At 35.3% G+C, this 63,582-nt stretch overlaps 1 protein-coding gene across 1 annotated transcript; it reads right to left on the bottom strand.

Annotated features, from left to right (window-relative positions):
• Nucleotides 1-9,452: 9,452 nt before the first annotated feature.
• Nucleotides 9,453-52,842, bottom strand: LOC145667123 (uncharacterized). The gene is made up of 4 exons (XM_081734867.1): nt 52,742-52,842; nt 48,445-48,546; nt 37,845-38,391; nt 9,453-13,144 (listed from the first exon to the last, which is right to left on the bottom strand). Exons 3-4 carry the CDS (start codon nt 38,324-38,326, stop codon nt 11,623-11,625), a joined length of 2,004 nt encoding a protein of 667 aa, XP_081590993.1. The 5' UTR covers nt 38,327-38,391; nt 48,445-48,546; nt 52,742-52,842; the 3' UTR covers nt 9,453-11,622.
• Nucleotides 52,843-63,582: the final 10,740 nt, after the last annotated feature.

A 63,582-nucleotide genomic window follows, 5' to 3' on the forward strand; every position in this document is an offset into this window, starting at 1 on the left:
TACTGTTAAACTGTTCCGAAGTGACGGTGGCAAGGTATTCGACTGTGAAGACGTAAAAGCTGTTCTAAGTGAGCGTGGAATAACACCAGTTTTGTCTGCACCATATACGTCAGAGCAAAATGGGGTTGCAGAACGTGAAAATCGAACCATTGTTGAGCTGGCGAGGTCAATGCTTTCAGCAAGTGGTTTACCTAGGTTCTTATGGCCTCAAGCATGTGAAACGGCAGTGTATGTTTTAAATCACACAGGAAAGACCCCTCAAACAGGAAAGTCACCAAGTGAGTTGTGGAACAGCACCACAGTGATGGTTTTTGACCATCTTAAAGTCTTTGGTACGCAATGCTACGTGCATATTCCAAAGAAGTTTCGTAAAAAGTTCGACAACAAAAGTATTCATGGGTATATGGTTGGATATCTGAATGAAAAAGATGGATACAAAGTATACATACATTCAAAGAAACGTGTTTTGTTGTCACATGACGTGTACTTCAAGCCAGAAAATACTTGCACTAATTTCTTACAAGTGGTTCCAGATCAGGAGAAAGAATTGGTTGCAGAAGTTTGTACCCAAAAGGAAGAATCGATCCCGGAGAATGATCCGATTCTGAAGGAAGAGATACCGTGTACTGACTCCAACTTTGAAAGCGAGGCAGAAGACGAGGAAGGTCAACCCACCAAACAACTAAGAAGAGAAGTAAAGAAACCGGCCTGGATGACTTCTGGTGAGTTCGCTATGGGTTCAGCGTATATGGCAACAAGTGAAATAGGGGACCCAATATCACATAAAGAAGCCATGCAGTCAGCCAACAAGGAACAGTGGGCTCAGGCTATGAAAGAAGAAATGGAGGCATTAAAGAAGAACCATACGTGGGACTTAGTGATGCTTCCAGATGGTGCTAAAGTGATAACAAACAGATGGGTATACAAAAGAAAACTGAACACTGATGGTTCTTTGCAAAGATACAAAACGGGGCTCGTAGCTAAAGGTTGCGCGCAAAAGGAAGGGATAGACTATGAAGAGACATTTAGCCCTGTAGAAAGGTATGATACAATAAGAACTGTATTTGCAGTCGCAGCAACGGAAAGACTACATATAAAACTGTTTGATGTGAACACTGCATTTTTGAATGGGGTACTTCATGTAGAAGTGTACATGAAGCAACCCGAAGGGTTCGACGATAAAAGTGGTAGAGTGTGCAAGTTGAAGAAGAGCCTGTATGGCCTGAAGCAGGCACCGAGATGTTGGAACGAAAGACTCGCAAAGTTTATGAAAGAACAAGGAATGAAAGTGAGTGCTGCTGATTCTTGTTTGTTCGTTCGACAACGAAATGAAAAAAAGTTAATTGGCTTGGTGTATGTTGATGATGGATTAGTGGTAGGAAGTGATTCTAATGAAATCGACCATTTCTTAAAGCAGTCGAGTAATACATTTGAAATTACTACTGATGAACCTAATAGCTTCTTGGGTATGCAGGTCCAGCGTAGTGAAAAGGGGATTTTTATAAGTCAGCGAGCATATACCGAAAACATTCTCAAAAGATTTAACATGAGTGAAGCAAATTCAGTTGCAACACCATCCGATAGGAGTAGTGGCGGTAGTACAAAGCCGATAAAAGAGGGAAGTCCATATCGTGAACCTGTAGTATGCTTGATTTACTTGGCAATGGCAACACGTCCTGACATTGCTTTCGCAGTTTCTCAAGCAGCTCGAGCCGTTGAACAGCCAACAGAAGAGGATTGGATCAAGATTAAAAGAATCTTCAAGTACTTGAAAGGTACATTCGACTATGGCCTAATGTATTCATCACACAACACCACGGGTTTAAAAACCTTCAGTGATGCTGATTATGCCGGAGACATCTAAACAAGACGGCGTAGTTACAGTGTTCGCAGGAAGTGTAGTAACGTGGTCAAGTCGCCTTCAGAAATCAGTGGCTTTGTCAACAACGGAAGCTGAATTCATTGCGGCGAGTGAAGGTGCGAAGCAACTAATGTGACTAAAGCGACTGTTGACTGATTTGGGCATGAAAATTGGTGAGAAACCTGTATTATTAGTAGATAATGCTAGTGCTGTGAAATTGACAAAAAAAAATTCACAGAAGGTCAAAGCACATCGAAGTAAGATACTACTTCGTACGGGTGTGCTATCAAAATAAAATTGATATAAAGCATATTGCGGGTCAAAATCAGGTACCTGATATATTTACCAAAGCATTAGACAAGTCAAGGTTTTGAAAGTTTGCGTAAAAATATCGGAGGTTGCTCCAGTAATATGGCAGGACAGTGTGCTTAGGAGGAAGTGTTAAAAAAGATAATAAGCAGACTCTCTCAGTGCGAATTTTGACTGTCATTTGTTAGTTCTTTTTTTTAAAATATGTATTGAGGGTGAAGGTGTTTACGAACCGCAATGTACTCTGGGTACGTGAACTGGCAGTAGTGCTAGATAGGAGAAGTTGTCTCTGCTCTTTTTTGTATTGTTAACTCTGAAATACTTATGTTAGTAATCTAAAAGGAGTGTTATGTTCAACATCATGTTTTAAGAAATCTTCAAGTGCCTGCAAAATATATTTACATACAGTTCAGATATTAGTTTAATTTCAAATCCTGCATTTGCTTCTTATAGAAAAGCGTGCTCTGCCAACAGGCCGTAACAAAATTTTGTATGTACTTAAGATCGTCTATCCATAAAGTTAAAAAAGGTGGCATCAAACCGTAGAAATGTGGAAGTTCGTGCTCCTGTTTCGGGAAGAATATTTGTGATATATCTGTGCTTTATCATTTCCATTGTGAACCCAGTAGTAAGGTTACGCCTAGTCTGCGTTTGACAATGCATCGCACAATATCTCCAGCTGGAAATACCGTTATCTTTGTTGCAACAGGACACTCCATTAATATATTTTACAATGTTAAACACAGATCGGAAGAAAAGAGTGAGAGTGACTTTGACAACGTGATCTCACGTTGGAGAAGTGTGCGAAATCAGGTTCTCCATATTCTGTGTTTAATGTAGTGATGTACAGAAGAATGCTGGTCAAAAGTGCAGTGAACACAAAACATTGTTTAAAGTATACTTCCAAAATATACAAAGCATTAAAAACAATTTTACGGACTGTGCTATTAATATTAGTTAGTTGCTGGAATATGGGTCTTCAGTGGTGAGTGAAAAATGGCTAAAGGAATCGGGAAGGAACTGTGGAATGCCGTTTCTCTTCCAATTCTCTATATAGAGAAACGACCGCAAGACCATAGGAGCGGAGTATGTATTAAAATAAATGGGACAGCAGAGTCGAGAATGATCTCTTACGTGAGTGTGAAATTATTTGAGCCGAGGTAAGCAAACATAAACTTGAAACATGCCACGAATTACTTCCAGATGACGTCACAAGGTGACAAAATTTGCTAATTTTGGTGACTATCCCCTTGGCGGATCCCATGGCACAATTTGTACCACACGGGTGTTTTATGGTACATTGCGTTATAACTCTTCTATTTGAGCTTTTTCGTCCGTTTTTTTTCTGTTTTTCAAGTCCAGAGGCATTGTAGAAGAAATTACGTATGGTTTCACACCTTCCTGCGTCCAGAAAGGAGGCGATGACGTCATAATTTTAAAATATATTTTTCTCTTATAAAGCCTATGTTCATGATTTTTTGGCTGGATTATTTTTGCTCGTAAAAGATTGAAATTTTGCACAAACATTCAGTCCACCGAGTAGTATTTACCAGATTTTTTTTCAGATATCTGCGTTAAAACAGGGGGTGTCCAGAGGGGCTAAAATTTGAAAAAAGGGATATTTTTACCCAAAAAATCCAGTATTTCGTCATTTTCCCGCCCTACATACATGATGGAGACACGTGAATCATACCGCCTGAAAGTCACTTCTATTCTGAAGAGAATGACGGTCGAATTATTATTATAGGGTAATTAGAGATGTCTGAGGGAATTTTTGTCAAAATATACTTCTGTATAGGGAAAAAAGGGACATGGTCGGTATATTTTTTGCGGGCTTATTTTTTCATGTAGAAGATTGAAATTGTGCACAAACATTCAGTCCACCGAGTAGTATTTACCAATTTTTTCAAATTTCTGCGTTAAAACAGGGGGTATCCAGAGGGGCTAAAAGTTGAAAAAAGGGATATTTTTACCCAAAAAATCCAGTATTTCGTCATTTTTTCGCCTTACATACATGATGGAGACACATGAATCATGGCGTCTTAAAGTCAGTTTTATTCTGAAGAGAATGATGGGCGAAACATCACCCTGGGGTAGTTAGAGATGTCTCAGAAAATTTTTTACCTGAGATAATGGTCTTTTAGGGTAATTTGGGGGTAATTATTGATAAAATTTCTCCCGCCCTTACTATTCAAGATAAAAGCTTGAAATTTGGCACACACATTCAGTCTACCAAGTACTATTCATCAGATTTTTTGAGATCTATACGTTCACACAGGGCCGCTCCAGAGTGGCCCAAAGTGTGAAAAAAATCCCTCCGAAATTTTCCATTTGACATCATTTATCCCTCTGCTGATATACGGTATGAGCATGCAAGTGATACCACTTGAAAGCCAGCTTTATTCTGAAGAGAATGAGGTATGAACCATGATCCTAGGATAAATAGTAACGATGCAGTAGCTGCTTGACTGTAAGTCTAAAAAAATATCCCAAAAACCCAGGATCTGGAAATGGCTATAACTTGGGCTTAGATATGGATCGACAGTAAACATGGGATAACATCAGACACAAATGACACCCCTCTGTCGACTATTCTATTCAAGGGCTTGATTTGGGAGAGTACAATATTCATAACGCACATAAAAGTAACAGCTTCGATTATGTCATCTCTATTTTTCTGACAGAATTTGACATCTCACATAAAACGTTGGTTCTCTCAGACCATGAGTTCCCCGTTCCCTATCTTACTCTCAAGCCCAGCAATCAGTAATCCAGCTCAAAAAGAAAGCTTGTACCTGACTGGAGGAAGGCTCCTTTGGGTAAAATTTTAAAGTACTACAGGTGTTACAGTAGGGATGGCCGGATCCGGATTTCGCATCTGGGTCCGGATCTCGGATTTGGGTTCGAAATCCAGATCTCAGATCTTGACTCTTATCCAAACCCACATCCCAGCCAAATTGTGATAAACTTGAATATCTAAAATTCGTCGAAATTAATTTCACGAAGTCCTGACAGTGAAGAAGAAAACAGAAAATTAAGACGAATATTGACAAGTCTATTTGTCTCCTTCATTCTACACTAAAGATCAAATGTTTGCCTTACTAAAAAAAAAAATCTGATTTGATCCGGATGAGAGTTCGAATGTCGAATCTAGGTCCACCCGGTTGCAGGGCCAAGATGAAATACACACCTATTTATATTTGAAACCGGAAAACAAAACTCGAATATTTAAAATTCTTCAATACACCTATTTCATTGACAGTTAAGGAAACATAAACAGTTAAGAGAAGTATTGACTAGTTTTTACGTATATTTATCTTGCTCAATCTGCTCAAAATATCAAGTGTATACCTTACAATTAGATTTAATAATTATTTAGTAAATCACAATATGAGCACCGAGAATAAACTACGAATTTTGGTGCCCCTTATCTAGATTTGAAATTTCCGATTCATACATAGAATCAGGCTGGAAAATAAATATTTGAGACCTGGACACCGAAACATGTGCTACTACCAAGATCGTAGGCGTTTGTGCCTAGGTAATGCGAGCGGAAGGCACTTGCACTAATTCCGCATGTACTTTGGGGAACACAAGAAAATAAAAACAGATAAATGTTCTTTTTCAGGGGCAAGTCGCGCTTTAACATGACTTTTCATGAGTGTTATGTTGAAATACGAAATCTGTAATGGCGACTTATTTGAAATAAATGCCTTTTCTTTTTTAGCAATAAAGTTAGGTACTTTCACATCGAGGAAAAACCAGCAAAGCACATTCCACTAATTAGAGTGCTGGCTCTTATGGAAGCTTTCACACTGAACCGAAGATTTCCCCATTTGGCCAAGTTTCTTTTGGACTTAGCCTGTAGACAGCTTCTGGTCTCAATTATTCCCATATAACAAGACTAACCATATATAAAGTTCGTTCGGAATGATTTAAAATAGCACTAATTTACCTTAAGGGGATAATCGCGATTTAAATATTCGTAAATCAGAAGAGATGTAAAAGTTGAGCGTTAAAATAAATCCGATAATTCCTAATGCAACATAATGATAGCAATAAAACTCCTTATGTAACATTTTCAAAGCTAAGATTAACAGTTATGTTCTTGAAGAGGGTTTATGGCAACATAGAATATTATAAATCCTATTATCATATGTAGTACCTCTGACAGCCCCGCATTTCACATCACCATCGCCCTTCATCCTGACAAGTGGGCAATTCACTTATCCACAATGACTTTTTAGGTGTTTCAGTGGCATCAATATCTCAGTTTGGGTTTTAGGATCATGCTTCGGTGAACCTTGACTACCGCCATCAGCAGCTAGTAGAGAAACAGAACTTATTTCTCTATTAGATAATGTGGGTAACTATAGCTTTTCATCTATAGAAGACGGAGAGTGTATGGTATTATCGCAGGAAATATTTGATACATAAGACTTAGATTGTCAGTATTTAGGAGCAACTTTTAAAATAATGTTACTTTAAATGTGCTACGGATTAGCTGAGAAAATCCGACAGCCATAGTCGTGTGGTCTGTGGCATTAGGCTGTGGATCATTTTATGTGAATGTCTTGGATTCAAATCCCGCTTCGGGCAAAGGTGCTTTTAACTGTCCTCGTTTACTTCTATGTCTGTGTGGTGTCATAATGATTACAGTGTAATCCGTGCAAAGCGTTCAACAGGTTAAATAATATGATAAAAAGCTGTTACCTTTTTATATATAAAAAACAGTGGTAAGCGCGTGCCTTCGGTGCCCGTGGTCATGGGTTCAATTTCCGGAGGCACTCAACAATTTCGATGTTAACCCAGCATCGTGAGGACAATTGGGGACTTATCTTAAGTAAGAGGTAACGGACTCCAGTCTAGAAAGTCGGCAATAGGGATTTCTGGTGACGATGCGCTGACTACACATCCCCACTTTGAACGTAAGCCCGCTAGTAGGAACCAAACGACTGTCGTGCCAAGAATTTAGTTCTTTTAATTATCATAAATGCCTTATTTATTATTAAATTTTATCCAATATTTTCTTTTCAACTAGTTTGTGAAACTCAGAGCTAGCTACTTGTTTCCTTTTTAATTCATGTTCATGTAAGCACAACTAATCACTAAGGAAAAACAATCTTTTCAATAAAATTCGCTCGGCGTCTTTCGTAGCTCTAAGTTTAGTTATTTTTAGCTTTTTTTATGTCGAAGGGTGGTTTATCATTTTCCCCTAGATTACCCTATTTTTTTTTCTAGTTTTACCTATGTTTCTTTGCAGGCACATTGCACCTATACGCACGTGCTTAATGTGTTCGTTTACAAAAGCGGGCCATTTTCCTGCCACTATAGAAAGTAAGAGTGCCCTGTATCACAGAACTGTTAATTGACGTATGTAAGAGAATATATCTGTGATGAAGTCATAATTACTCAGTTTTTGCATCGTACATAGTTTCCTCATCCTCATTAATCTATTCACCCCCGCTTCCTGAATTCCAGTTCTAGTATTCTTTCTTGGTGGGGGACTGATGTCTCATGTAGTCTTATTAACTATAACATCAGCAATAAAGAAAGTAGGGTTTAATTTGCTCTAATTTTAAAACATTACGTTAATTAAATAATAATAATAATACGGAGCGAGTTCAGGCTACTTGTTAGGATTTTTGCTTCGCAATTGGTTAATACCGGGTTCGAATTCGGAGACCAGATCTCCTGACTTAGGATTTTCCAGGGTTGTTCCTCAGTTATACTGGGGAAATGCTAGGTTAGTACCTTGATCTAAGGCTCTGGAGACCTTCCATTCCTTTTCCAATGTTGTTTTCATCTGTTGATTACTACAGTGTAAAGTGGTCTCTTTGGATGTATCTGGTAGCTTATACTAAATAAACAATAACGACGTAATATATCTTCACGAAACATGTAGGTTAATTTAACTACAGCCTTACAGTCACAATAGATAGATAAAGTTTTAACATAAATTTCCTGACTTTTAAATACTATTTTCATATTGTTTCAGCTTTTAATTTTCTTTTGTATGTTCCCACCGAAAAACGAACCTGAGATCACACGAACAAATGCGAATATGTTAAATATTTTTTAATACTTTTAACATACTAAAAACAAAACGTTCAATGATACGATACATGGATGTTTTGGTTACGTCCTGCAATGTATGATTAAAGAAACCTGGAGGGTGAAGAAAAATTAAAAGAAATCTCTTTTATATTTACTCCAACAAACTCCCGACCTCAGAAGGGCAAACATAAGTTAGGTAATAAAGTCATACAACGAACACAACTATATCACTTTCCTGAAATTCTCGTGTGTATGTTTAAAAGTCTATTGTTGTTCCACGCCAACCAGTCTATATTTAATGTTGTATATACCTTCGAAGTGAAAGATATTTATTATTACATTTGTTGATAGTTGGACTGTAATGAGTCAGAAACTACTATTAATAGAGAGATTGTTTTGTCTAGTATTCCTGCAATTAGAAGGGCCTTATCTAAAAGATATTTCATTTGTATATGAGAAAATACGAAAGTTTATTTTCTAAAAAATAAAATAAATATTTTCAATGTGAAGCTAACATTAAGTTTCGAAGAGGAGCTAAGAAAAGAACTTGTTATAATTTGCATCTGTTCTCAGACATCTGAATATACTCTGAAATGGGAAGAAGTCAAACTTAAAAACATTTTACTAAAGAGACATCCAAAGAAAGCGCAACATGTAAATATTGCTAGGTTAAAATAAATTAAAGAACAAAGGTAGCACAAACGTGTTATGGAAACATTTAAAAGCACACCAACCTACTATATTAAGGAATCCGAGAAAAGTTTTGACGAATTTTAGTATTCAATTTTATCACAATTTCAGATGTAGGTTTGGATACGAATCATGATCTGAGATCCCAGATCCGAGATCCGAATTTCGGATCCAGATCCGAGATCCGGACTCAGATCTGAGATCTTAGTTTTGAATTCGAGATCTGGATCTAGGTCCGGATCCGGATCTCACTGGATCCGAAAATTTTTGGCCATCCCTATTTTACAATGGACACTTTTACTAGATGGAACAATAGACGAGGCACTGGATTCTTTCGCCGATGTTTCTAGTACAACAATAAAGATTTCGTACTTTTCAAAATAGCAAATACAAGGAAATTGCCAACATGGCACGGCAAACAGAGTCGCCACACATTCCGAAAAAAGGCTTGGGAACTGTGGCGTTCACTTCCAAATGAATATATATCTTAAAAGGAATTTCTGATGTAGGACTTTGTATAAAAAAGCAATTGAGATGCAGTAAATACCTAGACTATATTTTTAAAAAATCAGACACCAGCATCAACAACTTTGTTCTCTTATATGATCTAGGTCTAAAACTTCTAGCATACCTCTTTTGACATACAATGATGTATCAGGTGCAGAATATGAAGAAAGAAGAGAAAATTTTCATGAATACTTTTATAACAAATTCTCAAATGCATAATCAACGTACTTCCCTGTTCAATCCGTTTGCTCGTCCACTTTATCTCATTTATCTTTCACTCCTCTGGAGGATGAGTTACTCTTATTTTCTCTCCGGCATAAGAGTTTCTGGCCAAAACCACATAAGCCAGACCTTCTGCGTTCGACATCGTCTTTTTTTTTTTCCACTTTCGCTCATTTTTGATAGATGTTTCAAGGAAACCTGTTTTCCCAGTTTTAGGAAAACAGCCCGTGTCCCCACTTATAAATCTGGATTATGAAATTAGGTGTTATCCTAAAGCAATATCTCGCGTCTCAAACATATCAATCCTCTGCTAGAAAATTATCAAAGACATTAATTATTTCCGGTTCAGTACAATCCCAAATTTGGTAGTGGAGGGTGGACGGCCGATCTGCCGTCAGAGCGAGCCAAAATGTGATTTCTTTTTGTTTAATTCGAAGCCTATATCTTGAGATAAGTATTCACTTGTGGAATCGTCACTGAAACCTTTCTCGGCGTCAGCCATCTTTTCACTATGCAGCACTCCGTGTGGCGGCAAAGCAGAAGCGCCGCTCGCAATGTAGAATTTGCCGTAACATCTCCATCCAAATACGGACGTAACCAACTTCTCTTCTAGACCTATATTCCGTTACCAAGGGCAGAGACGTCATTTGAAGGAATTAACGATGTCTGATCCGTTTATTATGTAATACTATTGTAGACCTCTATCGCAGTATATATATATATCGTGCACTTAACATTTCTACCAAAACTTAACAACTTGTGAGTGCGCCAAATCGTTTTGTTATGTCTAGTAACATGTCTTGCTAAAGCAGAATACAAACTATATCCTTTTGGACACCTACCACATGCGCCTGGTTATTCAGCTGTGCGCTTTAACATGCGATTTGCAAAATGTGAACTGCCAGCAAATATCTTTCTACACTCCCCGCCCGTTTCAGATTTCTGTCCTATCTGGATTAACATGTGCTTTGATATGTGTGAACATTAAGTAAATGCCACGCTACGCTCTTTGCATGTTTTTTCATTTGTGTATTGAAATGTTTTGCTACGTTTGAGCGTAAATTATATATTTTTCCACATCTTTTGTTCGCGTGAGATATTCCTTCTGTTTGGATTAACATATCTGTAGCCAAAACTGAACGTCCATTAAATGCCTTTCGATATGTGTAGTACTTTAGCCCTGTCTGGATTAACATGTGTGTAGCCAAATTTGGATGTTGATTAAATCCCCCATCACACTCTTGGCATGCGTAATATTTTGCTTTTGTGCAAATAAACATGGAATTAGCCAAACTTGACCGTTGATTAAACGTCTTATCACACGTTTGGCATGTGTGTAGCTTTGCTCCTTTATGGATAACATGTGCGTTGTGACCTACGAACGTGGACTACATCATTCACCAGACTTAGCACGTGTAACGGTTTTCTCAACTGTGGATTAAAATGGGTGTAGCCAAATTTGAGCGTCGATCAAATACATTCTCACACTCTTGGTAAGTGTAATGTTTTTCTCCTGTGTGCATTTACATGTGTGTAGCCAAAGTTGAACGCCGATTAAAAGCCTAACCACACACTTGGCATAAGTAATGCTTTTCTCTTGTGTGTATTAAAATCTAACTAAATTTGACCGGTGATTAAATGCCTTACCACACTCTTCGCATTTATGATGTTTTTCTCCTGAGAATTAACATGTGTTTAGGTAAACAAAATTCTTGACCACACTCTTCACGTGTGCTATGTTTTTCTACTCTATGGGTTAACATGTGCGATTTTTAATTTGAACGAACACTAAATCGTTTTCCACACTCTTGGCATTTGTAACCTTCTTTTCTGGTAAGGATTAGCATGTGTGTAGCCAAATTTGAACGTTGATTAAATGCCTTACCACACTTTTCGCATTTATGATCTTATTCTCCTGTGTGGTTTAACAAGTGCGATATTATTTTTGAACGTAGACTAAATGTCTTTCCACACTCTTAGCATGTGAAACTCTTTTCTCTTGGGTGGATTAACATGTGTGTAGCCAAACTTGAACGGTGATAAAACGCCTTACCACACTCTTCGCATTTGTGAGGTTTCTCTCCTGTGTGGATTAGCATGTGTTTAGCCAATCTTGAACGTTGATTAAAAGCCTTACCACACTCTTTGCACTTGTGATGTTTTTCTCCCATGTGGATTAACATGTGTGTAACCAAATTTGAACGTTGATTAAAAGCCCTACCACACTCTTCGCATTTGTGAGGTTTTTCTCCTGTGTGGATTGGCATGTGTTTAGACAAATTTGAACGTTGATTAAAAGCCTTACCACACTCTTCGCATTTGTGAGGTTTCTCTCCTGTGTGGATTAGCATGTGTTTAGCCAAACTTGAACGTGTATTAAAAGCCTTACCACACTCTTCGCATTTGTGAAGTTTTTCTCCTGTGTGGTTTAACATGTGTTTAGCCAAACTTGAACGTGTATTAAAAGCCTTACCACACTCTTGGCATAAGTTAGATTTTTCTCCGGTGTGGTTTAACATGTGTGTAGCCAATCTTGAACGTTGATTAAAAGCCTTACCACACTCTTTGCACTTGTGATGTTTTTCTCCCATGTGGATTAACATGTGTGTAACCAAATTTGAACGTTGATTAAAAGCCTTATCACACTCTTCGCATTTGTGACGTTTTTCTCCTGTGTGGATTAAGATGTGTGTAGCCAAATGTGAACGTTGGTTAAATGCCTTACCACACTCTTCGCATTTGTGATGTCTTTCTCCCGTGTGGGTTAGCATGTGTGTAGCCAAACTTGAACGTCGATTAAATGCCTTACCACACTCTTCGCATGTGTAACGCTTTTCTCCAGTGTGGATTAACTTGTGTGTAGCCAAACTTGAATGTGTATTAAAAGCCTTACCACACTGTTGGCATTTGTGAGGTTTTTCTCCTGTGTGGATTAACATGTGAGTAGCCAAATTTGAACGTTTATTAAATGCCTTACCGCACTCCTCGCATTTGTGAGGTTTTTCTCCTGTGTGGATTAACATGTGGGTAGCCAAACTTGAACGTTGATTAAATGCCTTACCACACTCTTCGCATTTATGATGTTTTTGTCCTGTGTGGATTAAGATTTGTCTAACCAACCGTGAACGTTGATTAAATGCCTCACCACACTCTTTGCATGTGTGTAGCTTGTCACTTGTGTGGATTAACGTGTGCTTTCCCAAACATGAACACACACTAAATTCCTTTCCGCACACTCCGGAGGTGTGGGATTTCTCACCTGTTTGCACCAAATTACCGTTCGAAAAAGATGAACTTTGACTAAAGCGTTTATCACTCTTTTGGTACGTTTGACGCTTTTCACTTGCCTGTCTTAACGTATGTCTTGACAAACGTGATCGATTAAATCCTTTGCCAAACTGCTTCGAAGTATAAGATTGCTCATCTGAATAAGAAATGGCCTCTTTTAATGTAATAAACATATTCCCTTCTCCGTGAAAACCAAATACGCTGTCCTGCCTGCAAGAATTTCAAGAAACAAGGAAATGTGAATGGAGATAATAACGAAGTACCAACAAAAAATGAAATCATTCGCTATATTTCATGATAAAATTAAGTTTATTTTTGTTCTATTAAATGAAATACGTTAGAAATATGACAGGGAGTACCATTGAGAAGTATTCATATATCTTTACTCTCAAAGAAGAGGATGTAATTTGTCTTAATGTGTCAAATTGAACAATCATTTGTATACTAGCGGACATAAATCTTTGGCCAGGTAATGGCGACTGCTTCGAAACATGTGCACAGTATGATAATTAAATCTGTGACATCTGTAGTTTCGTGTGCAGAAGAAACACAGTGTGAACCAAAGGTTTAAGAATAACCCAAGCTATAAATGTAAACTCTGCCGAAGATTACTCACTTATATATTGTTATAAAAGAAACACGAAAGACTTTTTAAAACGAAGAAAAGTAACAAAACTTTCCAAGCGGAGGCACAGAAACATAACGTAATCGACTAAGGACGAATCACTTGCCGCATAGTGATCGTGGTTCAGTGGTCAAGGCGCTTGACCAGTAATCTGGATGTTCCTGGATCGAATCCAGGTCCAGCATTTTTCCTTCAGGAATTATGATGGCGATTGATCGGCGATGACACACATTTTATTATCTTCAGAAATTTGAATACTCGGATGTTACAATACTTGAACTATCAAATCTACAGGAATAATAATACTACTAATAAGAATTATCTCGTAGAAGATTAAAAATTAGAAACTTATGATCGCTCAGGTCATATCGGGATGAGACTTAACATTCGACACAGGAGAAGGCTAATTCAAATCATCGTCTCACTTTGGAGATGAGAATCGAGACGAGACAAAAATTATCGTAAACATTTTTCGTTTTATCTCATTTCTCGAAATAATGTATGCCCCTTTTTAAGTAACAAATGGTCTCTTGACTGAATCTTATACGTGATTTTGTTACTTTGTATTTCAGACCTCACTGAATTATGGTCTGTGTATATATTTTTGTAGCAAACCTTTTATAATTACATGTGCAAACTCTAAAGGTTAGTATATTATATGACTTACTGTTCAAAGATATTCAGTTTTTTTTATAGTTATTTCCCTTATAACGTACAGTGGAATATTTTCTACATGAAACTCTAGTGAAAAGCTTTCGTTTAAATTTGAGTAGCTGCAGAGGTATCTCATGAAGGTATGGAACCTGTTCCCCGAAATCCCTACACTTGAGTAAGTTTTGTAACTTTAAAACTTTTCTTCTTCTTCTTCTTCTTCTTCTTATTATTATTATTATTATTATTATTATTATTATTATTATTATTACTGAAGTGTTGGTTCACCCTGTTTCACCCAGCTCCCGGGTAGTGGAAATGAAATTTTTGAGTTTTACATCCCACGGTTATGCCGGTTAGGCTAAAGGAGACGGTGATGATGAGTAATGTATGAAATGGTGGAATGAAGAAAGTGGGAGGAAACGGGAGAACCCCGAGAAAACCCACGCACACGGTGTTTGTCCATCACAAAGTTCACTTAGCGCGAGGTTTGATCGAGGGTTTGAACCCGAGACCCCTAGCACCAGAGGTGAACGCTCTACCACGGAGCCACCGCGGCCCCTCCCCGGGTAGTGGGTATTGTGCTGAACAAACAAAGTGTGTATAGGTTTTCTCCGGGTTCCGCTTCCTCCCATTTCTTTATTTCAATATTTCTTTCATTCTCATCATCGACGTCTTCTTTAGCTTAGCCGGCATAACTATAACTTAAAAACAAATTTTCTTACAGCTCTTCGGAGTTCAGGATCCCTGACTTCTACACGAAATTTGCCTCTAAACTTTTGTTTTAATATTTAGATAGTTGTAGGGACGTATGCAGAGGATATGTCCTGACACGTCTCTCCAATCCCGCCTATTTTGTAACTTCTACCTAACGATACGGCGATTTTACAGATTTTAATATAATGTACTTTCATACCTAATTTGTTATCTATATTATTACTATTATTACTGAATATTTGAGATCTCAATATTAAGTCCTGTTCCAGTGCAAATAAGCATACGGAAGATAAGGAAATGAAAATAAAGTTTTTGGACACTCTATAAGAATGAATTGTCTTATAAGAGATACTGTGGAAAGAAAACAGAGGGAAAAGAAGGTGTCAGCTACTGGATAATATGAAAATCGAACCTTCGGAAGCCTTAACAGAAACTCAGTAGGATATGTCTTTATCACGATACCCTTTCGATGTAACACCCATTCTTTGGGTAAAAGACATTGGATTATGTATGATTTATATTGATATTTTAACATAATATGCAAACAAATATAAAAAGAATAGTTCCCATTTACCAATTTTCGTTGAACGAATATATGGAACGTGTAGAAAATGGGGAACGAAAATATTATTTGTAGTAAGAGGGGAAGAATTTAGAAACAATTCCACAATGACGTTTCAGTTAAATTCATGACTCATACTACGCCTGATTGATGAGCCGTTTGTATCCACGAATTGTTTACGAAACATGTGAAGTTTTCAGAAAGTAGGAATCGAGACTGTAGACTGTGACGTCATGTTGTTAGTTTTTCCTCTGTGAAAGAAGTCGTTTGAATTCTAACTTTTAAGAACGAGAGAAATTGACTATTATTCATTTCATTATACATCAAAAATATCAACATTCTAAATTATATTATTTTTCTGAATATCCTCGGAGAGAATCGAACCGCGGACCCCTAACTCACGAAGCGAATGCTCAAGCCATTATCCTAAGACTGCTCTTTTTATGTAAGAGTCAAGAAACACTCGCCTATGTAGCAAATTGCAAACGTTTAAGATTCCAATATTTTATTGATGATAAAACATTGTAGTCCAGAGAATTCACGTTTAAATTTTTAAACAAGGACCGAAATTAGCTCCGTAATGTATGTATTTATATTCGGTTATTCTCGTTTTACAGGTATTTCCAGTTAACCTGAACAGGGATACATCGAAGACATGTAATATTTCAAAGACTTTCCCATCGGGAATCGAAACTGAGACCCCGCCTACTAAATTATCTGATGGTTGGGGTGCATAGTTCGTTCCCAAGCAAGTAAGCTCGAGACGGACAACATCGAGTTCATGGCTTTTCTCCGGCCATTCGCACATTTTCATTTCACCAATTCGTCCATCATAGTTCACTTGCATCAATCATAGCCTTCCTTAACCAAACCGGTATAACCGTCAGACATTAAACGTAACGATTTCATTTTCAAGTTATTAACCCAAACCAATCCAAATCGAAAAACAGTTGTATTTTATATTGCTCATTAACGTTTTTTTTTCAAAAAAAATGTAGAAAAAATCAAGGCGAAACGTAATTCCATTCAAAAGTGAAACAGAAGGCCCGTAATGCATTAATCTAAGTTAAAACCATCACATATCGTTTGGAACTTTTCCAAAATATGTACGGATATTCTGAAAAGTGCTAGAGTTGTTGTAAGTTTGTGAGTCGGCGAGTCAGTGATCGTGGGCCAACAGCATGTGATCCATTGCGACCCATCACTCACCATGGCCCACCACGCACAGACCCACTCTGCTCACTATATTGTAGACAGCACCGTCTGAACTGCATGTTTCTTTTAACACTCGATTTTAACCATAGAAACTAAAAACACGTTTCTCATTCGTTGCAGTTTGTGATTCTCCAAACCAGGCCCGACCAGAGGGAAGATAGGGGGCGTGGGCCCCTAAACTTTCCGTGGCACCTGCATACCTCAACACAGGAAACACAATTTAGATATGTGTAAGATAATTTTAATCACTTGTTCTCCTCTTAAAATATTCATCGACCCCCTAAATCTCTGTGGCTGGTTGCGGGCCTGATCCAAACCTTCTGGTGTATGTATTTTGTATTATAATGGTAACAGAAGAAAATTGCCACTTTGTTGGGGTTGAAGAAAATTGAAGAAGCAGTTGAGGTAATATTTATATCATGGCAGATAAGGCGGAACAAAATGAGCCATGCGGGGTTTCTAATCCGTTCCTACTACTACTACCACTTCTTCTTCTTCTACTTCTACTTATACAGTAGAATCGTATAGCAAAACTGCACACGTAAGTAAATCACAATTTGAGTATTTTTTTTATAAAAATAGAAAAAAATCTTGGCCCGGGCTTGAACCCCCGCCAAAAGAAATTATAATTTCTAGCGCATTGCGCCAATACGCACAACTACGAAGACCGACAGTAACAGTTATTTTTTTTCTGCTGTATTTATATACCCTACGTGGCGAGAAACTGATAACTGCAACTAACCACCTCCTATGACTAGGGTTGAGCGTGATTTAAAATTATGCTTCTGAAGACGGGAGAATTTGTCTACGTTTTACTTTCAAGGCCTACATTTCCCTTTTTCACTTGTTTCTGTTTACTTACCTGAGATGAGTATCTCTACATGAAAAAAAAAAAAAAACAGCGTGAGGTATTCTTGGATATCGATATTTGTAATTGTAATAATAGCAATATGAATTATACTACTACTCGGCTTTCGAAACTATGCGTTTTTAGAGGAACTAACTACAGCAAAAAATACATTTTTGAATCACTGCGATATATAAATTAATATATAAGGAAAGGAGTAACTAGTGTGCCTAATCCTTACGGCCAAATTGAAGTCAAATTAAATGAACTTCGGTATATAGTTAGGCCTTGATTCAAACTTGGATGTTATCATATTGCTTTCATTATAATAATATCCTAAAGTATAGTGGAAATCCGAATTTTTGCAAGAAAAAAACTTACAAGCCGTTCAACTTACGGAGCTGAAATTCACTATATTAACTCTTTATTGAAAACTAACAGAACATCTCCTACCATTTTCTAAACTTCTCCTTTATTGCGAGGGTCGCCACTTTGTAAATATTGTAAATTGATACTGGGTTAGTTTGTAAAAATAATCGAAAACGATCGATATTAGTTGAGACACAAACAATCGAGCTTTGCATCATATATCCATATATGCTTACCATCAGGGGCGGATCCAGGACGAACTTCTGCTGGGGCGGTGGGTTGTAATACTGACACATAGAGCTACATTTAAGAGCTTTACGCTCTGGGATTTATTTTTATATACAAAATAAGGAAATTTCTTGTTCTGAGGACCTTTTCCTCTTCTGTGGGGCGTACTTTCCCCAGGATCCACCCCTGGTTACCAAGCGGTTTCTACTACATTAATTGCTGAAGCTTGCTTTTTTATATGGAGCGCTTACAGCACAAGGCAATCAACCGATAAAGTTGTGAGAAAAAACGAGATAAAATTTGTAATATAAGCTTCTGTGCGTTGGTCTACCGCCCTTGATTTGGGACTTAAAAAATTTAATCCATTTTTCAACTGAAAAGTATCGAAAATTCAACAAGGAAATAATTAGACCATGACAATTTAATTGAAATTCATCGTAATTTTACCCACGACAAACACTTTACCATTTTACATCGTAAAGGTCAGATCCATCGTTATTGTAACAGAATGGTGTTTGAGCGATTGATGGTAGAAATTCAAACTCCGATTAGTTAGAATTTCACAACTTGGTTTCACAAGTGTAAACCCTTTAGTCGGTAAAGAGGCCGTGCATCATGTGTCAGAGTTGATGATGATGCGTTTTGATATGTGAGTGCTTCATGGTGATTGGTGGGTCGGAGTGGGTCAGAGGTTCACGGTGAGTGGTGGGTCGTGGGTCATTGGTCAAGGTTTCATTCACTAAGACCATCTTTAGGTTAACTGGTTTGGGTTCGGTTTCAACTTGAAACAGAATGTGTAATTTTATTTCAGAAAACGAACAGTAATTTGGTTCAGTTTTGTTTGAAAAGAGACACTATATTGCCACTTTTAAGAATATCAGCATATATTTTCAAAGTTCCAAACGATATATAATGGTCTCGTTTTAGGTTAAGGTATTTTGAGTCTGCTGTTTCACTTTTGAATGGAATTACGATTCCTCAAAGTTTTTCTTTATATATATATATATATATTGTGAAAACACGTTAGTGAGCAATAGAAAGTACAACTGTTTTTTGGTTCGGATTCTTTTGGGTTAACAGCTTGAAAATATAATCTTTACGATTAATGTGCAACGATTATGCCTGTTAGGTTGAGGAAGAGTAGGATTAAAGCAAGTGAATCATGATGAACGAATTGGTGGAATGAGAAAGTGGGAGTGTCCTGAGAAAATCCACAAGCACAATGTTGTCCGTTTCAAGCTTACTAGCCTTGGGAACGAACCAGATACCCCAACAATCATATAGTTTAATAGGCGGAGTCTCAGTTTTGATACCCGGTGGTAGAGGCTTTGAAATATTAAATGAGCTCGTTGTATCTGTGTTCGTGACCCTGTCGTTCAAGGTTACTGGAAATATCTGTAAAACGAGAACAACCGAATATAAATGAGATAAGTTACGGATATACTTTCGGTCTTTTTTTTAAAAAAAAATTAAACTTGAATTCTCTCGACTACAGTATTTTATCATGACCGAAATCAGTGTTTTACTGTTAATAAAATATTGGATTCGTAAACGTTTGCAATTTGCTACATAGACGAGTGTTTCTTGATTCTTACTTAAAAGAGAATTCTTAGGGTAGTGGCCTGAGCATTCGTTTCGTGAGTTAGGGGACCGCTATTCGATTCCCTGCGAGGAAATTAAGAAAAATTATATAATTTAAAATTATGATATTTCTTGTGTATAATAACATGAAAAAAGTCAATTTCTCACGTTCTTACATGTTAGAATTCAAACGACTTCCTTCACAGAGGAAAAACTAATTATATGACGTCACAGTCTACAATCTCGATTCCTACTTTCTGAAAACTTTGCGTGTTTCACAAACAATTAATGAATACAAACGGATCACCTTCAGGGCAAGTATGAGTCATAAATTTGTCTAAAACGTCGTGGTGGAATTGATTTTAAATTCTACCCCTCTTACTACAAATAATAATAATATTTTTGTTCCTCATTTTCAACACGTTCCATATATTCGTTCAACAAAAATTGGTAAATGGGAACTATTCTTTTATATATTTGGTTGCATATTTTGATAAAATATCATTATAACGCACACATAATCCAATGTCTTTTACCCAAAGAAAGGGTGTTACTATGTATGGTGATGAAGACAAATCCTACTTAGTTTCTGTTAACACTTCCGAAGGTTCGATTTTCATATTGCCAGTAGCTGACACCTTCTTTCCCCCTCTTTTCCTTCCAAAGTATCTCTTATAAGGCAATCCATCCTTATAGAGGATCCAAAAAATTCTTTTCATTTTTCTTAACTTCAGTATGGTTATTCGCATTGGAATACGACGAAATATTGAGGTCTCAAATATTCAGTGATAATAATAATAATATAGAAGACAAATTTCATAAGAGAGCACATATTAAAATCTGCAAAATCGACCTAACAAAAGGCCAAGTTTACAAAATAGTCGGGATTGGAGAGAAGTGTCTGGATCATCAGGACATACCCTCTGCATACGACATACCCTCAGGAGGCCGTGCATCAGGACATACCCTCTACAACTAGCTAAACATTATAACGGACAGTTTCGACGCAAATTTCATGTAGAAAGTAGGGATAATGGACTCACAAGACCCGTAAGAAAATTTGTTTTTAAGTAATGGTTATGCCGCCTAACCTACAGAAGACTTCGATGACGAGAATGAAAGAAATATTGGAATAAACAAAGTGGGAGGAAGTGGAACCCGGAGAAAACCTACACGCACGTTGTTTCTTCAGCACAATGTCTACAAAGCGGGAGGTGGGTGGAACAGGGTGAACCATTAAATTAACAACACTTCAGTAATAATAATAATAATAGTATTAATGGTATTAAAAGTTTTAAAGTTGCCATAAAATTTGGCAAAACTTACTTAAGCGTGGGGATTTCGGGAAAGGGACTCAGTTCCTTTAAGAGACACCTGTGCAACTACCCAAATTTAAACGAAAGCTTTCAACTAAAGTTTCATGTAGAAAATATTCTACTGTACGTGTCAAGGAAAATAACTGCAATAAAAATAACTGAATATCATTGAACAGTAAGGCATATAATTAACTAATTTGTAGAATATGCAGATGTAACTATAAAATGTAGAATATGAAACTATAAAAGCTTTGCTACAAAAATGTATATAGAGACCATAATTTAGTGAGCTTTATTTTTTTTGAAATACATGATATTAGGATTCCAGAATTCCACGTTAAGGTAATGTGGCCAAACATTAGCACCCTCGTCACCCTTAGATTATTACTAGTGCTTGTACGTTTGTGCTCAAAACATAGAATTTAAATTTCTCATAACCTGGTGTAATGCCATTCGCAGAAATCGAAATATATATAGTGGGTTTGGAATCCTGCTATTACAAGGTGTTTGCAATGTCCCTGGATTGTTATTAGCATCGTGAAACTCTAGTCATTATTGTTTCTACGTTAAAAGTAGAAAGGGCGTGTGAAGATAAATGCTACATTTTGAATTCCGAAAAATTGAAGAAATTTGTTATGCATCACATTATAAAAGACAGGAAGCTGGACTGTTTGAAATAAATTATTTGATATGTTGAGCGCCTACATGTATGTGGCATTTTATTACGTTACGTTCATTCAAATGGGTATCATAAAGACGGGAAAAGGATTAAATTTGTACGTGAAAAATTATAATCTGACTGGTCTCTCTTGATAGAAAAAGGACAGTTGGCACACTAGCTTTGTTACTTTTAAAAAATTGTCGCGTGCAGCAGTGTTTTGGGAAATATAATATTCAAGAGAGAGAAGACGAACAACCTGCATATTACACCTCAGTACACAAATTTGACATCAACCTAATCTAGCTAAAGAAATGGCTGAATCGATTTAAATTAAATTTTATACTGCAGTTAGCCAGACATGTATCTCATTTAGAAATCTTTTTTTCCTTTCTTACGTTGCTGTCACTAGAATGAAGATCCTACGAGTAAGAGAACAGATTTAAATTTTACATATCTGATGAGTGGCTCATGTTTAGGAGGTGAAATTTGTCATAAAAAAAAACTTTACTCAATACCAGTGAGTAAGTGATCTACGCTTTACGAGATGAAAACGGGCAACTTCCGCAAATTTCTTAATACATAAATTTACCATATGATATAAAATTAATATGCAATGTACAGAACTCCACCATGCATGTACAGAACTCAAGTGATCACAATTTTGCTAGCATACAAGAAATTTTAGGAAACCTACATTTTCAAGTAGATATTGAGAAATTAAGCTGTAAACTTCAAATCAACTTATACACTTCTTTAGATGTTTTAACAAGAGCAACGTCAAAAACAGCAAGAAAGCTTGTAGTATACGACTTAAAAACTACTTACTGGGAAACAAAGTAATTCCATCATTTCTCTTTCAAGCAACGACTTTATTCTTTCCGAACGTGCTTCTTTACTTATATGGAAAAGTATATCCTCGTACTTTTTGGGAAAAAATATTGAAGAATCACTATTTCTTCCTCCGTAATTCACATTAATATTACCTGTTTCATTCTCGCGTCACTACAATACAGTACTCACGGAAGAACACTTAGGGACACTCTTCACGTCGTATATCTACGTACTTTTAACGGCGTTAAACATAATACACCTTCTTTAAACACAAACTAGGGGGAATAAAATTTACATAATACTATATGTCTAATGTTGTCATGAAAACTGCACATTTATAAATCCTTACAACGTAAAAATTACAAAATAATAATAATAATTAACATTTAAATTAAATTGTGAAAAAAATTTTTCCCGATTTTACCATCGCATTTCGAAGAAAGTATACATTTTGTTTATACTATCTGTCAAGGTATATGTTCTTCGCATAAATTCGTCTTGAAACTAGTCCACATCTCACTAAAGTGCGAGTTAAGATCAAGATCCTGCACAAATTCTGAACCAGGGACAATAAGCATAAGCTTGCTCCCGGTTGAATTTACTGAACGATCTGTAGAAATTTCGAAGTTGAGGTTAGGCATTGGTTTTCTGCACATTCTGATGCAGAGGTAGCACCCTCGTGATCAGGTGTTTGTTCTGCTGGTTACAAGCCGGTACAAGGTAGAGAGCACACGTTCGAGGAATTGTGAATGAGAAAGAGTCAAATATTTGCAAAAAACGTGACCATCATTTGAAGTTTTCATAGTAATTTTCACTGAGTAATTTTAGCAGCAAATATTAAAGGCTCAAAAAGTAAAATATTTACTTCACTTTAAACTTTAGTATACATTTAAAAATATACGAAACTCATTCACTCAGTGATTAGCCAAACCCGAAGTGCCACACCTAATATATTTAACTTCTCAACTGGATACCATTTTGCATTAAACAATGCCAACTTGGATTAATATCAGCCATTCTTAGGATATCGTATTGTATAATATTATCTTATCGTTTTTGACATACCAACTTTTCACAAAAGTTTTACAGTTCACATGCACTGACGCAAGCGACGTGATCCGCCTATCGTAGACGTATCAATTTCGTTATTTGTGCAAAAATATGTGATGTCTTCCTATTGTAAATGTTAACCATATATATATATATATATATATATATATATATATATATATATATATAGCACGTAAACTTTCTTTTCGTTCATCTCACGCTAAATAAGTTATTCAAAATTTAACGTTTTTTTCCTGCTTGTTAATAGCCATCTTTAACCCTTTCAGCACTGACCTACACAATTGTACAGATAGATAGAAAAAATATATATATATACAATACCGGCCGAACATGCACAATTATACAGTTTAATTTTTCTGAAAGCTACTACTTTAAAAAAATCTAAATCATGTTTATGAGGATTAGTAGATCAAACTAGGTTATGGAAACCACTACTCTTTCTTTCTTTCTTTTTCCTTTTTTTATGCCCATGATTATGCCCGTTAGGCTAAGGGAAACGAGGATTAAAGCAAGTTAATTAATGGTTGAATTGGTGGGATGAAAATTGGGAGGAAACGGAAGTACTCCGAAAAAAAACATGGACAACATGTCCACCACAAATTTATTTGACCGGGACCAAGAATCCCATCCACCAGAAGTAAGCGCTTTACTTCTGAACCACTGTGCCCCCGAAACAACGTAAGAAAATTAGAGGGTACTCAGGAAACATTTTAATACGGAACCTTCAAAGGTAAAGTCACTACGCGGATGATCATCTCTATAAGCAGAGTAGACTGATATGTCTCCTTCCTATATGGGCTACTTAAAACCATTTCCTTCATCCGGATATTATCCTACGTGATGTGAGCGTGGTTCCGAATTCGATTCCAACAAGAATAATCAAAAAATTTGGAGTTGATCCCGCATATTGAGAACATTTACGAAGCTAGGTGAAATAAGACGAAATGGAATCAGGTCTAGAAACCTGCATTAAGGCTGTACTAAAGCCATTATAATGTATAGGGTAAAATAGGTTGCCTTACTCTCTCCGACACAAATGCATGAAAATAATTGATATTTTGGTATACTGAATGTTACAGCTAACATGCTAATTACTTTCCTATTACAAAGGAAATTTGTAGAAAATAAATAAATAATATAAAATGAAAAAGAGTGAAAAATATCAAACTTTGGTTTTATAAAATACGACATTCCTTACGGTGATTGTGTAACATCCTTTGCCGTTTACGTATAAAAAAGGAAAAACTTAAAAACTCTGGTTTGGTCTGGCGGTCAGAATTTTGTGTTTCCGAAAATGAAGCTGGAATTTCTCCTCACATATTCCTTCTCGTTTAACTTTCAACAGAAGTTTCCACGCACCCACCCTTTCCCAACTTCAGCTATTGCCAAAAAGAAAGGGAAGGAAGGGAAAATGCATGTAGTGACACCTACCAGTTGAAGCGAGCATTACGTCTAATTAGAAAAAGTATTCAAATGTCGAATTTATAATGCGTAATAGTTCATAAATGACGCTTTCTTATGTTTAATATATGTTTTAACGTATATTACGATACGTTTGAAACAACTCCTAAATTAAAAAATAGTGACTTAGGTAGAACAACCGTTAAAATTTCAAATATTTTTTTTTAAACTTTTATTGTATATTGATTGCCGTGACTTTCATCATATATCTAATAAAAATATATTAGGTTTTTGAGAAAGGAACCCTAAAGCTACATAGTGCAATCCTATAACATATCAAAAAATTATGACAATCTTCCATTTTGTTAATTAGCAGGAAGGAAGGAAAAAGTACAGCAACATTTATCAAAATGACACTTTTTTTCACAAAAGTTACTGATATTTGGCAGGGGCGTATTTTTTAAAAATCGGAACTAGCTTGCGGCATAAAATACATAAATTTAGCCTAAGGTTATACGATTTAAACAAAATTCGGAGAGGGAATAGGAACTCTCTAAATACACCGTATTATCTGGGATTAAACAAACAGGTACGCACACAAAAGAATTTTCGTCTTAAATGTCCATGGTTATTTTCCCGTTGGAATAGTTAAAATTTTAAAAACCCAAACCCAATCTTACTATGAGGAGAAAGGAGGATTGCTCCGTTCCAAATTCAAAACGGGATTTTCCCTCATCATTCACTGCATGATACTTGTTTTCATACTATAGTGTACATACTTTATATTTGAGTTTCATTACATTTTGATTAACTTCCATAATCGAAATAACAGAACACAAGCGAGATTTTACTTATTTTCACTTTCTATTAATTTATTTCGGAATTTGATTTAAATCAGATTTTGTTGTAAAAAAAATCAAGTAATTTAAATCAGACTTATTTAAATCAATCCACCCTGTTTTACGAGCTGTGATCTATTTTATGATATTATTGCATTTCATTTTCCTTTCTTAAAATAATATCTTAATCTAATCTAGAGTATTATTATTTTGGTGCATGTCCAAATAATCGTACAGATCAATATGCTTGCCAACTGATATACATTGAAAATATTATTGATGCGTAAAACATGCAACAACTCAATAATAATTAGTATATATTCCTCTTAAGGCTGGACGAAACTTCCGGGGCTGGTCACGTAGGGAGCAGGCGCGAAGCGATGCTGGGTACAAGCATAAACGAATATGTTTGGAAACTACAGTACCTACTTATAACTTAAAAGCACTAACCTCTCTACTAAAGCCGGAAGTGTTAAAAATCTTGTATGAGCCACAAAATTTTTGCCATTAACCCAGCATCTCGAGACAATTGGACATATACTGAAGTTAAACCTATAAAACTTAGCTACAGTATAAAAATTTTGAAACGACAGGAAAAAGGGGCTTTTTTTCTATGCACGCTCTTCGTCGGAAGGAAATTTACTATAACTTACTTTAATGCTTGTTGCTATATCATCACTTACTATATCAAGTATATGTATCCTATACAAAATGATTGCCTTATTAACTGAAGTGTGTAAACGAATGTGTACTGAAGCTATGAACATTCAATTCTTTTATAGAGTTTATTTATAATTTTCATTGCATCACCCCCCTTCCTAATAAAATTTGTCATAAAAAAGTTTAGTATTGATAGACAGAACAGGTATGAAAGGAAATCGTGTATTGATAAACAAAGCTTTTCCCTCATATGTATTCCGTCTATCAAAATAAAACTTGCTACATACATTTCTTATTCCCTATATAATTTTTCGAGATACAATTGGTTTGTGTGCTTTTACCCAGGGCCACTCCAGAGGATTCCAAAATTGATAAGAAAGATTTGTGGAGAGAATTTTTCGACATTGTCTCAATTTTATTTGTTCAAGTACGTTACAGAGCACCTCTGGAAAGCTTGTTTCGTGCTGAAGAGATGAACTATAAACCATGACTTTCGAATGAAGAGTATTGTTGCAATACCTATTTCACTGCTAGCCAACGATTTTCTTTATAACTAACAGGGTTAATGGGCCTCAGGTACTTACTCCGCTGTCCATGGCACTTACTTTTTTGTGCATGAACATATCTGTTGTTGTTTATCGAATGGATTACGTTTCATTAGGATGTTCGGATGAAACATTGATGTCTGTTTCTTCTAAAGTCGGGGGTTAGAATCTTAGAATATCATTAGTTAAGCCGCTATACTCTCATCCAAGAATACATATTTTCCACTATGACAAAAAAGAAGATACACGAAAAAATCTATTCATTCAAAATTACTTAAAATTACAATTTTAGGAGGACCAATTTCCAGAATTATCCCTGAAAGGATTCTCCTATAAGCCTGAGTGTTATTTGCACCCCAAGCCAAGATTTTTGGTACTGAATGTTAAATTAAAGGACCTCTACTGATTTACAAACCCGCAGCCTCTGCATCGATATATTTCTGAGGATTGGCATTTTTTGGTTCTCTTTCACAGAAAGTACTATACTCGGAATACTTGTAATGTAGAAATTATTAAAAAAATGTTTTCTTCAATTTCTACAATTATACTTAACAAGGCAAGTATTTCACTAGTACAAGTATTTAAAAATACATTTCACTGTTATGATGTTAAACAAGTTATCAAGATAAGACTTCTTTTTGTATCAATCCGCTGCGTAGGTTGTGCAACACACACGCGCGCACATATAAATTACTACAGTTGTGCGTTTTCTTAGACCATGATTTAATGTCACCGATACTAAAAGATGGAGAAAGTATCAACGTACATTGGACTAAAGAAAAGTACAAGCAATTACAACCTATTCTGCAATCGAGAGCGGGCTTACCGATGAAGAACGCTAAAACGGACGATCAGCCATTTAGCATAATTCCCAGATACTCTCAATATTACTGCTATGAAATACATCACGTAATTTCTATTACTCTGCACCTGTCACCTATAACTCCATCTGGCAATAATCGATGTAACTACGTGAAGAATTCGTAGAGTAACTGTTAATGTTTCAAACTTAATCTACAGCCATTTGACAGCACACCATTGTTGCACGTCTTGCAAATAAGAACAGAAATAAAACACTGCACTTCTAAACAACACTGTATTATTAATAAAAATTAAATAATTTACATGTTAGGGCTCGATCTTCTAACCAAGATCTCAGCAGACATACACTAAATCTCTATACAATGCAACCAAACTAATATACAAGTCAGAAAAACCTTCTTGCTCCCTCATTGTTTAGGATAAATAGTCAATAACGACGCCATTTGAAGATAGCTCGAGCCTATCATAGACGCCCAAATATGGCGTTCAATAACAGAACCTATCAAAATAACAAGAACATCATGAGTCAACATTAACAAATAATCCCCTGTATTTTTCAATAAGCGTTCTCCATTCTTTATACTCAAGCCTTTACTCCAGTTCATTAAGTACTTATCTCCTATTTCTACCCGCCGTGCCTCCTTCCACTTCCTCGGAAACATACTTTCTTCATATTCTAACATAATAACTTTTTCCCAGTCTACCTTATGTCCTTTTTCCTTGACATGTTCGTATATAGCATTAACTTCTCTACTATATTTACATCACTCTTATGTTATTTAATTCATTCAATCAAAAATTTATCCGTTTCTCCAATATATTTCATATCACAATCTAGACATTTTGATATTTAACACCTTTCTTCTCCTTTTTCTTTCTTTCTATCTTCTTTTCTACTTCTTACTAACATTAAAAACTACCTACTGCCTTTTCTTTACGCTCTCATATCCTGCTTTCTTAACATCTTTTTAAGAACTTCTATCTCCTCCCCTAACCCAATAATACCTCTCCATATTACCTCTTTACCTTCCTCTGCAATTTCATCATTCCCGAAACCCACAGAAGCTATAAAAATATCTCTTCTGCTATACCCATTCTCATATAACTGCTTTTGAAACTCTTCAATGTTGTCCTCTACATTTTTGTTACTAATGTTGGTAATACGTGTCATCATATTCCTTATAAAATTAGATTTTGTGCTATGTCCACACTACTTTTCTAATTACAATAAATACCCGCATTGCATTCTTTCTGGTACCCTTATGTTCTAATTCTCCTCCCTACTTTATTCATAAAAATATCCAAATAACAAAGAATACCTTCGTTCTCTAACTCAAGCTCTAACTCTATGCCTTTTTCCTTATCCTAAATGATTTTTACAAAATCCAATAACCCTTCCTTAGACTCTTCCCAAATTCCAAAACAGTCATCAACACACTTACACAAATATCTAATCATTCCTTCTTCATTACCTTCTTCTAGCATACATTCATAATGATATCTGATAACCCTATATTCAAACCTACCTTACTTCTATATATGTCACTTTTCAGTGTACAAAAACTAAAATCCCACAAGTTGAGAGCTTTTCTTACGTTCTCCCGTTTAAAATTTTTCATACTTTCTTCCCCCATGGCCCCTTAATATCATGCAATATGGTACCTAAACTCAGGAGCACAGCTTTGACATCCAGACTAAACAAAATACAATTGTTTTCAATTACAGCATTAGTTATGTAGTCTATTACCTTACTATATTCCTTAACTACCAATGAGTCCTGTCTCTTATCCACTTTAAAACTGGTATCAATTCACTCTCCAATGGTTTAAATTAATTATTCTTACCATCCATCACTGGTCTTAATTTCACTTTTTTCTTGTGAAACTTTGGAAAACCTTTTAACACTGGTATTCTCCGTTTTTCATTTACACACATTTGATCCCTTTTTCTTCCTTTATTTCTTGTATGATCTCTTCTTTCTTCTTATTCACTAATTCATACTGACCATCTATTAATTCCTTAACCTTGTCATTATACCACCACCCCTGACAAATAAAGAGAATTATATGTTAATGCTGATTCATGATGTTTTTCCCGTTATTTTGAAATGTTCTCTTATTGGTTGAGTAGTCATATTTTTGGGTTTCTATGATTGGCTTAGGCTGTCTTCAACAGACGTCGTTGACTGGCTATTTGTTCCGACCAATGAGGAAGGTAGGTAGGTTTTTGTGGCTATTATATTAGTATGGTTGCGTTATATAGAGAATTTGTATATGTCTAATACTGCTTGTAGACGATCCAAGAAAGCTTGAACAAGGCTCTTGTTCAAGACCATTCAAGAGTATTTGATGAAAAAGAGGCCAGCACTGACGTCATTTTTGTCTTGAATTCAATAGTTTCATTCAAGAAATTTCGTTTCGGTCCTGTTCGAAACAATGCAATTCAAGAGCATTCAGGAGCCAATCAGCACCCGAGTTGATTGCAGGAAAATACAAAACAACTATGATGGCGTCGTGAGACAGAGCAGCAGTTCAATAAATATCTTTTTATTACTCTTTTTCACAATTATCTGATATTGAAAGTATGCATTATAATAATAATAAAAAGCAAATATCCGCACTGAAAGATATTGTTAGTATTATTATGATAATATAAATGATTTAATGTAGGTAGTTACAGTGCCTGCATGCTTATAACTACTGTTAAATTTTTATTAAGTGATAAGTATAAAAATATTAATTTGAGAACTTAATATACAAGAATATCGACTGTAGATTAAGAAAGAGCCCATCAAATAAAATATATATAAAGGAGGGTGGGCCAGAATGAGACAAAAAGTAATAAATCAATAATATTTTGTTTAATCGTGTCTATAAAATTAAGAACCTAAGTTATAATGAGAATTTGGTTCATTGTGCACATAAAGCATGTATTTCCAAACAAATATCGGTTACAGTAAGGAAGTGACGATAAATCGAAAAATAGTTTCCGTTTGTCTCATTGTGGCCCATCATAGGGCCGCAATGAGACATGCCATGGGCCACAGTGAAACATACTAAGGAATAAAAACAAAAACAAAAAGTAACCTGGTCTTACTAATAAAAACAAAGCAACTTATGGTTTCTCTTGCGAAACAATATAATTTTAAACTGTTACGGCTCGATATACGCTTACATAGTTAACGGATGTTAAGCAAATCGAAGTTATTGTCGAATGTCACAAAAGATTCCAATCTCTTTGTGGATTCTAAACGTTTCGGATTTGGGAATATCATTTTCACATAGGACAGATGAACTAATGCTACATTGAAACATGAGGAAACCAAAAGTAGCCTTCATATTTTACGCACTTTCTAAGAAACTAACTTGTAAATCATTATTATTGTCCTTTGACATAATAACCTTTGCGATGTAAAAAATGTTTCTAGATCACGTGAAGTCAAGCAACACAAAATCATCAACTTCTGGATCACGTTTAAGCTCTTGAAAACCACTAGGATCAACGTGCGGAAATGTAGGGCTCGTATCAGGAAATTCTATGTCACCACTGCTTGATGAAATGTTATGGTCATATTCATCGTTGCTATCAGAGGAAATGAAATCATATTCGTTTCTTTTCTTGTTGCAAGGAAATAAACCTTTACACACACCTGATGATTTCCGTTTGCGCAATTGTCTTTCTTCTAGGTTCTTTTCAATTTTCTGTTTCTCAGGCATATTAGGTGGGATTATGCTTGACGCTTTCGTGCGACCAGTCGCAGCTCGTTTGCTTTTACCAGCTTTAGGGAATCCTTTGAAAAGGACTGGACTGATAAATTTGGAAGTGTTACTTTCAATAGGGCTATTGGTTTATATGGCTATTTCTATACACTAGGACCTGGCTCCTAATACACTAGGACCTGAAGAGTCTTCAACACTTTCAGCACAAACTACCATTGGGGGACTATCACTGATTGCTGGAGCTGTTGTATCATTTGAGTTATCACAAGGGTCACGATCAGTAACATAACTGGTAGAAAGTCATCAGCAGTGAATATTTCACTATCGAATGGAAAAATTCCCGTTGTCTGAAAGCCAGATTTGTTGTTTGATGGTGTCATAGAGCGTTCGTGAGTTACCCCAACACAGGCAGCAATATCGTAAATTGCCATTGGCGTTCCAGGATGATGCAGCAACCACGAATCGACAGCTGCATTATAATGATCTTTAAATGAATAAAACACACACATCCAACGCCTGTAGTTTACTTTTACAGTGTGGTGGTAAAGTGACTACAATCACGCCTTTTTCTTTAGCAACATTCAACGCCTCAATACTCAAATGACTCTCATGATTATCATATATAAAAATGGTTGGATTGTCCTTTGAAGAGCCACTGTGTTTAATGAAATGTCTCACCACTACAGGAAAAACTTCACCTGTCATCCATCCAGAGCTAGTAACTAACCCCAGGGTTTCGGGAGGGGCACCGCGAATCATGTGTGGCTTGAAGGTTTTTCGAGGGGAGATCATTGCTTATGGCAATGTATTTCCCGATGCACTTATAATACAGCATGTGGTAACCAAGACACCTCGTTCTCCACTCGTACTCCTACACTCGCTATCATCTGTAAGCATTTTCAAATATTTTCTCGAATGTACTTCCGTACTTGGTATCCTGCTACTTTAAATACCTCATCTTGTGTTCATGAGTTATTTACAGTATGCGCCTCATAATCTTTATTTATATATCTATATGTGACCAATTGTTTATAAGACAATGTATGTACTACTGAAGTAAAGGTTATGTCCGTGAGCGAATAACTAATTATGCATTTAATAAGATCAACACAATATGCTGTAATGGTCTTACCTTTATATTCTTTATCGCCTGTCAGGACTACTGAATTCTATTAGAAGTGATATAATATTTTTGTTATTTAGACTTTTAACTTATTAGTGAATAAGTAAGTACTTACGACGTGGTGCTAAATCCGGGGATAAGAGTGTGACCACAACAAACGTCAAACATTTTTCTGGAGTTAAGTAAAGAAACCGATTTCATAACAGACGTGTAAAATAAGTACACCGTAACGACTTGAGATCACCATCATCATAAATATCGATTTAAGTAATACTACTACTACTTTTAATATTAATAATAATACAGAGAAGTTGACTAAGTTAAAATGTATGACACAGGAGTGAAAATAATCAAATGAACGAGAAAAGGGCTAGATTAATGGGGGGAGGAACTTTGTATCATTAGAATTAATACTGAAGAAACTAAACATTTGAAAATCCATATTTCTTGAGTTATAAATATATTTTTAGAATTCAGAGTCAGTACTAGAGGCACACAGTACAGAAAAATATATCGCAAAGACCAGTCATCAAAAAGAGAACAAAATTAATTAAGAAACTTCGTCAAGACGCTAGCAATACTGTACTGCCAGCGGACAAAGGCAACGCGACATTACTCATACCCACTGAAGTCTACAAGAAGATCTCGGATTTACTTAACGACTCGAATTATAGAAAACTCAAGAAAGAGCCCACCTCCATTAATGAACGTAGAATTATCAACCTTCTGAAGAAAACCAACATACTAGAAGAAACACGCACGAAAATTACGCCACATAATTGCCAATTACCGAGACTGTATGGGCTTCCGAAAGTACGCAAGATTGACATTCCAATTAGACATATTCTTTGGGCGATTGGAAACCCAACTTACTGTGCGGCTAAGTACCTGACTACTCTTCTTTAACCGCTAATAGGACAGTCTGAAAAGCACGTCAAGAACTCATGTGAATTCCTGGAAATATTGAACACGATACCCATTTCTCCAGACGACATCCTAGTCACTTTTAATGTGGTCTCTCTGTTTACCGGAGTCCCAGTATAAGACACGTTACATTTAATCAGTGAGCACTTTCGCCGGGGACTGTTGATTTATTCAAGATCACAATAACTTCCACATATTTCCTCTTCGACGGACAGTACTATGAACAAACGGACGACGTTGCCATGGGATCACCAGTGTCAAACTTTTTCATGGAAAGCTTCGAATAGAAAGCGCGAGAATCAGCACCATTAAAGACATCGTGTTTCTATAGATATGTTAAAGATACCTTTGTCATCTGGCCTCGTGGGAGAAATGCACTGCGATCGATCCTTGAATTTCTCAACAATCAACGCAGCAAATCAAAGGCTGCATACAATTTCTAAACATCCTCATTCGTCGCAAACCTGATGAAAGTCTGGGCCACAGTGTTTACCAAAAAAAAAAAAAAAATACCCACACTGAACATTATCTTAATGGAAACAGCTTTCACAATACACCAAAGGGCAATACAGTCACTAGCACGCTTGCGCTTAGAGCAAAATCATCTGGGACCAAGAAAGCTTCTGCAGTTAACTTGCACATCTCACGAAGACCATACTGGAGAATGGATACAATGAAGATGACATTCGAGTGGTCCTTAAAAGGACCTTTTTCAGTAAAGAGACCACTACAGAATCTGAGGATCCAGTCAACATTGCAGTCCTGCAATACACTGGGAAACTATCTGGAAAAATTCCTAGGAACATGAAGAGACACATCAAAATCATACACAGACCGCCTAACCTAACATAACCTACTCCGTCCAGTTAAAGACGATTTGGGTCTTAAAACACCAGGAGTATACTGCATTCCCTGCGAATACGGGAAAACTTACATAGTACAAACAGGACGAACAACAGAATATCGATGCAAGGAGCGTGAGAGACACATCAAGCTGTTTCATCAGGAGAAATCAGCCCTGGAGGAACACAGTACAGCGGGACAAAATTTTATTTTCAGACACGAAAATTATTTTAAAGAGCTCAAACCACTGGGATAGGATAATTAAACAATCTCTTACTATAATACAAGAACCCAACAATATCAACAGGGGTACAGGATTTAACCTTACCCAGACATCGGCACCAGTCATAAAGAAAGCATATATGAATACGACCAATCAGCGTCAAGCTATAGGCCATCCAATCAGAGACACTGATTCTTAAGTCCAACCCCCTTACCTCTCCTATATATAATACACACGAACTGGTGTCAGTATAATCAACCTGAAGACGAGAACGGTGTCAGTTCATGAAACGTCGACTCTATCGTCGCACTTTACCTGGTTGATATCCCTAGAACATCTCTATAATTTATTGCATTTCTGCGTAATGTGTATCTTGAATGCAAAATTGCAAAAAAGTAAAATTTCAAATTCTAATCAATTTCTGCTGTGAATAAAATAATAGCCACTTGAACGTATAAGACACATTCTAAATTTGGCACAATTGGCCGGCATCCCACGTAGGAAGGCCAACTGATTTGGACACGAACAAAAAAAAATTCCTCTTCATATCATCATATAAGTCGAAACGGAAGGGAAGAAAGAAGTAGAAACAGGAAGAACACAACGAGTCGATGAAATTAAAATTATAATATTGGGAGAAACATACTGAAGCTGAAAAGCGAGAAACATAAAAGAAAAACATTTCATTTGCTGTAGGACTGCTAGATGGAATACTTAATATCTAATCGTAAGCGTTCCAGTCGACAAGTTTTCTATCTATTCTTAGCAGTTATGAATCATCAGGGCTGGAACGCATAGGGTAATATTATGTTAAATATAGGTAGATTACACGTTCAATTAGTTATTACTGAATCCACCAAAATAACATCAATACAATGCTAATAACCAACACACAGCTTAAAACATTCCAATGTAATGAGTTCGAGAATTCCATCCGAAACATTAAACATTACTCATCACTACTGTAACGTGTAATATTAATATTATACTTCTATTGAATATTTTAATCGGATATAAAGAAAATTTTAGAAAATTGTCAAACATATTTCAGATTTAAAAAGGTGATGTGTGTATCCGAAAAGCTTGAATCAATAAAATCTTCATCCATTAAACACTCACTACTTCACACCACGATCCACTAAGCCCACTATGTACCTTAGCCTTAGTAAATTACTCTGATCTTCCACTCTTAGCCACCACTGTGGTCAACCGTCACCTATTATGTTCGACGTCTAAGAAAGACTTGATGAAAATGACCATTATATATTTACATTTCTTATGTGTATTTATTTAAATGTAATACATGATTGAATTAAATTTTACGTGGTGAGAAGAAAGAAAACACAAAGAACTTTCACATTTCGTTTCTAATCTGAGTGTGAATCTATATGGCTAATTCCAAAACCTATATTTCCTCTACAGTAACAGCACATCACGCCATAATGATATATGCAGGTTGAATACTGGTTATAGCTTGCCTAAAGGCAAGAGTCAAAACTGCATAAAACAAAGTTTCAGTGAGGGTAAAATGAAGTAATTTATACACAAGTCAGTTACTGTAGCTGAGTCTTAACTATTTTCGATCTTCATTCTCTCTTTTGTCTCGCACTTTCTATTAAAAGTATTCTACTTGAAAATCTTAAAATTTTGCGTTAATAAATTTCTTAAAGTCAATCATTGAAATAATTTAACGCTTACTTATTAAATAAACGTACAACAGCACACAATATATTAATAGTGTTTGCCCCAATTTCATTAAACAATTACAAAGTACCAGTTTCGATATTTCTCATTAAACGGTTATGTGATTAATTATTATTAAAACACAAAGAAAAAACCCTAAAGTTATAACTTGATAACATTTCGTTATAGAATAGGTATTGCTGTCTATACTTAAGCAAAATGAAGTATGGAAGTAATGTATTCGCTTGAAAAAGTCGAAAGAGAGTAGTTAAGTTTTCATAAATTCCTTCTCTTTGTAATGTTATCAAATCCTATCGATTTCAATTGAATTTTAATCCTCTTAGATTCTCTTACCTTGGGCTTCTTAAATGTCAACATTTATTTGTAGAATGGTTATGTTAAGTTTAAACATCCTATGTTTATGAACCCAGGCTAAAGAAAAAGATGAAACGCATAACAATAGTGCAATGAGGAAAGTGAGAACACAAATAAGAACTCCAAGAAATCGAAAGAATCTATCGCGATTTGGGACAGAGACCGTAGTCCCAATGCCGGAAGTGATCACACTTCCAGTGAGCAAACTTGACCCAATAACATGGTCAGTGTTCAAAGAACAAATGAAAGCGTTTTTTTTTAACAGATCACATTATTTTGCCTGCTAATGTCATACAAAAGTAACAAGAAAAAAAACTTTTATCTATAAGCTTTACAAACGATACAAGTGCATATTATGAGACACTCCATCTAAAGATATAGCCTTCTGAGAAAAGAACTTTTACCAGTTAAGTTAATGAGCCATATAATAAAATAGGCTACTTGTAAAAGAGGAAAAGGTGAATTTATGGTTGGTCTAGTAAGAGTTCGTTTGTGATACATCAATATTAAAGCAACCACAAAAAGTGAAAAGATTCTGTAACGTTAACAATCTTATATTAAAAAAAAAAAAAAAAAACTTGATAATTCCTTCGTGTGATCCACTTTTGGTAGTTTTAATTACTAAGGTGTTTTGTATATAAACTAATGTTACAGTTTGAAAACCGATATATAAATGAATATTAAAATATGATTTTTATATCATGAAATCCTTTGAGTGAGAGGGGAGAGACATAAATAATTCGGCGAGGTACTGTTCCCTGTAATAGGAAAAGAATTACCGAATACTGACATTACTCAGAAGCGTGTAAGTATTCAATCCTGATATTCAAGCCTTGGTGCAAGGTGGTTTATAGCAATTTACCATTACCTTTGCATAATTATCTCAGTGCCGAACTGTCTTACCTTTTACAACGCTATGCATTAGGTTGAATTATTTATGTGTTCAAATGTTTGCGATTCCAATAACACAGTTTAATGAAGGTAAAGGAAAAATGAATAGTTAGCGAAGTATTGCAAGTGTTGAAAAGAAATATTTATACAAAACATATCCGAAGTGAAATAAACGCATTTAAACGTACCTTAGGGCCTGTGCATTGCTACCAGCTTCTCGATTATTGTTTTCTTGAACATCCTCTTCGTCATCGTTCTTGTTTCCAATAGTGGCATACATGTGACTGCTTGATCTTTCTGTGATGTTTGTAAGATCGGAAGATGTTGGCATGAAACGCCAACGTTCGCCACTTGCAAATACATCAGCCGTTGGTAAACGCTTCACCAAACATATTGCTTTCGAAGTTAGTTTCCAATCTGATATCGTTTCATCTTCACTACTTCCTAAAGCGATATTCTCTCCTTCCGTTGCAGTTTCTCGTTGCTTATATTCCACATGTACTGCAAGAGGGTCTTTATGGTCATTAGTGTTACTAGTACATAGCTTATAATTACATTCGTTAAATGACTCATTTTCTGTTTTTATTTCACCTTTAATACGATTGTTTTCTGTTTTTATTTCAATTTTATTACAGTCAAAGTTGAAATAATGTGAAGCCATTTCGGTCATATAAAACTGTTCACGTCGGAGATTTGAAACCTTCAGCAGTTAATGTTCGAGGGAAACCAATAGATCTGAAACCAATAAGAAAAATATTAACAAAATTTATGAGCGGGACAGAAGAAAACAACGGTAATTGCCGCATCAGGTGAAATTTAGTAGTGGGTGGAATTGTTTGTAATCACAGTAGGGATGTAAAAAGTACTGAAAGCAGTACTTTAAAATATCCGAAATTTTGCTACTACTTATACCAAAATAATGATATATGGGAGGGTAGTCCACAGTGTGACATTGTATACATTGAGCAATTAAGTTTTCTCTGTAGCTTTTCAAGTTTGACGCCAGGTGTCTCCCTCAGTTGGAACCCTATCAGTTCGCAGTCAGTTGCTTAGTCGGTTTGTGCATGGTGTGGACGAGTGAGGAAATACAGGTTTTTATTTTTTCACTTCTAAAGTTACGACTATTGTTGATTTAGGGCAATTGTTACAAAATGCCGTCACGTCCTATTATATTATTGTGATGGCACAATTCAAAAGAGGCATGATTTGTTTCGGTTCACAGCGGGTGAAAGTAGTCACTCGCTCTTGTTAATTGAGTCGATTTGTTTTGTTAACCTTCTGAAAAGTACACACTGAGACACAGACATGTAGTACACAGTCAGATGGCGTCTCAGTGAGTACCATGCATAAATACGAAACATGTCACTAAATATATTTGAGAGCAGGCCTCCAGAAGTGTGCCTATTAAAGGAATAAAGCCTAGCCTATAGCTACAAGCAGTATGCGAATTAACGGCAACTTTATAGGGGGATGAAGTGTACATATATTTCAGAAATTAATATAAGGAAAAACAAATTTATTATGGATATCCAATCCATGTCTAGTTTTACAGGTGGTTTCGCCTCATCCTCAATAATTCGCACACTGGCTACAACACATTACTAATATTGTGATCGAAATTCTAGTAAGTTCGTTAAGAAAGATGCGTTTTTTAGTAGATTATTGGACTTTGGACCTATCTTTCTTTCCTATTCTTGAGTCCATCCCCTTTCCTCTCTATTTTCTAGATGCGCTACTACCAGTCGTTCAGGTTCATGAAGTTTGTCTACATAATCTTGATCAATTTATTAAAACAAGAGAATTTAAAAAAATGGCAACGTATGCAAACAAGTGGCTAGACAACCAAGTGTTTTATATATGTTCGAATGTAATCCAAAGCAATATTTTCGCTCACGGCGTCATTGTCACGTCTGTTTCAAACGTTTACGCACAAACTCCGTGTTACTTTACGGGATAGTGGGTGCAGGGCCGTAATCAGGATACGTGGCGCCCGGGGCAAGCATTGTTTCCAGGTCACCATTAATATGGATTGAGTCAAAAATATTAGATGTAACGTTTGAAAACTATTTATTTGAAGCCCTCCCAACAAGGCGCCACCGAAACACATGCAACTTTAATTTTCCCTAGGTTTGGTGGTCTGGTGATAAAATGGTTCTCGTGGTTTCTTAACTGTTCTCGTGGTTTCTTAACTTTGGAGAAGAAAACAAAATCAAAGCCGTACAAGCACATAGGCCATTCCGAAGATCGCAATAAAATATCTTCGACAAAACATTCATTTCACAGCATATCTGAATCCCTATCTGTATGTACATTACACTAGCAACTACTTAGTGTTGAATAGTTTTTCCTTTCCGCGAGAGGCCTACCTACTAGGAAGAGCGCAGGTGCGTTAAAGAACTACTCGAGTTCCTCTGTGATATGGTAACAAATCTTACATACAGGCCTAACTTTTCCCATCCTGTGTAGCCTTTTTTGTATGCTTAGTATAGTAATGTAGGGAACTTACTTCCTCGTCTTTAACATGCTTTCTTTATTTTTAGGTTCATTATGGTGAGGCGGCGAGGTATTCCAAGAAAGATAGGAAATATTGATCTGCAACAAATGGAAGAAGCAGTGAAATTGGTACTGGAACAGAAGTACTCATTACGAAAAGCAGCAAAGGAGAAGAAGCTGTCCTTTCAAACACTATTTCACTACGTCAAGAAGAAGAGAAATAATCCTGACGTCCCAATCAAGATGCAACCGAACTATAGTGTTTGCAAGCACTACGTGAGTTGGCATACGAAATGGCAGTTAGAAATGAAGTCAAAATACCGGAAACATGGAAAGAACACAAATGGGTAGGTGTAGAGTGGATGCGAGGGCTTTTGTACCGAAACCCAAACCTTAGCGTAAGACAAACAGAGCGCTGTAGTGTATTTAGATTAACAGCTTTCAGTGAGGGAAATGTCAATGCGTTTTTGGAAAACTTAAAAGAGGTGTATAGTCGTTTTCCTCAGTTTGCTTATGGATCGCGTGTTTTCAATTTGGATGAAACAGGTGTAACAACAGTCCAAAAACAAAAAAAAAAAAAAAATCATAGCACATAAAGGGACAAGACAAGTCAACAAATGTACTAGTGGAGAGAAGGGAGAATTAGTGACAGTGATAGCAATAGTCTCAGCAATTGGAACGTTTCTTCCTCCTGTAACGCTCTTTCCGAGGAAAAACTTTAAACCGCACATGCTAAATGGAGCTCCTTCAGGAACCTTAGGATTAGCAAATCCCTTAGGATGGATGACAGCAGACATATTTCCAGAAGTTCTTCAACACTTTATTCAATATTCACACAATTCAAAGGAAAATCCGTCTTTGTTAATTTTCGATAATCACAAAAGCCACGTTTCTCTCCGTGTAAACGATATGGCAAAGAGCGCTGGTGTTACCATACTTACGATACCTCCACAGTGCAGTAACAAGTTATAGCCTCTAGATGTCTCCGTGTTTGGATCTTTAAAAGTGTACTACAACGCTGCAGTTGATTCTTGGTTGTTGAGAAATCCAGGTGTTCTTTTGCGTATTTACCAAATTGCAGCATGTGTTGGCGAAGCACTTACACCACTAACATCGTTGCAGGCTTCAAAGCCAATGAAATTTATCCCTTTGATCAGGACTTCTTTGACCCCTCAGATTTTTTTACCTTGAACAGTAACGACGATACCGGAAGCATCAACATCCTCCATATTCAGCACTCTAAGTGACACATAAGCAAAATCAACACCCCCCAACAGTTCAACAACGACTCAATGTGATAAGGATTACGAGCAGTGCAATATCTCCCAAACTTGAAAGGAGGGTACCTCTGGAAAAACATTTGTTTCGCCAGCTGAGTTTTGTAGTTTTCCGATAGCACAAAGTAAGAAAAACAATACTGGAAAACGCCGAACTGGAAAAAGACAGACACTTCGGAGTGAGCTCTACTCGCAAGCCAAATCCAGAAAACAAAATCAACGGGAACGAAAAAAAAGCACATTGCTTGTAACTTATTTGACGATACCGAAAGTGACGAACCTTCGATTAATGACAACATTGACATCATCCTGAAAAAATGAAATCTTTAAGTTTTACGTCCCACGGTTATGCCGGTTAGGCTAAAGGAGACGGTGATGATGAGTAATGAATGAAATGGTGGAATGAAGAAAGTGGGAGGAAACGGGAGAACCCCGAGAAAACCCACGCACACGGTGTTTGTCCACCACAAAGTTCACTTGGCGGGAGCAGGGTTTGAACCCGAGACCCCATGCACCAGAGGTGAACGCTGACATCATCCTGAGTGGTTCGGATAATGATAATGATGCGTCAGATCTTCTTTCAGAAGACTACCTAAGTGAATTCGCCGATTTAGATCGTGTGCCAGTTCCAGGTGATTTTGCTCTCGTGCGTTTCCCAAAGGATGTGTTCTATGTCGCTGAAATATTCAATCCCTCAATAAAAGAAGGTGAATGTAGTTTCCTATTTAAAGAAAAGTGCTAAAGTGGTGCGTTTGTGAAGCTACAACGATAACGTTGTATGTTTCATTTTTGTTTTATTATCAATGTGTACCTATTTTATGAATGGAATCAAGCGAATTATGGGAACAATATGATGTATAAGAAAAAGAAAAATATTGAGAATTATTTCTTAGATAATCAGGAACAAATAAGTGTGTTGATGTTTCTATAGCAACATCGTAAATAATATAGATAGACGTAGACATCTTGAAAAGTAAAGAAGTGAATATATGGAGGTCCATATATTTTGTTATATGTGCGCAGAAAAAGTCAAAATAATAAACGACAGTTAAGAAAGTGATATAAGACGTGTAATTTATTATGAAGATTAACTTTTAAGATAAATCGAAAAAGTGAAACCCCTTACAATAATTGGTGCCGAACCACGGAAGTATAAGTGTGTCGTTTTTGAAGATCAGTAAAAACGGCATCTCAACACGTCACAAAACTGAGAAGTGGAAAAATTATTAGGCGAAATATGAGTATTGAGTGTAATAACATGACTGGTGAACAGAATGTATATTCCAATCCAACTTCTAGTGACAATTTGGCTGATATCTTAAAAGATTTGGGTCAGCAAATGAAAACCCAATCTCAACAAATTCAAGACAAATTGGACCAGAAATTGACTCAATTAGCACAGGACTATGATGAAAAACTAGTGAAACTAAACCAACGGAATGAAGATAGATGGGAGCAGGTGTGTCATCAGCTAAACCAGATCAACATACAGGTGACGGAAAAATTCGAAAAATATGAGAAGATAGGAAAGGTGGTACAAAGAAGTTCAGAAATAGAGGAATCCATGGAAGTTCTAAAATCATCTATCAACGTCCATGACAATCACATCAAAATGCTGCGAGATGAAGTCAATTACCTCAAAGAAAAATGTATTCCCGGAACTCCATTCCAGGATACCGATGGTGCGAGTCATCATATAGCCACAGGTTGGGTACCTGATCACCATCCAAGGACAACGTTGGAATTAGAGGGATCATCCAGCAGTGCAGAGGGTAGTGACAGAGAAGAACAAGTGAGACAAATATGCAAGCGCCGACACATCTCCAGTAAAAATTCGAAGGCATCCACAGGTAATAGGTTACGTTTTAGTGAAATAAAGTCGCTTACCAAGTTTAGTGGCGTGCCAGGAGATATGCCTGCCAGATCATTTCTTGAAAAATTCCAAGATGAATGCGAGCTCATCGGTGTAAATGAGTCTCAATACTTAAAATTATTACCTCATATCTTGTTGCCACCTTGCCTAACGTGGTTTAAGGCTATTAGAGATAGTATCCATTCATATTCAGATTTTAAAAATGCTCTTTAGTCTAGCTACGAAAACGATTTTATGGTAGCAAATAGAGATGCTGTTTTGAGAACGAACCATTACAATCCTAAGTTACACCGAAGTATTACCGAATTTGTAGTATCGACATATCATGAGCTACGATCATTAAATCCTAACCATCCTGAATCTCGAATTATAGCTTCAATTAGGATCTTGTTGCCATTTAGATTGCAACAGTTGTTAATGTCAGCTCAGTGTATTAATTTTAGTCATTTAATAATGCTCGTTCAAAGCTATGAGAGTCAATCTGCAATTCAGAATAACAACAAAATGCAAAATAGAGGTCAGGGTAATTATGCACGTAATCAAACACAGTATGCTCTAGTTCGTAACGTAGATGTACGATCTGAAAATTATACTAATGTTCGTAGCCGGAATAATAGAATGAATAGCTATAATGGTACCGGAAATCAAACGCAACCTAACTATAGAAATGGAGCTAGGAATTTCAGAAACAACAACAGGAATTTCAATAGGAATAATAATTACCGCCGATTCTCACAAAACCAATTTGCAGATGGCAGGAATTTTGTAAACAGGAATCAAAATATGGTATCATCTTTTGAAAGACAAGCGCGTACACAAGATTGTGCTATACAATGTTCCTTAAATGAACCCTTCGAACGTATAACTTGAACTGACAAAAAGGCGTCCGATGGATTTGTACTAGATTGACCTTTGCTTACGTCTATGGTTAATGTGTTCTTCGTTTAATTTATTATTAAAATATACATTGAAAACATATGTAATTATGAAATATTTTGATTATGGGTAAAACTCATTATTTACGGAATGTTGACGAAGTTAATTTATGGTAGTTAATTGAAAATATTATTGAATTAATTCCTTACTGTTTTATTGCAATTTCCTTTTTATAGCATTAACTGAAAAGATGTTAATTTGTGTTTCATGATAAGAAATTATCTAAGAGCTTTATTACAAGAAGCTATTACTGTTTTCGTGTTTTCATTTCATTCGGATTTCATTTGAATATTATGAATATTTGAAAGATCACAATTTTAATGTAAACTTATGAAAGTAATGACAGATATATAAGATAAATGCACCTTATGATATGGAAGGAATAAGAATAATGAATATTGAATCTCTTAATTTCTCAAAGTTTATTAATGTATTAAATGAGAACCATTAATGAGTTCATATGTTCCAACTTTGTTAACTTCTGATCTTATCAATATTTAATATTATGAAGATATTTTGTTTCTGAAGGAATAGTTAATTTTGTACCTTAGAAGAAAACTACAAGTTAGATTCAATTTGTGAATAGCCTTATTTATGATATTGTTAATGCGTCGTTATTAGTATTGAGATATATTGATAAATATAAAAATGTGTAATATTATAATATATTATATACAAATGGCGAAATAGAATATGTGCGTTAAAGGTTATAATATATATGAGGGCTATTCGAAAGATAAATGTTTCATGGTAGTTAACCCAGGGTACTTTCCTTCATAGTACGACTATTATGGAAGTCCCGTTCGAAGCGAAATCTACAACGAATTTTCTTTTATTATCAATCTGTACCTATTTTATGAATGGAATCAGAGGCGAATTATGGGAACAATATGATGTATAAGAAAAAGAAAGATATTGAGAATTATTTCTTAGATAATCAGGAACAAATAAGTGTGTTGATGTTTCTATAGCATCATCGTAAATAATATAGATAGACGTAGACATCTTGGTAAGTAAAGAAGTGGATATATGAAGGTCCATATATTTTGTTATATGTGCGCAGAAAAAGTCAAAATAATAAACGACAGTTAAGAAAGTGATATAAGACGTGTAATTTATTATGAAGATTAACTTTTAAGATAAATCGAACCAGTGAAACCCCTTACAAAGCCTATCGTACAAGATATAGCAGTCGTTAGTCCATCTGATATTGCTACGGTTCTGCCTAAACCGCTTCCAATGCAAACTAAGAGATTCGAAGGTTTCATCAAGTTCCCTTTTAGTTTTGGAAGCATAAATTTGCGTTAAGACATTTTTTGCACATGTTTGCGAATTGTTAAGGTTGTCGATATCATATTATTCTTAAACCTATGCTATAGTTTTTTCAGTAGAGTAGATTAGTTTTCCCTGTTGTGCCTTAACAGATCTAAATACAAACTAAGAGACTGAAAGATTTCATAGTTTCCTTTTAGCTTTTGGAAGCATAGATTTCCGTTAAGACATTTTGCACGTTTGTTTGTATTGTTTACAATATCGATGTCACATTTTTATTACTTGAGTAGCATAGGCTTTGTGCACAAGGAAACATTTCCACTGTTAGGCTGCTTAATTAAAATCTTTCGTGTTTTCAGGCTCATTCACAAGAGAATATCAATGCATGGATTAGTTTGCTTTGAAAACGTAAATCTTTTTCAAAGGAAATTAATGAATGCATTGTTACGCGTTCACGACTGCGAAACATGGTCACTTACTCTGAAGGAAGAACATAGACTGAAAGTATTTGAGAACAAGATCCTGAGACGAATATTCGGACCCAAGAGGAACGGGAATGGGGAATGGCGGAAACTTCATAACGAGGAACTACATAATTTATATGGTTTACCCAACATTGTTAGGGTCGTGAAGTCTAGGAGGCTTAGGTGGGCGGGTCATGTAGCTAGAATGGAAGAAAGTAGAAACGCTTTCAAAGTCTTGACAGGAAGACCAATCGGAAAACGACCATTAGGAAGACCTAGGCGCAGATGGGAGGGCAATATTAAGATGGATCTTGCAGAGATTGGAATACAAAGTAGAAACTGGACGCAGTTAGCTAAGGATAGAAGTCAGTGGAGAGCTTTTCTGAACGCGGCATTGAACCTCCGGGTTCCATAGGTCATAAAGTTACTTAGTTATTGTTACGCGTTTGTAAAAAGCAGGACAACATGGAGAAAACTTCAAAAGTCTGAAAGTGGAAGTGTTCGCTTGTGTACATAAACTTCAATTTGTTGTTATAATTAGTCTAAAAACAATATTTAGAAGCACAAATGTATTTACTAACTTGGGTCTCACTGTGCACTACTATTGGTACACAGTGAAACATTAGGGCCTAGGTTATTTTTCGCTTCCTCCCACATATACTATGAAACCATTTTTTGATAAAATGTATCTAAAATTCTAGCTGAGATATACCCTCAAAAATGGCTACTTCACTTTTTTCACTCTTTTAATATTGTAATAAATACACGCCAGAAAAGAAATTTTGTTTCACTGTGGACTACTCTCCCCAACCTAAAAGCCGAAAATACAGAACTATACAGAAATATGGAAATACTCATCAATATATGATTTTTTAAATTTTACCCCATGTCAAAGAAAAACCTAACCTATTAATTTCTTCTACTTACATACGAGATATCATAGACCTATATCTTCTTTTTCCATATCATTATAATTGTCTTATACCTTATTACATTTTATCGAGATACGCTTCTTGCTTTTTTCTCTTTTCTTTAAATACACTTACCAATACTCAACGTAGATCACTGTTGCATGAACACAGAAAACGCCAAACTAAAATATTTTCTACTATATTACTACCTTATACTTTTTTTTTAATAAAACATGACAGCAATGCTATACAAATTTTAGCGTATCTGGAAAATAGAAAATGAAATGAAATGAAATTTTGAGTTTTACGTCCCACGGTTATGCCGGCTAGGCTAAAGGAGACGGAGATGATCAGAAATGAATGAAATGAAGAAAGTGGGAGGAAACGGGAGAACCCGGAGGAAACCCAGGCACACGGTGTTTGTCCACGACAAATTTCACTTGGCGGGAGCAGGGTTTGAACCTGCAACAACATGCTCCAGAGGTGAACACTCTACTCGAAGTACCAGGAACCAAGTTTAGTCACAGACGTCGGTCTGTCTGCTGTTCGAAAAGAATGTACGTGTAGCCGGTGGCGTCTGCTTGGTGATTTTTCAATCGAAGAATATCGATTTCCGTCTTAGAAGAAACTGCATCTTAAACAATCTCCTTGCAGTTTACTTGGCGAGATTAGTATCATATTTATTTATTTTGTTGCATGTCAAACTTTAGAAACTGTGGTCCTTATGACAGTGGCGTAACAAGAACAGGTGAGGGCAGTGGACAATGAAGGAAGAAGACAACGGTAGTTGCCACTTCAGGTGAAATTGAGTAAGTGCTTGGAATTGTTTGTTATCAAACTAGGGATATAAAAAGTACTGGAAGCAGTACTTTAAAATATCCGAAAATTTGCTACTACTTATAACGATATGCCTAAATGCTAAAAATACAGAACTTAACAGAAATATCGAAATACTGTGCAATATACGATTTTTTAAAATTTTATCCCTTGTGAAAGGAAAACCTATTACTTTCTTCTACTTACATATGAAATATCATAGGCCTATAGGTTCTTTCTTCCATATCATTATAATTTTCTTATACATTATTACATTTTATCGAGGTACGATTCTTGCTATTTTTTTTTTTTTCAAATAAATTTACCAATACTCAACGTACGATCAGTGTTGCATGAGCACAGGAAACGCCAAAACTAAAATATCTTCTACTATATTACTAGCTTATATTATTTAAATAAAACGTGACAGCAATGCTATACAAATTTTCCACTTAAAATGGATAACATTTTCAAGATGTGTCGTAATATATTATGGAGATTTGCTTGTTCTATCTAGCCATTTACCTTTACTCAAATGCATGTAGCATAAGCAATTTCTACTTAAATTTATCGTTGTCGCCTGTTTTAATTTGCTTCTCCAGTATTTAATTCCTTACATTTCTTCTAATAACTTATTGTATTTTTTGGTTTATTGGTTCTATTTGCGTTTAACGTCCAATTTTGTAGCAATGATATATGAAACATAGACATACTGGTTAAGGTTGGATCCTAACATGAGTTCTTACCAGAAATGAACATGACGCACAGAATAACCTTAGACTATCTATAGAGATCTTGTAAGATATACAATGGGGCTCCCTCTTAATCCTTTTACAGTCCAGCGCTACCTAAATTACATTAACGAAAGAACAAACGTATTATGAGCATGCGTAAATGGTATATTTTACTGAACTGAAACATTTAAAAAATAAACACCCGCTCATTTTTTTTTTTTTTTTTTTTTTTTTTTTTCTAAGTAATGATGTTTTTCCATATTTCAAACACCAAAATCAATCCCAATCAAATCTTAATACGGAACTACCCAATGGACATATATATCAACAACTAATTTGATAACATTTAAAACTTAAGTAAAACAAAAAGGCAACAGAAATATGTTACCTTTCTTTTTAATTAAATTTTTCAAATACACTTACTTTAATAAAATAAATCCCTGTTCATATTAATAACCTTTTTACAACTTAAAAGTTTCTTTTTTCGTATGACAAATAAAAAATAAGTACCTCGGAGCTGGTGTAGTTTTGGCGCACAGTTTCGAAGATTTACAGGCAAAATAGAACACTTTGCATAGAAAGACATGCAAACAGATATCTTTAAGGAAGAAATAACTGCAAGCAACAAAATTTAATATAAAACAATAGAGTTGTATTTTAGGTTTACAAATGTTCCGGTAGTACCGTAAACATTACAACTGCTATACGACGCATTAAATAAGTAAATGCATATGCTAAATGGCTCTATTAGATGCTACTTTCCACGAGCGGTGTATTTCTATATAGTGTACAGACGCTGTATTGTATCTTTGCAAGTGTAGCGTTACTAATATGAAACTACTGCAAGTGCTATTGAAACATGTATCAAACCACTTGTCTCCGAGTTCGTTTACTCTTATAACCATCTACTCTGACACGTCTGCTCCCATTTCACACAGCCCCGCACACGTCCTGCTACGACTCGGGTAAAGTGCATTTGTGCTTTTTAGTGGCTGCCTAGCACAGGTCAGTGATCTTTCGCACTGTAGTTGTTACATTATACATTCAGAAGCTGTATTTATACGCAAATCGTAAAAGAATTGTAATTTTTCAACAATTACTTCTGGTGGTCCCATAGAAATTTATCTAGTTCAAGCGACATATTTTCATGTTGACAATCGCAAAACCTTCAGGGGACAATAAGAAGAAAATTAGTAAAACTGATATAGTGCTTCCCCAATTATTTCGAGTAGAGGACTTAAAGTAAATCTGCGCAATTTTCTCTACCTTACAGGCAAACAATCGTATATTATTTCCTCCTCTTACAAATATTGGTTTCACTCAGATATGACTGTTAGTACTTTATATCACAGTTGCCTGATAAGCTTCATCTCAAGTTTCTTTTTCTACGCAAGTGAATGTTTCCTCACGGAGCTACAAAACTCTCTAAGGAGGTTTTTCCGATCGGACTGAAGTATGGTTACAGGTGCTTTCGCAGTATTTCTTTCAATCTTAGGCAGAAATCTTCTCTACTCATCACTACTACAATTTATTTTCCAATGACATATTACCACTAAGTATTAAAGACGTAGGCGTACGGAGTGGCCGAACATACTGAGACTGTGCTCACATAAAGACATGTTTGCAATCCAGATTTATTTTGTTTTCCTTCGTAATTGTACAAAGTTAGCAATCTAAAATTATACCCTAGATTTCATAGATCTTAATTTAGTTCTTAGATGAAGCGGAAATCGTCCGTACTATTCTGTTGGAGTTCTTGTCTGAAAGCGATTGTATCTCGTCTTAGCACAAAAACGGCGAGAAAATATATCTGACAATGTCATTCCCACAAATTTGGAAAAGGAATTTAGTGAACGTGCGGGCCGGTAATCTTTTTGCTACAGAGGCATTTCCCACGTATCAATGGATTTGATCAAATTTTGCATACTGTATGACAGAACTAGCAACAGTAAATTATCTCCTTTGGACTTACGAAAATTATTTGCGAGTGATTGATTGTAGGAATGAGGGAACCTTAGGAGGAATCTTTCCCAAGACAGGCAATTCCTAGAACCCACACCAGAGCACGAGATTCGCAGTGTCTGAATCAGTTACAGGGCATTCGTGTTGTTTGGTGGCACCTTAGCACAAATTGGTTTTGTTTTTTATTGTAGGTATTTTGTCGTACCGAGTATTTACACACAAATCATGAAAAAGGTTATGTTTTAAACAATTATTCGTGCAGTTTTCCTATACAGATCCATAGTATAAGTAGTTATAGTAGTAGGAGTAGAAGTAGGAACGGGTTAGAAGCCCTACAGGGAACTTTCTGTTCTCGACATAAAATGAGCAAATTTAAAAATTGGCCAAATGTTTCCGTACATTTAAAATCTCTAGATTGATATAGTAAAATTGCACCAAAATTATTTCTGGTGGATCCCGTGAATTTCATCTATGCTAAGTAAAATTTTGTGATGAGAAGGAAAAATTCTGGAGGATTATGAAGTACGAAATTTTTACGTGAAATACTACAAATTTCACTTGTATACTCGAGCCACCTACGCATCGACAAGCAGAACCGCTTCAGTATAGTACTGTAAGATAGAGATAAGTAGCATAGCGGTATGAACGGGTTAGCTTAACCTTAGGGTAGTTTTGACCCATTTTCAGTTTGTTTATTTTTTCTGAGTGAGTATACAAGCTGGTGCATGCATTGTAAAGTTAAACCCTAACTTGATTTGTAAACATGGAATAAATTCACGTTGCTACATTGTGGATTTTATACCCTCACGTTGGTATATTTTCTTCTACAAACACACTAACGCTTAAAAAAATAATGGCTCAGAGATTACACATTGGACATTATTGCTGTATCGCCGGACCAACTTCAAAATCGTAAAAATGGACCAAATTGTACTGCATTCAGTTACATTTGGTTATAATGCGTTAAGTTACGTTACATTACGTTATTAGGCATGCAGTTTTACTATACGGATAAACAGTTTAAGTAGTAGTAGTAGTAGTAGTACGAGTAGGGGTATAGTAGTGATCCGCAAATTCCCGGGAATATTCCCTGGGAATCTTCCCAGAAAAATATTCAAAAATTGGAATATTCCGGGAATTTATGTACAAACAAAAAGAAAATTGCATTCTATTGCTATATTATGATTACTAAATAAAATTCGTTTTTTTTTAATCAGAGTATATTTGTCACTGTTATCTCCAGAAGATTTTTTAAAACGTATATTCTAAACGGTATTATGTTGTTTTATTATATTTAGAGAGTATGCATAAATGTATATTTATTAGAAATATGTCTTATGCGAGTAAATATATTAAAAAGATTTGGTATAGAAAGTCCACAAACTTTTACACCGCTGAACAGTTTAAATTGACATTTTAGTGAATTTTCTAAACTTGACCCTACTACTGATATTGTAAACACATTAATTACTTACGTTATAAAGAAATTTGATTATGTAACTGCCACAAGATACTTAGTCCGTCGAAAAATTCCTAAGGTTGCCCAGTGTAAATAATGGCATATATACAGAATATTGATTGAAGTACAATACTGTGCTTTATTACTGTGTACTATTAAATCACTAATTTAAGATTAGGATATAGTATACATGAAGCTGAATCCGTTCCCGAAGGAGCAGGACGCTCATACTTTTAGGGATTATTCATTGAGTATGTACGAACTTACAAAGGGGTAACAAAGCGACTTTTATTTACTTATCGTCTGATAAGATACTGCATGTGTAGTGCCCTTGTTACTTTATCTATGACTATGTGTGTGTGGGGGGGGAGAGGATTTAACGCATATCGAATGTCTTGTGCACGCGGATACTTCTTACTATTGCACTACGTAGAAAATTTATGGTATTTCATGTAGAAGTAGTGATAGAACACAGAAGAAAAGCAGATCAGGGGGTTCTCATGTATACTATTACCTAAGATTATTTACAATATTTACTGTGTTACAAAAATTCTGTAACAACGCTTGGCACATATATACACAGGTAATGAAGAACAAAACAAATCCTAATTAACACAGGTCCGGAAACGCCAGAACTAACGAAACATCCTGAGATGCAATCCTAATTTTGATAACATTATATTTTAAATGTGTATGTAATTACAGCTACAGAGATTCCCTTATTCCATGTCCCATCCTTCCTCAGAGAGCGAAATTCGAGTCAAAGACGACAACATGTATTACTAAGGGTTGTTCGGTGTGGATTGATAGTACTATTGCGCACCACTAGGTAATACTGGGTTGTTTGGGTTCTGTTCTCGATACAATATGGGCAAACTAAAGACTTACACAATTTTTTTGTACATTTTACAACCTATGGATCCGTTCCGTACAGCAAAACAACTGTACCTCTCCGCCAAATAGTCCATCCGCCTTCACATAGAGCGCCGCTTACACAGTGTTGTCAGATTCAGAATAAGAGATTTCCCACTCAAAGCCCTGGAATTTCCCGATCACTTGCAAACTTTTCCGCCAAGAAAGAATATCAGTCATTAATTAATTAATTAATCATTATATTAATAACTTCAAATTAAAATCAAATAGCTCTGAACAATTAATCAGAAGAACATCTTTTCCTGTGGAGGAGAAATCTATTATAGGAACACCCTTCTATTTTCTATCTGTAATTTATTTGGTATCCTATAGAGATAAATATACATTTGAGTGTGTATTTCATTTCATTTCATGTATGTGAGTGTGCTAGGTATTTTCAAGTATTATATCCTTTCCTCACTTAAATATATATTTGAATGTGTGTGTATGAGTGTTCTACACACACATTCACCGGTACTACCGGTATATCCTTCCCTCTCTTAAATATAAACTTTAATGTGTGTGTGTGTGTGTGTGAATGTGCTACGTACTTCTAAGTATTATGTCCTTCCCTCACTTCACCCTAAAAATCCGTGAATGACTGGTCATAACAAATAAAGTAAGCAAGGGGCAAAAAACCCTCTTTCCCTTCTTTCTTTTCGCAGAAAAAGGATATCTGCGTGATTAACAATTAGTTCCATTTGGTTCGGTTTATAAGCCTCTCTTTCTGTTCTGGTTCTTTTTACCTTCAGAACCACTAACTAACTAACTAACTCTATGGCCTATGGAACCCGGAGTTTTAATGCCGCGTTCACAAAAGCTCTCCACTGACTTCTATTCTTAGCTAATTGGATCCAGTTTCTACTTTGTATTCCTATTTCTGCGAGATCTATCTTGATATTGTCCTCCCATCTGCTTCTAGGTCTTTCTAATGGTCGTTTTCCGATGGGTCTTCCAGTCAAGACTTTGAAAGCGTTTCTACTTTCTTCCATTCTAGCTACATGACCTGCCCGTCTAAGCCTCCTAGACTTGATGACCCTAACAATGTTGGGTAAACTGTATAAATTATGTAGTTCCTCGTTATGAAGTTTCCGCCATTCCACATTCCCGTTCCCCTTGGGTCCGAATATTCTTCTCAGTATCTTGTTCTCAAATACTTTCAGTCTATGTTCTTCCCTCAGAGTAAGCGACCCTGTTTCGCAACCATACAGAACAACAGGCATCATTATCGTTTTATATATTTTAAGCTTCAAATTCATGAACAGAATTCGCGACGACAAGAGATTTTGAACGGAATAGTAACACGAATTCCCTGCTTTTAGTTGACATTTAATTTCTTCGTGAATATGATTTTCGTCTGTTAATATCGAACCTAAATATTTGAAAGTATCCACTTTATCAAAAGTATTATTTAATATTTTAACGCATCGACAATTTGCTGTATTATGGTCAGGGGCGTCATTTAGGGGGCAGGGAGGGGTAATTGCTACCCCCTGAGTTTGAGATTTAAATAGACTTATTCAAAAGAATAATGGTAAATCAGTGAAAAACGAGAAATTTTACTTAAATCAAGGGTCTTGGAAAATCAAGACCCAAGCAAAATCTGAAATGACGCTCCTGATTACGGTCCCGAAGTAGAAAGGTTCCACATCGTCACAATCAAACTCTAATTAATTTGATATCAAACTGATATCACGCTATATTACGGGCTTCTAGCGCTGCGATGTTGCCAAATTAAGCCCTAAAAGAGTTGAAATTTCCTATATTTTGCATATTTATAGTGTAAATCAGGCAACATTGTAAGATATAATTAATTAAATTTTGATATCAAACTCTAATTAATTTGATATCAAACTCCTATCAAATTTGATTACCCCTTTAATCAAACACCTATTAATTTATTCAATCACAGATGATATTATTTTGTAGAATTAATGAAATAGCGTATGATGATGCACTTGACGTCATTACCTTATAGTGGTATTTAATTACGAACGAGTTTAACTTATTATTGAAGTAATGACTTTGCAATTATTTTGGATTGATAACGCGTGTTAGATGGTGCCGCTGGCGCCCTTACTGTTTGGTTATGCTGCGACTTTGCTTTATATTTTTACCGCTTATTTTCTATATTTTATTACGTATGTGTAACCTTTGCGCAGGCGCCATTACTGTCGCGAGTTTTTCGCCCGCCCGCTTTGTATATTTGCCGCTTAGCAGCCGCGAACGCTAATGGTGTTTTTCTTTATTGATACCGGCACACTTTGTGGGCCTTATGCAGAGTCGTTTTGAAGTCTGATTGAAACCTTTCTACGGGGATGACCAAAGGATGGTTATCAAAATTGTATTCAGAGTCTCTGATTAGGACGTAGTATTGGACGAAGTTAATCACATGTGACTAATTAATCTAGAGGAGAGACTAATCTTTTACCCACGATTTAGTGTGCGACAAAACATTTCGTAATTCATGTATTTTCATTTTTACAGACTACGCATGAGCTCATCTACTTTTTCGTAGTTGCCACATTTATTTTACTCACCGATGCATTGGGGTTCTATAAGTTAATCATACCCAAATCATCATTTTAGTTGTACTAAAAGTAGACTCTGAATACCAAAAAGTGTATCTTCCTTAGTAAAGAGTTAGTATGCTAACTAACTAGTCTGTGACTAACCTTCGATTAACGAATTCTCTCTGAATACCGCCCTGTATGTTTATCCAATACTTTAACTTAAGTAAGAAGAGAAAGTTTACTTACCTTTGATACCACCTCCGCTGCTGCTTATTTCCTGGTTGCGGTTGATGGGTCATTGATGTTGACAACTTTCTATATGACGTAGAAGAGCTTGTTGCGCGAACCGAAAGCAAACAAATATTGCGATACCGCAGTTGTAGTTTCGGTTTTAGGATATATTTATAACCTCGGTTGACTATTTGATTCAGGTTATTATTGAATTTAATAAAATAATAATTAATTGGGTGAATATATAAATTTGATATTGTAATTTTATGAAAAACATAATTATTGTGTACGTATGTATTGAAGAAATTTTTAAAAAGTACGAAAAAACTATACTATTGCAATATGTAGCCGTATATTTTTATGATACGTGTCAGACATATGGATATTATCTGAAACTATGTTTACAAGCTTACGTTGCATGCATTGTTAATACAGTTTGAATTGGAGTTTCCATTTATTATTATTATTATTATTATTATTATTATTATTATTATTATTATTATTATTATTATTATTATTATTATTATTATTATTATTATTTGAATTATGAAAATAAGTATTATCTTACGTAAATAGAATTGGAACTTACGCTCTTTGAATTATTACTCCGTTATGTCAGGATACATATGACTGGAAGAGACTTAGTTTTTGTATGTTGCACGAAATTATTATAAGTATGTGATTGTGTTTTCTGTATATGAAACAGGATATAGAAATAACAGTACATAACATGTAGATGCGATCGTTTTTATTGCATGCCCCTATTATTTAAATGTGAAATTGCACGTTACAATTATTTGATATGTAATTTATATTTACTTATTATTTTGTTACTAATTGCCGAGACCATATGATTTTAGTTTACTTTGGATTGTGATATTCAGATTTTACGTTTAGTGTGTGTATCCTACCAATTATGTAATCGGTAAGATCGAACAAACAATTTGAAAATGCGTAGAAGTCTTGTTTACCAACCTAATTTTGTGCTGTTTAGATTTTCATATTATATATGCATAAGAATAGACATTCCATACATAGGATGAATATATTTGAAACTGAAATTGTATTTTAGATATTTTGGAGGGTGGATTTTAAGGAATACCCATTTTTGTTTTGTTAGATACTTATTCTTTTATTTAGGGTGCCGCATTTTTATTTACAATATTAATGCATATACATTAAAGAGATAAGACCCGAATTTAATAATTTTTTTACTAATTTAATACAGCTTGTATTCAAAATAATGGTGACATTATGGATTGTCAAGTCAAGCGTGAATTTAACTAATTAAGCTATATTTACTACGTATAGCACTAATTTTACTAGAATTTGCAATGGTTTTAAGCTGTTTTGCTTGCATGAAATAAACATTAGCGGTTTGATTTACATTGGAGTTATTTCAATTATGCTTTGAAATTAGATTTTTTATAACGAGAAACTTTATAGTTGAATTTACTTAGAAATTCTGTTTAAATGGTATATACGATTATTGCATGTACGTTAGGTTAGGTTAGGTTAGGTTAGGTTAAGGTTAGGTTAGGTTAGTTTTTTTATTTTTTACTATTTTTAAACTACCCTGGTAATTGTTCGTTTATTGCAACCACAATGCAATATCTGGTGGTTTATAAGAGATTGTTCTTTTCTATTTATATCGTAATGTTATATTTGTGTTAGGTTAGTGGTTGTATTTTGCTGGTACCTCGTTTTTTCTGTATTTTCCCTAGAAAATCCAAGAACTTTTTTGTCGCTACTAGTGCGTGTTGGGCATTTCGAACCCACGGTACATCATACTCTCATAGCGGCATCTAACAAGAAATGAATATAGAATAAGCATTCAGAAGCTTACTTTGCCTTTTCCCTAAATAAGAACACAATCGTTGTTAAAAACAAACGAAGCAAATCAAAAATCAAAATAAATACTTGTAGGAAATATATCACATGGAAGTCCAAGGGCTTCGTTGAGGCCACTACTCAAATAATTTCGAACTTGCAAATTACGAAATAATGCACATTAATGATGTTGATTTTTCATAGTAAAAATAGTCAATAAAAAAAATTCTCGATATTTTAATGAAGAATTACGACGTGTATTGTTTCAAGAAATACAAACAAGTTGGTTCAATAAGCCCCTCCTTGGACATCGTTAGGTTAGGTTAGGTTAGGTTAGGTTAGGTTAGGTTAGGTTAGGTTAGAATTTTTTATTTTTTACTATTTTTTAAAGTGCCGTTGTAATTGATGTTTTATTGTAAATACAACATAATATCTGGTAATGTATGTTAGACTTTTGTTTTTTTATTTATATCGTAATGTCAAATTTGTTGTTAGGTTAGGTTAGGTTTGGTTAAGTTAGGTTAGGTTAAGGTTAGGTTAGGTTAGGTTAGGTTAGGTTAAGGTTAGGTTAGGTTGGTTAGGTTAAGGTTAGGTTAGGTTAGGTTAAGGTTAGGTTTGGTTAGGTTTGGTTAGGTTAGGTTAGGTTAGGTTAGGTTATGTTATGTTAGGTTAGGTTAGGTTAGGTTAGGTTAGGTTAAGTTAGAATTTTTTATTTTTTACTATTTTTTAAAGTGCCGTTGTAATTGATGTTTTATTGTAAATACAACATAATATCTGGTAATGTATGTTAGACTTTTGGTTTTTATTTATATCGTAATGTCAAATTTGTTGTTAGGTTAGGTTAGGTTAGGTTAGCTTAGATTAGGTTAGGTTAGGTTAGGTTAGGTTAGGTTAGGTTGGTGTTCTAAGAAGCACTAACGAAGCACTAAAGTTAGGTTTGGTTAGGTTAGGTTAGTGTTCTAAGAAGAACTAACGAAGCACTAAGGTTAGGTTAGGTTGGTGTTCTAAGAAGCACTAACGAAGCACTAAGGTTAGGTTAGGTTAGTGTTCTAAAAAGCACCAACGAAGCACTAAGGTTAGGTTAGGTAAAGTTAGGTTGGTGTTCTGAGAAGCACTAACGAAGCACTAAGATTAGGTTAGGTTAGGTTAGTGTTCTAAGAAGCACTAACGAAGCACTAAGGTTAGGTTAGGTTAGGTTAGGTTAGGTTAGGGTAGGGTAGGGTAGGTTTTAATTTTTTTTAGAATTTTTAAACTACCCTGGTAATTGTTTGATTATTGGCAGTACAATGTAATATCTGGTGGTTTAGGTTAGGGTAGGTTAGGTTAGGTGAGGTGAGGTTAGGTTAAATTAGGTTAGGTGAGGTTAGGTTAGCTTAGGTTAGGTTAGGTCAGATCATGTTAGGTTTTCTATTTTTTATTATTTTTAAACTAACCTGGTAATTGTTCGATTATTGAAACTATAATGCAATATTTTGTGGTTTATAAGAGATTGCTCTTTTCTATTTATATGGTAATGTTATAGTTAGGTTAGGTAAGGTTAGGTTAGGGTATGTAAGGTTAGTTTTTATTTATTATTTACTATTTTTTAAACTACCCTGTTAATTGTTCGATCATTGCAACTACAATGTAATATCTGGTGGTTTATAAGGGACTGTTCTTTTTCATTTATATGCTTAGGTTAGGTTAGGTTAGGTTAGGTTTAGGTTTAGGTAGGTTAGGTTAGGTTAGGTTAGGTTAAGGTTAAGGTTAGGTTAAGGTTAAGGTTAGGTTAGGTTAGGTTAGGTTAGGTTAGGTTAGGTTAGGTTAGGTTAGGTTAAGTTAGATTTTTTTATTTTTTACTATTTTTTAAAGTGCCGTTGTAATTGATGTTTTATTGTAAATACAACATAATATCTGGTAATGTATGTTAGACTTTTGTTTTTTATTTATATCGTAATGTCAAATTTGTTGTTAGGTTAGGTTAGGTTAGGTTAGCTTAGGTTAGGTTAGGTTAGGTTAGGTTAGGTTAGGTTGGTGTTCTAAGAAGCACTAACGAAGCACTAAAGTTAGGTTTGGTTAGGTTAGGTTAGGTTGGTGTTCTAAGAAGAACTAACGAAGCACTAAGGTTAGGTTAGGTTGGTGTTCTAAGAAGCACTAACGAAGCACTAAGGTTAGGTTAGGTTAGTGTTCTAAAAAGCACCAACGAAGCACTAAGGTTAGGTTAGGTAAAGTTAGGTTGGTGTTCTGAGAAGCACTAACGAAGCACTAAGATTAGGTTAGGTTAGGTTAGTGTTCTGAGAAGCACTAACGAAGCACTAAGGTTAGGTTAGGTTAGGTTAGGTTAGGTTAGGGTAGGGTAGGGTAGGTTTTAATTTTTTTTAGAATTTTTAAACTACCCTGGTAATTGTTTGATTATTGGCAGTACAATGTAATATCTGGTGGTTAGGTTAGGGTAGGTTAGGTTAGGTGAGGTGAGGTTAGGTTAAATTAGGTTAGGTGAGGTTAGGTTAGCTGAGGTTAGGTTAGGTCAGATCATGTTAGGTTTTCTATTTTTTATTATTTTTAAACTAACCTGGTAATTGTTCGATTATTGAAACTATAATGCAATATTTTGTGGTTTATAAGAGATTGCTCTTTTCTATTTATATGGTAATGTTATAGTTAGGTTAGGTAAGGTTAGGTTAGGGTATGTAAGGTTAGTTTTTATTTATTATTTACTATTTTTTAAACTACCCTGTTAATTGTTCGATCATTGCAACTACAATGTAATATCTGGTGGTTTATAAGGGACTGTTCTTTTTCATTTATATGCTTAGGTTAGGTTAGGTTAGGTTAGGTTTAGGTTTAGGTTAGGTTAGGTTAGGTTAGGTTAGGTTAGGTTAGGTTAGGTTAGGTTTTATCTTTTTTCCTATTTTTAAATTACCCTGGTAATTGTTCGATTATTGGAACAACAATCTAATATCTGTTGGTTAATAAGGTTAGGTTAGGTTAATTTAGGTTAGGTTAGGGTGCCGCATTTTTTCAATATTAATGCATATACATTAAAGATATAAGACCCGAATTTAATAATTTTATTACTAACTTAATACAGCTTGTATTCAAAATAATGGTGACATTATGGATTACGTTAGGTTAGGTTAGGTTAGGTTGAGCTAGGTTAGGTCGGGTTAGAATTATTTTTTACTATTTTTAAACTACCCTGGTTTGGTTTGGTTAGGTTAGGTTAGGTTAGATTAGGCTAGGTAGAATAGGTTTGGTTAGGTTAGGTTACGTTAGGTTAGGTTAGGTTGTGTTAAGGGTAGGTTAGTTAGGTTAGGTTAGGTTAGAATTTCTTTATATTTTAGTTTTTTTTGAACTACCCTTGTAACTGTTCGATTATTGCAACTACAATGTAACATCTGGTGGTTTATAAGAGATTGTTCTTTTCTATTTATATCGTAATGATAAGGCTAGGAGAGGTTAGGTTAGGTTAAGGTTAGGTTAGGTTAGGTTAGGTTTTTTATTTTTTACTATTTTTAAACTACCCTGGTAATTGTTTGACTATTGCAACTACAATGTAATATCTAGCGGCTTATAAGAGATTATTCTATTTATATCGTAATATTAAATTTATGTTAGGTTAGTGGTTCTGTTTTGGTGGTACCTCGTTTTTTTCTGTACTTTCCCTACAAAATCCTAGAATTATTTTGTCGCTACTAGTCCATGTTGGACATCTCGAACCCACAATATATCATACTCACATAACGGCATCTAACAAGAAATGAGTATAGAATAAGCATTCAGAACTGACCTTGCTTTTTCCCAAGATAAGAAAACAATCCTTGTTAAGTACAAACGATGCAAATCTAACATCAGGATATATACTTGTAGGAAAAATATCACTTGGAAATCCAAGGAGGGGTTCGTTGAGGCCACTACTTTGAAATAATTTCGAACTTGCAAGTTACTAAATAATAATGCTCATTAATGATGTTGTTTTTTCATAGTAATAATAGTCAATAAATAAATTTCTCGATATTTTAATGAAGAGTTCGACGGGTATTGTTTCAAGAAAAACGAACAAGTTTGTTCAATAATTTCCTCCTTGGACTTCGTTAGGTTAGGTTAGGTTAGGTTAGGTTAGGTTAGCAGTAATATTACACATGTTGTTAGATGTAGACCTTGAAAAGAGGACAAGTAATTAAGTACGAAATGAATACTAAAAACAGCAAGCATATTACTTCTAAATATTTAATAATTTGAATATGATAATTAGGTTAGTTAATATGTAATGTTTAACGAATAATGGAAAGTAAAAACGATTTGCTTAGGTTAGGTGAGGTTACGTTAGGTTAGGTTAGCAGTAATATTACACATCTTGTTAGATGTAGACTTTTAGAAGAGGACAAATAATTAAGTACGGTTAGGTTAGGTTAGGTTAGGTTAGGTTAGTTTTTATCCTTTACTATTTTTAAACTACCCAGGTAAATGTTCGATTATTGCAACTACAATGTAATATCTAGGTTAGGTTAGGTTAGGTTAGGTTAGGTTAGGTTAGGTTTGGTTATTTATTGTTACTATTTTTAAACTACCCTTGTAATTGTTCGAGTATTGCAACTACAATGTAATATCTGGTGGTTAGGTTAGGTTAGGTTAGGTTAGGTTAGGTTAGGTTTGCTTAGGTTAGAATTTTATTTTTTTTTACTATTTTTTAAACTGCTTTGGTAATGGTTCCATTATTGTAACTGCAATATGATATTTGGTGGTTTACGAAAGATTGTTCTTTTCTATTTACATCGCAATGTTAAATTTGTGTTAGTTTAGTGGTTGTATTTTTGTGGTACTTTATTTTTTATTATATATTATCCATACAAAGTCCAAGAATTATTTTGTCGCTATTAGTCCATGTTGGGCTTCTCGAACCCACACTATATCGTACGCACATAACGTCATTTATATAGAAATGAATATAGAATAAGAATTGAGAACTTACTTAGGTTAAGTTTGGTTATGTTATGTTATGTTAGGTTAGGTAAGGTTAGGTTAGGTTTAGGTTTAGGTTAGGTTTAGGTTCAGGTTAGGTTTAGGTTAGGTGTAGGTTAGGTTAGGTTAGGTTTGGTTAGGTTAGGGTTAGGGTTAAAGTTAGGTTAGGTTAGGTTAGGTTAAGTTAGGTTTGGTTAGGTTAGGTTAGGTTAGGTTTAGGTTAGGTTACGTTAAGTTAGCTTAGTTTACGTTAGGTTTGGTTAGGTTTGCTTAGGTTAGAATTTTATTTCTTTTTACTATTTTTTAAACTGCTTTGGTAATGGTTAGGTTAGGTTAGGTTAGGTTAGGATAGGTTAGGTTAGGTTTAGGTTAGGTTAGGTTAGGTTAGGTTAAGTTAGCTTAGTTTACGTTAGGTTAGTTTAGGTTTGCTTAGGTTAGAATTTTATTTTTTTTTTACTATTTTTTAAACTGCTTTGGTAATGGTTCGATTATTGTAACTACAATATGATATTTGGTGGTTTACGAAAGATTGTTCTTTTCTATTTACATCGCAATGTTAAACTTGTGTTAGTTTAGTGGTTGTATTTTTGTGGTACTTTATTTTTTATTATATATTATCCCTACAAAGTTCAAGAATTATTTTGTCGCTATTAGTCCATGTTGGGCTTCTCGAACCCACACTATATCGTACGCACATAACGTCATTTATATAAAAATGAATATAGAATAAGAATTGAGAACTTACTTAGGTTAGGTTAGGTTATGTTAGTTTTTTTTACTATTTTTTAAACTCCCCTGGTAATTGTTCGATTATTGCAACTACAATGCAATATCTGGTGCTTAGGTTAGGTTAGGTTAGGTTAGGTTAGGTTAAGGTTAGGTTAGGTTAAGGTTAGGTTAAGGTTAGGTTAGGTTAGGTTAGGTTAGGTTAGGTTAAGGTTAAGGTTAGATAAGGTTAGGTTAAGGTTACGTTAGGTTAGGTTAGGTTAGGTTAGGTTAGGTTAGGTTAGGTTTAGGTTAGGTTAGGTTAGGAAAGGTTAGGTTAGGTTAGGTTAGGTTAAGGTTAGGTTAGGTTAGGTTAGGTGAGGTTAGGTTAGGTTAGGTGAGGTTAGGTTAGGTGAGGTGAGGTTAGGTTAGGTTAGGTTAGGTGAGGTTAGGTGAGGTTAGGTGAGGTTAGGTGAGGTTAGGTTAGGTGAGGTGAGGTTAGGTTAGGTTAGGTTAGGTTAGGTTAGGTTAGGTTAGGTTAGGTTAGGGTAGGTTAGGTTAGGGTAGGGTAGGGTTAGGTTAGGTTAGGTTAGGTTA

The sequence above is a fragment of the Thermobia domestica genome, chromosome 12 (genome assembly GCF_964235325.1).
Source record: "Thermobia domestica chromosome 12, izTheDome1.hap1.1, whole genome shotgun sequence".
Lineage (NCBI taxonomy): Eukaryota > Metazoa > Arthropoda > Insecta > Zygentoma > Lepismatidae > Thermobia > Thermobia domestica.

Coding starts and splice junctions, on each gene's coding strand:
- LOC145667123 (XM_081734867.1), bottom strand. CDS start 38,326: ATGACCGAAATGGCTTCACATTATTTCAACTTTGACTGTAATAAAATT. Junction 13,145..37,844: donor AGCAATGCACAGGCCCTAAG/GTACGTTTAAAT, acceptor AAATTCTTGCAG/GCAGGACAGCGTATTTGGTT.